Source organism: Hordeum vulgare, chromosome 2H (genome assembly GCF_904849725.1).
Source record: "Hordeum vulgare subsp. vulgare chromosome 2H, MorexV3_pseudomolecules_assembly, whole genome shotgun sequence".
Classification (NCBI taxonomy): domain Eukaryota; kingdom Viridiplantae; phylum Streptophyta; class Magnoliopsida; order Poales; family Poaceae; genus Hordeum; species Hordeum vulgare.
Window position 1 is genome coordinate 409,297,507 of NC_058519.1, and position 72,089 is coordinate 409,369,595.

Consider the following 72,089-nt stretch of genomic DNA (forward strand, 5'->3'; position numbering starts at 1 on the left):
CTTGGCCAGTCTCCGCTTATTCCGCAGTTCCTGCTTTGAGTTGCAAATGTGAGCAACATCACTCGTATCAAATACCCAGGAGCTACTACGAGTGCTGGTAAGGTACACATCAATAACATGTATATCACATATACCTTTAACGTTGCCGGCCTTCTTGTCCGCTAAGTATTTGGGGCAGTTCCGCTTCCAGTGACCCTTTCCCTTGCAATAGAAGCACTCAGTCTCAGGCTTGGGTCCATTCTTTTTCTTCTTCCCGGCATGTGGCTTACCGGGCGCGGCAACAGCTTTGCCGTCTTTCTTGAAGTTCTTCTTACCCTTGCCCTTCTTGAAACTAGTGGTCTTGTTGACCATCAACACTTGATGCTCTTTCTTGATTTCTACTTCTGCAGACTTGAGCATCAAGTACAACTCGGGAGTGGTCTTCTCCATCCCTTGCATGTTGTAGTTAAGCACAAAGCCTTTGTAGCTTGGTGGGAGAGACTAGAGGATTCTGTCAATTATAGCATCATCCGGAAGTTCGAATCCAAGTGAAGTCAGACTACCGTGTAACCCAGACATTTTGAGTATGTGCTCACTGACAGAACTGTTCTCCTCCATCTTATAGCTAAAGAACTTGTCGGAGACTTCATATCTCTCGACACGGGCATGAGCTTGAAAAACTAGCTTCAGCTCTTGGAACATCTCATATGCTCCGTGTTGCTCAAAACGCCTTTGGAGCCCCGTTTCTAAACTGTATAACATGCCACACCTAACCAGAGAGTAGTCATCAGTCCGCGTTTGCCAGAGGTTCAGAATGTCCTGGGCTACTGCGGGAGCGGGAGGGTCACCTAGCGGCGCATCAAGGACATAAGCCTTTTTAGCTGCTTCAAGGATGAGCTTCAAGTTGCGAACCCAGTCCGCATAGTTGCTACCATCATCTTTCAGCTTGTTTTTCTCTAGGAATGCGTTGAAATTGAGGTTGACGTTGGCCATCTACAATATTTATAAAGACAAACCTTTTAGACTAAGTTCATGACAATTAAGTTCATCTAATCATATTAAGTATGAACTCCCACTTAAATCGACATCCCTCTAGTCACTAAGTGATACATGATCCATGTTGACTAACCTGTGTCCGATCATCACGTGAGACGGACTAGTCACCATGGTGAGCAACTTCATGCTGATCATATTCAACCATACGACTCATGTTCGACCTTTCGGTCTCTTCTATTCGAGGTCATGTCTGTACATGCTAAGCTCGTCAAGTCAACCTAGGTGATTTGCGTGCGTAAATCTGGCTTACACCCGTTGTATGCGAACGTTAGAATCTATCACACCCGATCATCACGTGGTGCTTCGAGACAACGAACCTTCGCAACGGTGCACACTTAGGGGAATACGTTCTCGAAATTTTAAGAGGGATCATCTTATTATGCTACCGTCGTTCTAAGCAATAAGATGAAAAACATGATAAACATCACAATGCAATCATATAGTGACATGACATGGCCATTATCATCTTCGCCCTTTCGATCTCCATCTTCAGGCATCGCATGATCATCATCATCACCGGCGTGACACCATGATCTCCATCATCATGTCTCCGTGAAGTCGTCACGCCAACTACTACTATCACTACTACTATAGCTAACCATTAGCAATGAAGTAAAAGTAGTAAGCACATGGCGTTGCATCTCATACAATAAATTAAGACAACTCCTATGGCTCCAGCCGGTTGTCATACTCACCGACAAGCAAGTCGTGAAACCTATTGCAATAACATGATCATCTCATACATCATACATGCAACATCACAACTTTGGCCATATCACATCACATGTCAAACCCTGCAAAAACAAGTTAGACGTCCTCTAATTGTTGTTGCAGGTTTTACGTGGCTGATTTGGGTTTCTAGCAAGAACGCCTTCTTACCTACGAGACAGCCACAACGATGATATGCCAAAGCTATTTACCTTTCATAAGGACCCTTTTCATCAAATCCAATCCGACTAGAGTACGAGAGACAGACACCCGCTAGCCACCTTTATGCACGGTGTGCATGTCTGTCAGTGGAACCAGTCTCACGTAAGCGTACGTGTAAAGTCGGTCCGAGCCGCTTCATCCCATAGTACCTCCGGAAAAGAATAAGACTAGTAGCGGCAAGAAAATTGACAAATCATCGCCCACAACTTTTGTGTTCTACTCGTGCATAGAATCTACGCATAGAAAACCTGGCTCGGATGCCACTGTTGGGTAACGTAGCATAAATTAAAAAATTTCCTACGCATATTCAGATCTTACTATGGAGAGACCAGAAACGAGAGAGGGATAAGAGCATATTCATACCTTTGAAGATCGCTAAGCGCAAGCGTTGCTAGAACGCGGTTGATGGAGTCGAACTCGCACCGATTCCGATCTAGTGCCGAACTACGACACCTCCGCGTTCAACACACGTGCAGCCCGGTGACGTCTCCCGCACCTTGATCCAGCAAGGAGGAGGGAGAGGTTGGGGAAGAACTCCAGCAGCACGACGGCGTGGTGTCGATGGAGAGACGAGGTCTGCCGGCAGGGCTTCGCCAAGCACCGCCAGAGAGGAGGAGGAAGAAGGGCAGGGCTGCGCCGAGGGAGAGGGAGAAGTCTATCTCCCAAGGGCCAAAACCCCTCTCTATTTATAGGAGGAGGGCAGGGGGGTGCGCCACCCCTAGGGTTCCCCCCTAGGTGGTGCGGCAGCCACCAAATGGGAAAGGGGTGGCGGCTAGGGTGGGAGGGGGTGGCGCACCACCTGGTGGGCCTAAGGCGCACCTGTGCCTAAGGGTGCCCCCTCTCCCCACCACTTGCGCATTGGGCTGGGTGTGGGAGGCGCACCAGCCCACCTAGGGGCTGGTTCCCTCCCGCACTAGGCCCATCTAGCCTTTTGGGGTCGTTGCCCCCCTTCGGTGGACCCCCGGGGCCACCTCCGGTGGTCCCGGTGGTCCCGGTACGTTACCGGTGACGCCCGAAACACTTCCGGTGTCCAAAACCATCCGTCCTATATATCAATCTTTACCTCCAGACCATTCCGGAGCTCCTCGTGACGTCCGGGATCTCATCCGGGACTCCGAACAACTTTCGTTAACCTCGTATGACAATTCCCTATAACCCTAGCGTCATCGAACCTTAAGTGTGTAGACCCTACGGGTTCGGGAGACAGGCAGACATGACCGAGATGCCTCTCTGGCCAATAACCATCAGCGGGGTCTGGATACCCATGGTGGCTCCCACTTGGTCCACGATGATATCATCGGATGAACCACGATGTCAAGGATTCAATTAATCCCGTATACAGTTCGCTTTGTCTGTCGGTATAGAACTTGCCCGAGATTCGATCGTCGGTATACCTATACCTTGTTCAATCTCGTTACCGGTAAGTCTCTTTACTCGTTCCGTAGCACATCATCGTGTGACTAACTCCTTACTCACATTGAGCTCATGATGATGTTCTACCGAGTGGGCCCAGAGATACCTCTCCGTCACATGGAGTGACAAATCTCGATCTCGATTCGTACCAACCCAACAGACACTTTCAGAGATACCCGTAGTGCACCTTTATAGTCACCCAGTTATAGATGTTCGATACACCCAAAGCACTCCTACGGTATCCGGGAGTTGCACAATCTCACGGTCAAAGGAAAAGACACTTGACATTAGAAAAGGTTTAGCATACGAACAATACGATCTAGTGCTATGCTTAGGATTGGGTCTTGTCCATCACATCATTCTCCCAATGATGTGATCCCGTCATCAATGACATCTAATGCCCATGATCAAGAAACCATGATCATCTATTGACTAACGAGCTAGCTAACTAGAGGCTTGCTAGGGACACATTGTGATCTATTTATGCACACATGTATTACTGTTTCCTGTTAATACAATTATAGCATGAACAATAGACGATTATCATGAACAAGGAAATATGATAATAACCATTTTATTATTGCCTCTAGGGCATATTTCCAAAACCTTCATCAAGCTCCCAATCTTCGTAGTTGCGTTTAATTCTCTCCAATAAATTCATTTGAAGTCAATATCTATCTTCATAAAAGAACCGGTACACGAAGTGTCAAGCATGGTGCGATCATCATGGGAAAGTCGAGCATAGAAGTTCTAAATGATAATTTCTCTCGAGAGCTCATGGTTGGGACATGAATATAACATTGATTTAAGCCTCCCCCAAGCTTGAGCGATGCTTTCTCTGTCACGAGGCCAAAAATTATAAATATAATTCCGATCATGATGTACTAAATGCATAGGATAAAACTTTTGATGAAATTCCAATTTCAACCGATTGTAGTTCCACGATCCAGTATCATCACATAGCCTATACCATGTCAATGCCTTATCCCTCAAAGATAAGGGAAAGACCTTCTTCTTGACCTCATCCTCGGGAAAACCTGCAAGCTTAAATAAACCACAAACTTCATCTACATAGATTAGATGCAAGTGTGGATGTGATGTTCCATCTCCTGTAAAAGGATTAGCCAGCAGTTTCTCAAGCATACCCGAAGGAAATTCAAAGCAAATATTTTCAGTAGCTGCATTAGCTTGAGGAGAAACTATTTGTGCTTCCGTTCGAGGTGAAGATACCCCTAACAAGCCCCTCAAAGGATTAGTTTCCATAGTGACAAATGACAATAAATTTCAGCACACTATATGAATGTTTCCTTACCAAGTTCCACTTACCAAAGGCGCTTCACTCCCCGGCAACGGCGCCAGAAAAGAGTCTTGATGACCCACAAGTATAAGGTATCTATCGTAGTCCTTTTGATAAGTAAGAGTGTCGAACCCAACGAGGAGCAGAAGGATCTGACAAGTATTTTTCAGCAAGGTAATATCTGCTGGCACTGAAATTATCGGTAAGAAGTGGTTGTGTGGTGAGATGATTTGTAGCAAGCAACAAGTAACAAAAGTAGCAACGGTGCACCAAAGTGGCCCAATCCCTTTTGTAGCAAGGGATAATCCTTGACAAAGTCTTATAAGAGGAAAAACGCTCCCGAGGACACACGGGAATTTCTGTCATGCTAGTTTTCATCATGTTCATATGATTCACGTTCGTTACTTTGATAGTTTGATATGTGGGTGGACCGACACTTGGGTACTGCCCTTACTTGGACAAGCATGTCACTTATGATTAACCCCTCTCCCAAGCATCCGCAACTATGAAAGAAGAATTAAGACAAAGTCTAACCATAGCATTAAACTAGTTGATGCAAATCAGCCCCTTATGAAGCAACACAAAAAGTAGGGTTTAAGCTTCTGCCACTCTAGCAACCCATCATCTACTTACTACTTCCCAATGCCTTCCTCTAGGCCCAAATAATGGTGAAGTGTTATGTAGTCGACGTTCACATAACACCACTAGAGGAAAAACAACATACACCACATCAAAATATCAAACGAATACCAAATTCACATGACTACTATTAGCATGACTTATCCCATGTCCTCAGGAACAAAAGTAACTACTCACAAAGCATAATCATATTCATGACCAGAGAGGTAATGAGTAACATCAAGGATCTGAAGATAAACTCTTCCACCAAATAATCCAACTAGCATCAACTACAAAGAGTAATTAACACTACTAGCAACCTTACAAGTTCCAATCGGAGTCGCAGACGGAGATTGGTTACAAGAGATGAACTAGGGTTTGGAGATGAGATGGTGCTCATGAAGATGTTGATGGTGACGAGTCCCCTCCGATGAGAGTAGTGTTGGTGATGACGATGGCGACTATTTCCCCATCCGAGAGGGAAGTTTCCCCGGCAGGATCGTCCTGCCGAAGCTCTAGATTGGTTCTCCTCAAGTTCCGCCTCGGGGCGGCGGCGAATCCTCCGAAAAGCCTCCTCCTGAATTTTTTCGGAACGAAACCCTTCATATAGCAGAAGAGGGGATCCAGTGGGTCAGCAGGGAGCCCACAAGCCCCCTAGGCGCTGTCAGGTGGGTGGCCGCGCCTACCAGGCTTGTACCCCTGGTTGCGCTCCTCTCGCACTTCTTCAGCCTAGCATTTTCTATATATTCCCAAAAAAATCCACTTTGATTTTCACGGCTTTTGGAGTTGGCAGAATAGGCATCTGAAACTTGCTCCTTTTTCAGGCCAGAATTACAGCTGCCGGCATTCTCCCTCTTCATGTAAACATTGCAAAATAAGAGAGAAAAGGCATAAGTATTGTACCGTGAAGTGAAATAACAGCCCAAAAAGCAATAAATATCAACATGAAAGCATGATCCAAAATGGACGTATCAATCATCTCTGCAGATTGCATCTATCGAGCCCGCCGAAGCACTTCATGGCATATTCGACTTGGCATCGGGTTTGTCTTGTCTTCCTTCCGAGTGCGAGAGCTGCGATCCAGCGGCTGAGGTTCTGATGACGGGTTCACAACATAGCCCGCCTGGTTTCGGCCGCGGCGGGCACGGGGTCGGACAATCATCAAATAATCATCAACGCCGAGATGAGGAAATTCTCAACGAGCGCACCTGGTAGTGCCTACCAGTTCCCAGTCGACGTCAGCGACAATTTTTTATGGGTGGACCACAGGACAATGTCCAGGTATTCCGTACTCCAGTTCTGAAGTTGCAGCTACTGCTAGGATTGCAAATTCCATTCAACCGTCAGGTTCAGAGGCTGGCAATGGTTTGGAGCAGATCCGAGCATTGCTTGAGGCAGCGCAACAAGAGAATTCGACTGTTTCTCAGTCGCACAATAAGTTACACAGTGATTCACCCAGGGCAGACACAGTGTAGTCGGATCATAGCCCGGGTCACCTCTGCATTGCAGGGGCGGAGGTTACCGTGATGATCAGTATAGGGATCAGGGGCGAGATCAGTTTGCTCCTCTTATCACCCTGATGACCGCCGTCATTCGCTTACTCTCCCGCGGAGTGGTTCATATGTGCCCCAACACTATGACGATAGACGCCCATTCGGTGATGAGCGGAATCATGGGTTCGATGCAAGGAATGTCCTCTTACAGAAGTGGATTGATAGAGGAAGGGCTCAGAAGGATCGTTATGATAGGTATCATCCGAGTGGAAGTGGTGCCGTTGTCTCTAGAGACGAGTGTTTCAGCAGAGCCATTCAATCCGCTGTGATTCCCCCAACTTCAGGTTGGTGGCTGGAATAAGCAAGTTCACTGGTGAGTCAATGCCAGAAACATGGCTAGACGATTACCGAGTGGCGGTGCAGATTGGTGGAGGAAATGACAATGGTGCCATGAAGAATTTGTCTTCGATGTTAGATGTTTCGACCCGAGCATGGCTTTATCAGTTGGATCCTTCTAGCATCTACTGCTGGGAGGACCCCTCCTGATTGTTCATCAAAACTTCTGAGGGTATGTGCAAACGTCCTGCTGGTTCGTCTGGGCTGCAGCATTGTGTGTAGAAACCGAATGAAACTTTGTGGGATTGCGTTCAGCGTTGGACCACCCTCCATCACACGGTGGAAAATGTTTTCGAGCACCAAGCCGTCTGCGCCTTCGAGGCTGGTGTTAGGTACACAGAGCTTTATCTGAAGTTTGGTCGAAAAGGAGACATGTCCCTGAGCAAGATGATGGAGATTTCCACTCGGTACACCAATGGCGAACAGGAGGACCGCCTCCGTAGCGGCAAGGGAAAGGCAGTCGACAATAATGCTGGCGGCGGTAATTCCAGTCGGAAGCAAAAGCGCAAAACCGATGGTTCTTCTCAGGTAGAGGCAGCCGCTCTGGCGGCGCAACGAAAGAATAAGGGGAAACCCAAAGGACAATTTGCCCCCAAGAAATCCAAGAATCAGTCAGGAACAGACGTCCTAGATATGCTGTGTGCAATCCACACGAAGAAGGATGAGGAAGGCAATTTGATATTGCCCAAGCATACCACTTGATAATGCATATTACTGATGAACACTTCAAGGAAAAACAATCGAGTGGGAAATCTTCTGAAAAAGAAGATGATGAAGATAAAGGGGATTTTCCTGAGGTCAATGCCACTCTAATGATTTTCGCCGATGTAGAAAGCAAAAGCGGACTAAAAGTTATTAATAGGGAGGTCAACATGGCTGTTCCTGCCACCCCCACGTACCTCAAGTTGTCTTAGGGTCCTATAACCTTTGACCAGTCAGATCACCATGCTCATGTCGCTACCCCCGCTCGGCAAGCTCTGGTGGTAGATCCTGTTGTGGGAGGTACTCGTCTCCGCAAGGTTCTCATGGATGGAGGGAGTAGATTGCACATCTTGTATGCAGATACCCTCAACGGGATGGGCATTACGATGTTCGGACTCAGTGAGAGCAACAAGCAGTTCCACGGAGTCTTCCTTGGGAAGAAGGCCAAGTCACTCGGTCAGATTGCGTTGGATGTGGTGTTCGACACCGACAATAATTTTTGCAAGGAAAAATTGACGTTTGAAGTTGTAGACTTCGAGAGCGCATATCACGCCATCCTTGGTCGTCCGGCTCATGTCCGTTTCATGACCCGTCCATGTTACGGGTACCTCAAGCTAAAGATGCTCGGGCCCAAGGGTGTGATCACAGTAACAGGGAATTGACAATGGGCTGAGGAGTGCCTTCAGCAAGGCTCCAAGATTGTCGACCATCAAATGGATGTGGTCGAGTTGGAAGAATAAAACAAGAATACTGATCTCACCGATCTGTTGCGTTCCAAGAAGCCCGCTTCTGAGTCTGCTTTTCAGCCGGCAGGTGACGTGAAGCAAGTGAACGTTCACCCAACATATCCTAATGCTGCCCCGACCAACATTTCGACGACACTCGACAGCAAATAGGAAGCCGCGCTGATCCAGTTCCTCTGTGAGAACTGGGACATCTTTGCATGGAAGCCTTCTCACATGTCGGGTGTACCTAGGGAACTGGCTGAGCACTGACTAAGAGTTGACCCGAAGGCCAAACCCATCAAAGAACACTTGCGTCAGTCGGCGGCTGAGAAGCGGAAGGCAATCGACGAGGAGGTGGCTCGACTCTTGGCAGCTAAGTTCACATGTGAGGTTTACCACTCCGAGTGGCTCGCAAATGTCGTCATGTTCCCCAAGAAAGACAAGTCGATGCGCACGTGTATTGACTTTAAACATATCAATCGGTTCTGTCCGAAAGATCATTTTTCGCTCGCCCGCATCGATCAGATTGTCAACTCAACTGCGGGATGCAGGGGTTTATCTTTTCTCGATGCATATTCTGGTTACCATTAGATCCTTCTGTTTGGTCTAAATGAAATAAAGACGGCCTTCATCACCCCTTTTGGGTGTTTCTATTATATCACCATGCCTTTTGGTCTGAAAAATCTTGGCGCTACTTTTATGCGTATGATTCAAAAATGCCTGCTCGAGCAAATGAGTCGGAATGTTGAGGCTTATATGGATTATATTGCAGTCAAGTCTCGCAAAGGTTCTGACCTGCTGACTGACTTAGCTGAAACATTCGCTAACTTGAGGAAATATGGTATTAAGCTAAATCCGACCAAGTGCACTTTTGGAGTTTATTGTGGCAAGTTGCTCGGTTTCCTCGTTTACGAATGGGGGATCGACGCCAAGCCTGAGAAGATCGGTGCCATCGTCCGAATGATACACCCTGAGCATGTGCACGATGTCCAGAAGCTCACGGGCTGCCTGACGGCATTGAGTAGGTTTATTTCTTGCCTCGGAGAGAAGGCATTGCCTTTATACCGACTGATGAAGAAGTATGATATGTTCGAGTGGACTCCTGAGGCAGAAGCAGCGTTTGTCGAGCTCAAAGCCCTGCTTTCCACCCAGTCGGTGCTTCCTACTCCGCACAACAAAGAACCCGTGCTCCTGTACATTGCAGCCACTAACCAAGTCGTGAGTACGGTTCTCACTGTCGAGCGAGAAGAAGAGGGCAAGGCTTATAAAGTCCAACGTCCAGTTTACTATATCTATGAAGTGTTGACTCCTTCAAAGCAAAGGTACCCTCACTATCAGAAGCTCGTCTATGGTATATATCTGTCAGCAAAGAAGGTGGCACACTACTTCCAAGATCACTCAGTCTGAATTGTCAGCGATGCTCCATTGTCTGAGATCCTCAACAATCAAGGCACGACTGGTCAATTGGCCAAATGGGCTATTGAGCTCCTATACTCTAATATTAAGTTTGAAGCAAAGAAGGCAATCAAATCTCAAGCGCTTACTGACTTCATGGTCGAGTGGATAGAACAACAGCAGCCAACTCAAATCCACTCGGTGCACGGGACCATGTTCTTTAATGGCTCTAAGATGTTGATTGGGCCTGGTGCTGGCATGGTATTGGTATCACCGAAGGGTTACAGGCTCGGTTATGTCCTCCAGATTCGCTTTGATTCCTCCAATAATGAAGCTGAATACGGGGCACTTCTCAACGGGTTACGTATGGCCATCTCACTCGGCATCCAACGCCTGATGGTATATGGTGATCCAGATTTCGTGGTTAATCAAGTGATGAAGGAGTGGGACGTCAGGAACCCAGCCATGACTGTATATTGCCATTTAGTGAGAAATCTTGAGAAGAAATTTCAAGGTTTGGAGCTCCATCAAATTCCCCGAGTGAAGAATCAAGCAGCTGATGATTTAGCAAAGATCGGATCCACTCGGAGGCTTGTACCTAGCAATGTGTTTCTTGAACACCTACATTATCCTTCGGTTCAAGAAGATCCTTTCACTGAAGATCCCCCGCAAGCAATGAGCGCCTCCAATCCGATTGAGATTGATGTCCCAACATTCATAGATTTGGTCATGGAGATTTTGGTAATTACGCCTGATTGGATGGTGCCATTTATTGCATACATACTGAGGCAAGAACTCCGAGAAGACGAGGTTGAAGCTCGACAGATTGTCCGCACGTCCAAGGCCTTTACTGTGATGGATGGACAGCTTTACAGAGAAAGCATAACTCGGTAACCCAACAGTGCATTGATACGTCCATTTTGCATCATGCTTTCATGTTGATATTTATTGCTTTTTGGGCTGTTATATTACTTGTGGTACCATATTTATGCCTTTTCTCTCTTATTTTGCAAGGTTTATTTGAAGAGGGAGAATTCAGGCAGCTGGAATTATCGACTGGAAAAGGAGCAACTCTTAGTCCACTATTCTGCACATCTCCAAATGCCCTGAAAAGTTACGTGGATTTTTTGGGATTATATAAAAAATAGTGGGCGAAAGAACTACCGGAGGGGGGCTGCCAGGGCGCCACAAGCCCTAACACCGCCACCCCTGGTGGCGGAGTGGGGGCTTGTGGGCTCCCTGACGGCCCACTAGCCCCCCTCTTTTGCTATATGAAACGTCTTGCTCCAGAAAAAAATCAGACGGGAGCTTTTTCGTGGTTTTGCCGCCACCACGAGGCGGAACTTGAGCAGATCCAATCTAGAGCTCCGGCAGGACGATCCTGCCGGGGAAACTTCCCTTCCGGAGGGGGAAATCGTCGCCATCGTCATCACCAACACTCCTCTCATCGGAGGGGAGGCATCTTCATCAACATCTTCATCAGCACCATCTCCTTTCCAATCCCTAGTTCATCTCTTGTAATCAATCTCCGTCTCACGACTCCAATTGGTACTTGTAAGGTTACTATTAGTGTTGATTACTCTTTGTAGTTGATGCTAGTTGGATTACTTGGTGGAAGAGTTTATGTTCAGATCCTTGATGCTATTCATTATACCTCTGATCATGATTACGATTATGTTTTGTGAGTAGTTACTTTTGTTCCTGAGGACATGGGATAAGTCATGTTAATAGTAGTCATGTGAATTTGATATTTGTTCGGTATTTTGATATGTTGTATGTTGTCTTTTCCTCTAGTGGTGTTATGTAAACGTCGACTACATAACACTTCACCATATTTGGGCCTAGAGGAAGGCATTGGGAAGTAGTAAGTAGATGATGGGTTGCTGGACTTACAGAAGCTTAAACCCCAGTCTATGCGTTGCTTCGTGAGGGGCTGATTTGGATCCACTAGTTTAATGCTATGGTTAGACTTTGTCTTAATTCTTGTTTTGTAGTTTTAGATGCTTGCGAGAGAGGTTAATCATAAGTGGGATGCTTGTCCAAGTAAGGGCAGTACCCAAGCGTCGGTCCACGCACATATCAAACTATCAAAGTAACGAACGCGAATCATATGAACATGATGAAACTAGCATGATAGAAATTCCCGTGTGTCCTCGGGAGCGTTTTTCCTCCTATAAGACTTTGTTCAGGCTTGTCCCTTGCTACAAAAGGGATTGGCCCACTTGCTGCACCATTGCTACTACTTGTTACTTGTTACTTTTTGCTTGCTACGTTTCCCCTCGCTACACAATCACTTGTTACCGCTACTTTCACTGCTTGCAGTTATTACCTTGCTGAAATCCGTTTATCAGAGCGTTCTGCTCCTCGTTGGATTCGACACTCTTACTTATCGAAAGGACTACGATTGATCACCTAGACTTGTGGGTCATCAAGACTCTTTTCTGGCGCCGTTGCCGGGGAGTGAAGCGCCTTTGGTAAGTGGAAATTGGTAAGGAAATTTTTTTATACTGTGCTGAAATTTATTGTCACTTGTCACTATGGAAACTATTCCTTTGAGGAGTTTGTTCGGGGTATCTTCACCATGAATGGAAGCACGAGGAGTTGTTCCTCAACCTGAGGTACCTACTTAAAATATCTTTTATGAAATTCCTTCGGGTATGCTTGAGAAACTGCTGCTAATCCTTTTACAGGAGATGGATCTTCACATCGAGACTTGCATCTAATCTATGTAGATCAAGTTTCTGGATTATTTAAGCTTGCAGGTTTGCCCGAGGATGAGGTAAAGAAGAAAGTCTTTCCTTTATCTTTTAAGGATAAGGCATTTACATGGTATAGGCTATGTGATGATACTGGATCATGGGGCTACAATCGGTTGAAATTGGAATTTCATCAAAAGTTCTATCCTATGCATTTAGTACATCGTGATTGGAACTTTATTTATAACTTTTGTCCTCGTGACAGGGAAAGCATAGATCAAGCTTGGGGGAGGCTTAAATCAATGCTATATTCATGCCCCAATGATGAGCTCTCGAGAGAAATCATCACTCAAAACTTTTATGCTCGGCTTTCTCATGAAGATCGTACCATGCTTGACACTTCTTGTACCGGTTATTTTATGAAGAAGGATATTGATCACAAGTGGAATTTATTGGAAAGAATCAAACGCAACTCTGAAGATTGGGAGCTAGAGGAAGGTAAGGAGTCAGGTATGAATTTCCAGTTTGATTGCGTTAAATCTTTTGTTGAGACAAACACTTCTAGAGATTTTAGCACTAAGTATGGACTTGACTCTGAGATAGTAGCTTCTCTATCTGAATCTTTTGCTGCTCATGTTGATCTTCCCAAAGAGAAGTAGTTTAAATATCATCCTCCTGCAGAAAGCAACATAGCCAAAACCAATCTAGTTGAGGAGAAATTCATTGCTTTTAGTGATCCTGTTGTTCCTTGTGATTACACTCAGAAACCACCATACCCTACTAGGATAAAGGATTATTCTAAAGCTCCAACTGTGATACGTAGGGGTTACATTAGACCACTTGCACTCCCTGAGGAGATTAGAGTTGAACCTAGTGTTGCTATTATCAAAGATCTCTTAGCCGAAGACGTAGACGGGCATGTTATTAAATTCTGTGAGGACTCTGCTAGAATTGCTAAACCTCACGCAAAAGACAAATACGGACGTGTAGTTGGCCTGCCCGTTGTTTCTGTCAAGATAGGAGATCACTATTACCATGGTTTATGTGATATGGGAGCTAGTGTTAGTGCAATACCCCGTTCTCTATATGATGAAATCAAAGATGAGATTGCACCTGCTGAGTTAGAACCCATTGATGTTACTATTACGCTAGCTAATAGAGACACTATTTGCCCTCTGGGAATTGTGAGAGACGTAGAAGTCCTGTGTGGTAAGACGAAGTATCCTACTGATTTCCTCGTCCTTGGTACTGCACAAGATAGCTTTTGTCCCATCATATTCGGTAGACCCTTTCTCCACACTGTCAATGCTCACATTGCTTGCATTAAGCAGACTGTCAGAGTAATTTTCGAAGGTGTGTCTCATGTATTTAACTTCTCCAAGTTTGGAAGACAACCTCATGAAATAGAGTCGTCTGGTAGAGATGAAATTATTGCTCTTGCCTCTATTGCCGTACCTCCTACGTATCCTTTAGAGCAATATCTTCTTGAGCATGAAAATGATATGCATATGGAGGAGAGAGATGAGATAGATAAAATTGTGTTAGAACAATATCCTATTCTCAAGAATAATCTGCCTGTTGAACTGCTTGGGGATCCTCCCCCACCAAAGGGTGATCCTGTGTTCGAGCTTAAACAGTTGCCTGATACTCTTAAGTATGCCTATCTTGATGAGAAGGAGATATATCATGTCATTATTAGTGCCCTCTTCTCAAAGCACGAAGAGAAGAAGTTACTAAGGACTCTGAGGAAGCACCGCGCTGCTATTGGATATATTCTTGATGATCTTAAGGGTATTAGTCCTACTCTATGTCAGCACAAGATTAAAACCGATCCTGACTTTAAACCAGTTGCTGATCATCAAAGGAGATTAAATCCTAAGATGAAAGAGGTCGCTAGAAAAGAAATATTAAAGCTTCTGGAAGCAGGAATCATTTATCGTGTTGCTCATAGTGATTGGGTAAGTGCAGTACATTGCGTACCTAAGAAGGGAGGTATCACCATCGTTCCTAATGATAAGGATGAACTAATCCCACAAAGGATTATTACCGGCTATAGAATGGTGATAGACTTCCGAAAAATGAACAAGGCAACCAGGAAAGATCATTATCCTTTGCGGTTTATCGACCAAATTCTAGAAAGGCTATCAAAACACACACACTTCTGCTTTCTAGACGGTTATTCAGGTTTCTCGCAAATACCTGTTGCACAATCTGATCAAGAGAAAACCACTTTCACCTGACCTTTCGGTACCTTTGCCTATAGATGTATGCCTTTTGGCTTATGTAACGCACCTGCCACCTTTCAAAGATGTATGATGGCTATATTCTCTGACTTTTGTGAAAAGATTGTCGAGGTTTTCATGTATGACTTCTCCATTTATGGGTCTTCCTTTGATGATTGCCTCAGCAACCTTGATCGAGTCTTACAGAGATGCGAAGAAAACAACCTCGTCTTGAATTGGGAGAAGTGCCACTTTATGGTTAATGAAGGTATCGTCTTAGGACACAAAATCTCTAAAGGAGGCATTGAAGTTGATAAGGCTAAGGTTGATGCAATTGAGAAAATGCCTTGCCCCACAGATATCAGAGGTAAACGAAGTTTCCTAGGTCATGCTGGTTTCTATAGAAGGTTCATTAAAGACTTCTCTAAGATTTCTAGGCCTCTTACCAACCTCTTGCAGAAGGATGTTCCCTTTGTTTTTTATGAGGATCGTGAGGAAGCCTTCGAAATACTTAAGAAGGCTTTGATAACCGCACCTATTGTTCAACCACCTGACTGGAACTTGCCCTTTGAAATCATGTGCAACGCTAGTGATTATGTTGTTGGTGTTGTTCTAGGACAAAGAGTAGACAAGAAGTTGAATGTCATTCACTACGCTAGTAAGACTCTGGACAGTGCCCAAAGAAACTATGCCACTACGGAGAAGGAATTCTTAGCAGTCGTGTTTGCATGTGAAAAGTTCAGATCTTACATAGTTGACTCCAAAGTCACTCTTCACTCTGATCATGCTGCTATTAAGTACCTCATGGAGAAGAAGAACGCTAAGCCTAGGCTGATCAGATGGGTTCTCCTGCTACAGGAATTTGATTTGCACGTCGTTGACCGAAAGGATGCTGATAACCCTGTAGAAGATAATTTCTCTAGGCTGGAGAATGTCCTTGATGACCCACTACCTATTGATGACAGCTTTCCTGATGAGCAATTGAATGTCATCCGCACTTCACATAGTGCACCGTGGTATGCCGATTATGCAAACTATATCGTAGCCAAATACATACCACCCAGTTTCACCTATCAGCAAAAGAAGAAATTCTTCTTTGATTTGAGACACTACTTTTGGGATGATCCTCACCATTATAAGGAAGGACTAGATGGTGTTATTAGACGTTGTGTGCCTGAACATGAACATGGACAGGTCTTGCAGAAGTGTCATTCCGAAGCCTACGGAGGACACCATGCTGGAGATAGAACTGCCCATGAGGTATTGCAATCAGGTTTCTATTGGCCCACTCTCTTCAAGGATGCTCGTAAGTTTGTCTTGTCTTGTGACGAATGCCAAAGAATAGGGAACATCAGTAAGCGTCAGGAAATGCCTATGAACTATTCACTTGTCATTGAACCATTTGATGTCTGGGGCTTTGATTATATGGGACCCTTCCCGAGTTCCAATGCGTACACTCACATCTTAGTTGCTGTGGATTACGTTACTAAGTGGGTAGAGGCTATCCCCACTAAAAATGTTGATCACCACACTTCTATTAAGATGCTTAAAGAAGTCATATTCCCAAGATTTGGAGTCCCTAGATACTTGATGACTGATGGCGGTTCACACTTCATTCATTGTGTTTTCCGCAAGATGCTAGCTAAGTATGATGTCAACCATAGAGTTGCATCTCCTTATCATCCCGAGTCTAGTGGTCAAGTGGAGTTGAGTAATAGGGAGATCAAATTGATCCTACAAAAGACCGTCAATAGATATCGAAAGAATTGGTCTAGCAAACTTGACGATGCACTATGGGCCTATAGGCCTGCCTATAAGAATCCCATGAGCATGTCGCCGTATAAAATGTTTTACGGTAAGGCCTGTCATTTACCTCTAGAGCTGGAACACAAAGCTTATTGGGCAATCAAAGAGCTCAACTTTGATTTCAAACTTGCCGGTGAGAAGCGGTTGTTTGAGATCAGCTCGTTAGATGAATGGAGAGCCCAGGCATATGAGATTGCCAGGTTGTTCAAGGAAAAGGTTAAGAGATGGCACGACAAACGAATACAGAAACGAGAGTTCAATGTAGGTGATTATGTCCTGCTATACAATTCTCGTTTGAGATTCTTTGCAGGCAAGCTTCTCTCTAAATGGGAAGGTCCCTATGTTATCGAGGAAGTATATCGTTCCGGTGCCATCAAAATCAATAACACGGAAGGAAATTTTCCTAGAGTGGTAAATGGGCAAAGAATCAATCATTACATCTCTGGTACTCCCATAAATGTTGAGACCAATATCATCAATGTCATAACTCCAGAGGAGTACATAAGGGATGTTTATCAGCCAGTTTCAAACCTTGAAAACGAAGATGTATCTGTTTCGGTAAGAAATTGGACTCTGATGCTTTTCCAATAGGAAATTTCCTCCGTTTTGGAATTTTTGGAAAAATAGAAAAATAAAAAGCAGTCCGGAGAGCGAACGAGGCGGCCACAAGCCCTGCCACAGCCCCCTACCCCCTGGTGGCGGAGGGCAAGCTTGTGGGCACCTTGTGTGCCTCCCGGACTCCGTTTTCTTGCGGAAGACTCCTTCTGGCTCAGAAAAAATCAATATATAGTCGCCCAAAGGTTTTGATCTCCGTATCGCGTAGTTTTCCTCTGTTTTCGTTTCGACCCTGTTTCTGTGATAGATCTAGATCATCATGACTTCCCAAACGCTCCTAAGGACAAGATCTTCGAGAAGGTCATCAATCCCTACCCCATGGAAGTGCCGAGACACCCTCAATCTATCAAGATGAGCGAGGGGATGTTGCACATCCCAGATGTTGAGGGGCCTAAGAAGACCGGAAGCATGGAGACGAGGCTTGAAGCAATGGAGCATCAAGTCTTCAAGTGCCAAGGGATGGTGGAGCGTGGACTCAACGCCAACCACACAATGATCACGGAGTTCACTAGCAATCACAAGATGGATGCCATTGATATTGGGAAACACCTCTCCAGGCTCTATGATAGGGTTGATCAACTTCAGGGCTAGATCTATGACCTGCAGAACCAAAACTGTGAGTATGAGTACAGTTTTAAATTAATAAGGTTGGTTGCAGATTTCAGGATTCCGACGACTCGTTCATCCTGCCATGGTGGAGCACCTATGCCTTGGAAGACGGAGGATCAGACTACTCAAACAACTCCACCACCATCACCACCAAAGGAAGGCAACTAAGCATTGGTATGTGCAATCCCCTTGGCTTCTGCCAAGCTTGGGGGAGTTGCCCTGGTATCATATCACCTTTATATCTTTTGCTTTTACCTTTGTTTTAGTTCTTTCCTTTTCAGTTTTTATTTCTTCTCTTAGAGGAATAAGTCTTTAGTGTTTAGTTTGAGTCTTTTGCTTTTGTCTCTCTCCCGATGTATTCGAGCTTACGAGCTATATAATAAAGAGTATCTTAGTCAAGGGCTTTGCTTTGTGCCATGATCAAAAGTATGAAAAGAACGATAGCACGAAAGATCATGAGACGATCTAATGGAAAGTGATAACTTCACGTATGACACGTATGATGATTGAAACTTGTTGAGAATAAATCAACATAGACCTCAGTCATTGTTGCAATTAATAAGAAGTAATAAGGAAAGAGAGGTTCACATATAAATATATCATCTTAGACACTTTTTACAATTGTGAGGACTCACCAAACTATTACATGCCTAGGAGTAGATGTTGGACAAGGAAGACAACATAATGAATTGTGTTTGCTTGGTTCCAAACAATGTTATATGATTAGAGATCCCTTAGCATGTGACGATTGCTTCCACCTCATATTAGCCAAAACTCCCGCACCAAGTAGAGATACTACTTGTGCATCCATAAACCTCCAACCCAGTTTTGCCATGAGAGTCCACCATACCTACCTATGGATTGAATAAGATCCTTCAAGTAAGTTGTCATCGGTGCAAGCAATAAAAATTGCTCTCTAAGATGTATGATCTATTAGTGTGTGGAAAATAAACTTTGTACGAGCTTGTGATGAGGAAGACATAAAAGCGACAGAATGCATAATAAAGTTCTTTATCACATGAGGCAATATAAAGTGACGTTCCTCCGCACTAAGAGGACACACATTCAAACCTCAAAAGCGCATGACAACCTCTGCTTCCCTCTGCGAAGGGCCTATCTTGTACCTTTACTTTTTGCACTTGTAAGAGTCATGGTGATCTTCGCCAATTCCCTATTTTTGACTTTGTCTTGGCTACCGTCACATGTTTGGGAAAGATCTATATTCATATATCAACTTGGAGTTGAGTACTTATGCTTTATTGTTGTTGACTTTACCTTTGAGGTAGATGGTTGGGAGGCAAAACTATAAGCCCCGATCTTCCTCTGTGTCCAGCTGAAACTTTGACACCATGAGTACCACGTGAGTTGTAACAATTGTGGAAAGCAAAAGAGATGATTGAGTATGTGGGTTTGCCTTACAAGCTCTTATTTGACTCTTTCTGATGTTGTGATAAATTGCAATTGCCTTAGTGACTATGGTTTATTGTTGGTTACTTCTTGGTAAGGTTTTGGCTTCATGCTTTGCTTTCTGAAGGAATTGTTACTATATGTGATCATGATGCTCTCATGTCCGTATTATGTTTTATCGACACCTTCGTCCCTCAACATGTGGACATGTTTATGGGACTTGGTTTTTGCTTGAGGACAAGCAAGGTCTAAGCTTGGCGGAGTTGATACGTCCATTTTGCATCATGCTTTCATGTTTATATTTATTGCTTTTCGGGATGTTATATTACTTGTGGTACCATCTTTATGCATTTTCTCTCTTATTTTGCAAGGTTTATTTGAAGAGGGAGAATTCAGGCAGCTGGAATTCTGGACTTGAAAAGGAGCAAATCTTAGTCCACTGTTCTTCACATCTCCAAATGCCCTGAAAAGTTACGTGGATTTTTTTGGGACTATATAAAAAATACTGGGTGAAAAAACTACCACACGGGGGCTGCCACGGCGCCACAAGCCCTGACACTGCCACCCCCTGGTGGTAGAGTGGGGGCTTGTGGGCTCCCTGACGGCCCACTGGCCCCCCTCTTTTGCTATATGAAGCGTCTTGGTCCAGAAAAAATCAGACGAGAGCTTTTTCGTGGTTTCGCCGCCACCACGAGGCGGAACTTGAGCAGATCCAATCTAGAGCTCCGGTAGGACGATCCTGCCGGGGAAACTTCCCTCCCGGAGGGGGAAATCGTCGCCATCATCGTCACCAAGACTCCTCTCGTCGGAGGGGAGGCATCTTCATCAACATCGTCATCAGCACCGTCTCCTCTCCAATCCCTAGTTCATCTCTTGTAATCAATCTCTGTCTCACGACTCCGATTGGTACTTGTAAGGCTGCTAGTAGTGTTCATTACTCTTTGTAGTTGATGCTAGTTGGATTACTTGGTGGAAGAGTTTATGTTCAGATCCTTGATGCTATTCATTACACCTCTGATCATGATTATGATTATGTTTTGTGAGTAGTTAGTTTTGTTCCTGAGGACATGGGATAAGTCATGTTAATAATAGTCATGTGAATTTGATATTCGTTCGGTATTTTGATATGTTGTATGTTGTCTTTTCCTCTAGTGGTGTTATGTGAACGTCGACTACATAACACTTCACCATATTTGGGCCTAGAGGAAGGCATTGGGAAGTAATAAGTAGATGATGGGTTGCTGGAGTGACAGAAGCTTAAACCCCAGTCTATGCATTGCTTCGTGAGGTGCTGATTTGGATCCACTAGTTTAATGCTATGGTTAGACTTTGTCTTAATTCTTCTTTTGTAGTTGTGGATGCTTGCGAGAGAGGTTAATCATAAGTGGGATGCTTGTCCAAGTAAGGGCAGTACCCAAGCGCCAGTCCACCCACATATCAAACTATCAAAGTAACGAACGCGAATCATATGAACATCATGAAACTAGCATGACAGAAATTCCCGTGTGTCCTCGGGAGCGTTTTTCCTCCTATAAGACTTTGTTCAGGCTTGTCCCTTGCTACAAAAGGGATTGGGCCACTTGCTGCACCATTGCTACTACTTGTTACTTTTTACTTTTTGCTTGCTATGTTTCACCTCGCTACACAATCACTTGTTACCGCTACTTTCAGTGCTTGCAGTTATTACCTTGCTGAAATCCGTTTATCAGAGCCTTCTGCTCCTCGTTGGGTTCGACACTCTTACTTATTGAAAGGACTACGATTGATCCCCTATACTAGTGGGTCATCATGCATCTCTCCTAAGGAAGGTTGACTGATTCTATCGGAAATTCACCCGGGGACCTGTGGTCATCACACGTCCTCTCAGACGATTATTGCCAAAGTATACGGAGCTGGTTTCTTCTGGCTGCGCGCCAACGAAATGGCTAAGGAAATTGTTGAACACTACGAAGGATGCTAGTTTTGCGCAAACTTGTCACATGAGCCCGTGTCTACCCTGAAGACTATTCCACTCATCTGGTCGTTTGTTGTATGGGTTTGGATATGGTCGGTCCTCTCCGAACGAGCGAGAGTGGATTCACACATCTGGTTGTTGTAATCGACAAGTTCACCAAGTGGATTGAGGCTAAACCCATAAAGAAGCTAGATTCGTGCACTGCTATTAAATCATGAAAGAGATAACGTTCCAGTATGGAGTTCCCCATAGTATCCTCACAGATAATGGTTCAAACTTTGGCTGATAAGAGTTCAGATACTTTTGATCCCCCAAGGCACTCGGGAGGATTACGCGTTCGTCATGCACCCCCAGACTAATGGCCAAGCCGAGCAAGCAAATGGACTTATCCTTCAAGGGTTGAAGCCTCGACTCAAATGAGATCTTGGACATGCAGCTGGAGCTTGGGTTACCGAATTGCCGTCTATTTTGTGGGGTTTGAGGACGACTCCAATCCAGTTGACTGGGCGCACTCCTTTCTTCATGGTGTATGGAGCCGAAGAGGTTTTGTCGAGTGATCTCCTTCACAATTCTCCCCATGTAGATCTTTACTCAGAGGCTAAGGCTGAACAAGCATGACAAGACGGTATAGATCTATTGGAAGAAGAACGTGAAATGTCTCCAATTCGGTCGACTACATACCAGCAAGATCTTTGTCGCTTCCATTCAAGGCTCGTCAGGAGTCGATCGTTCCATGAAGGTATCTTGTGCTCCGAGTGGATCAGCAGCGGCCTCACGAGCTCGCCTCCAAATGGGAAGGTCCTTTCGTCGTCACCAAAGTGCTGAACAATGGAGCCTACAACCTCTTAAACCTCAAGAAGAATATTGACAAACCATGTGCTTGGAACGCGGATTTACTATGATGTTATTATACCTGACGACTGAGTTGTTTGATGTAATAAGAGTTCTCTAGACAATGTTTTTTATCAAAGTTATGACTCCCGCAGTATTTTGTCGATTCCGATCGTGCAATCTCATATTCAAAAACTACTCTGAGTGGCAAGCGAACCTCTCACTCGAGGGCTTAGCTGCGAGCCAGTCTTCGCCTTCAAAAAACACTCCAAGTGGTGAGCGACCCTCTCACTCGGGGGCTTAGCTACGAACCAGTTTTGCCTAAGTTTAAAAAACACTCCGAGTGGTTAGCGACCCTCTCACTCGGGGGCTTAGCTGCGAACCCGTCTTCTCCTAAGTTTAAAAAACACTTCGAGTGGAGAGCGATCATCTCACTCGGGGGCTTAGCTGCGAACCAGTCTTTGCCTAAGTTTTAAAAAAACACTCCGAGTGGTGAGTGACCCTCTCACTCGGAGACTTAGCCGCGAACAAGTTTTTGCCTAAGTTAAAAATCCTACCGAGTGAGTAGCATCCTATTCACTCGACAACTTAGCTACGAACTAGCCTTCATCTAAGTTATAAGTTCTCCTGAGTGGTGAGCGACCCTCTCACTCGGGGACTTAGCCGCGAACAAGTTTTTGCCTAAGTTAAAAATCCTGCCGAGAGAATTTCATCCTATTCACTCGGGAACTTAGCTCCGAACCAATCTTTGTCTAAGTTAAAAACTCTCCGAGTGGTGAGCGACCCTCTCACTCGAAGGCTTAGCTGCCAACCAGTCTTCGTCTAAGTAAAAAACAGAACACTTCGAGTGGTGAGCGACCCTCTCACTCTGGGGCTTAATCGTGAACAAGTTTTTGCCTTAGTTAAAAACCCTGCTGAGTGAATAGCATCCTATATGTCGGATTTCAGGCTCCGCAAAACCCTAAGGACTCGAACACTAGGGCGTGTACGTAGGTTCCTCCCTGCTTCAATTTGCCTAGACTCTACTCGATGGGAACGGCGAAAAACTCACTCGAAGGTGAGGAGAACTCAAAACACAACAGTTTACCCAGGTTCGGGCCGCTGCGAAGCATAAAACCCTACTCCTGCTTTGGTGGATTTCCTCTCATGGAGGTTGATGAACGAGATAGTACAATACTTTTGTGGCTCCGGAGGCCAAGTGGCTTGGTGTGTTGCTCTAGGGTTCTCATGCACCCGTCCCTTTTTCATGTATCCTACCCTCTCTATTTATAGTGGAGGCCAGGGTCCTCTTCCCTTATCGTAGGCGGGAAGGGATCCCACAACGGCCAGTTTTGGTGGGGGACACGGGAACATGCCTTACCTGTAAAAAGTGGTCTTCACTTGCAAAGTCACTGCCATCACCGCAGAGGTGAGCGCGGGGATGACATTCGTCCTGCCGGTGGGCGACCAGGGTTTTGTTGCACCGGTAGGGAAACCTTTAGAAGATGCCTTTGGGGTCCTGATTCCATCTCGCCTTCTTTACACCAAAAGGGGAAGGTGTCATGTCCTGCCACCTTCTGATCGCTCGCCCTTTCCTGGCGTCACTCTTGACTCCTGAGGCCCAGCCTTACCTCGGAATATCCGCCACTCCGGAGGGGTCCTGAGGAGGCCCCCCTGCGGGTCTTGACGCTGCTCCTTCTCGTGAGGCTTGGCCCCTCACGAGGGCCTTGTCCAGGGTGGTGTTGTTCCTTGCCGATCTTGTATTGATGAAGAGGGCCAGCCCTGGGAAGAAGGCAGGCAGGTCTGGGTACCCCCGTTGCCAGAACGCCGACAGTAGCCCCCGGGCCCAATGCGCGCCTGGGTTGGCTTCTTGGCGAAGCCTTGAAGATGGCCCGAAAAGCCGCGGGCATCATTGCATGTGGTTCTGGCAACGCACGTGTCTCGAAGCTGCGAGGCGACGCCCTTGAGGTGCCCAGTTGGTGCTAGGCCACGACGGTGTGATTCCCAAGAGTCGCCAGGCCCTCATTTTGCCCATTGGATGCGACCACACCCAATGGCCGCAGCGGATGCGACAGATCGATGGACAGGTGAGGCGACGTGATTGGCAGCGCCTCCGTTGTCCCACCTCGCGGCCTTCGCGAATCGTGCGACGCCCTTGCTCGCGCGACGATTGGTGGCTAGTACTCGCCCATAGGTACGCCCTGCCTATTGTGGTGGAAGGCGCAGCAACCTTGGGCTCCTCCTCTGCTTCACCCATCCGCCGCGAGGAGACTTCTATACCTTCTTCGCTATTCATCTTCATGGCATCCCCCGTAGATGGCTCTGGCCGGGGAAAGCATGTGGCGCCTCGTGCGCCTTCGCCCGCCACCGGGGGCAGTGGCGGAGGGCCTCCGGGACCTTCGCGCTTCCGCTCCCGTTGGGTGATGGCTGATGAGCAAGTCCTTCCTTGTGTTTCCTTTGTTTGTTGCTCCGTCTGCTATCCATGGGTTGATCTTCCTTCTTATTCAGCGTGCCCTGCTCCAAGAGGCCGAAGTTGGGCGAGCTCGAGGAGGAGATGGTAGAGCTTGAGGCCTGGCTTGAGAGCGTCAAGGACGCCCTCAACGCCGCTCGCCGAGGCGAGGCGGAAGCCAAGGAGGAGCTAGCATCGCAGCAGCAGTAGGTCCGGGAGGCCGGGGACGCCGTGCAGGTTGCCCAGCACGAGGCTTCATACGCCACGCTGATGGCGTCTCAGCGCGCCCTGCAGTTCACCAGCATCGTTGACCGGGCGGTCGCCGCGACGCGTCGGTTTGTGGGGAGGGCCCCCGCGCTGCCCAATGTGAGGAGCGACGGGGGCTACCTCGTATTCTTCCATGAGGTCGTGGTGGCGTTGGAGGCCGGCGTCCATCACGTGGAGGAGGACAGCACGTCTAGCCTTGCCCTGGCGCTCGTCTTCAGCAACTTGTGCCGCCTTGCCCCGGAGCTCGACCTTCGGCGTGTCGTCGAGCTGGCACCTGCTGAGCCCTGCCGCCTTCTCCGGGATGAGGTCCGTCCGCACGTCAACGCCCTGGTGGGGCGATACGTCCAGGTGCCCGCCTCGAGCGAGGAGGGTGGTCCTGACGCTGGGCCGGCCGACGCCGTGGGTGATGCCGGCAGCCCCTCCCCTTAGTCCCCTAAGCTCCTTTGCTGCTCTCTTGTAATGGTGAACCAAGAACTCTGCCCTGCCGGGCGTTAAGCTTTTGCTGTTATTACCTTTCCTGCTCTCCTGTTTTCTTTTGCTCTTGGGATGATGATTTGCGTGCTCATGGTCGTTGTAGCAGTGTTGCGAATCTTAGGGCTCGTCACCCTAGCCGCCATAGCTTGGGGGTGGCGAGGGTGGCGTGACCTTCTGGGAGTTCTGCCTTCATGAGGCACCCCTCACGCCGCCGCGTGCTTGAGTGCTGGATTCGCTCCTTGCTGCCGCCGAATCCTTAGGCCCTGCATCCTTCGTTAGTGCGCATGTCCTGATTCATCATTAGCTTATCTTAAAGCGAGGGGGTCCAGGTCATGGCCTGTGAGGCTCTTAGCTTGAGGATTTGCATCGGTCATTCGCGAAGTTCCTCCGCTGCAGCTCCTGTTTCGCAAGAAGGACGAGGTGACGACCCTTTCGGCACTCTATGTCTGCAGGCCCCGGTACCACACATTTCCTCTCCTCCGTGAGGTCCAACCCGTTACCAAGGTTGTCCCTCATGGGGCAAGGCCCCGACACCCTAGGGGAGACGAGTGGCTTTGCGACTAGTAAGGCTCCTGAGGCGCGCTGCACAGGAGTCCCCTCTGACACTCGAGCCTCTCTGCGTTGTCAAGCCCCAGTCTTGATGTCCGGTAGGCTCTTGAGGCGTGCCCAGGAACCCCCTTTCTGGCGCCCGAGCGATTCCGCACCTTGTCCTTTTGGTCATTGCCTCGGAGGATCCTTGAGGCCTCCCGAGACTCTATGTGGTGGACCGGAGTAGTTGTCTCCAAATACGTCCTCGAGACGGAAGGTTTCAGAGCCAGTTAAATAAGGAACGCCGGAGAAAGTTTTTCCCCCTTTTTATTTTTCAAACATCGGGCAGTAAGACCAAAACAAACCAACTTAAGAAATCAGCCAGTTCAAACTCAGTGAAAAATAGTATGAATCCAAAAGGAAGCAAGTGTCGCGTCCGGCATTTTTAGCTAGCATACTCATTGGCGGATTATATGGGTTTCCTTGCTAGCTGCGAGCATGCTCATTGGCAGGCCATGCTGATTGCCTTTGTCTTTGTACCCTGCGTGAAGCTAAGGTCTTCCACTAGGCGTGGGGTGGACCCCTTCCGCGTCCTCGGGGGGCCCTGGGCGTATACAGCCTCGGCTCATTATTACGTGAGAGTGTCACGGTGGGGGTGTATATGGGAGGTCGCGAGGACGCTTTGGCCTCGCGAGTGTCCCTACCCCCGAGGCATTGGGGCCTGAGCTTCTTGAGTGATTGGGGAGTGTGTTGTACCCAACGCGGAGCTAAGTCTTCCACTAGGCGTGGGGTGGACCCCTTCCACGTCCTCGGCGGGCCCTGGGCGTATACAACCTTAGCTCGTTATTACGTGAGAGTGTCACGGGATGAAGTAGGTTTCGGAAGGATTGAAGGACGATGCAGAGGTGCGACGGGTCGATGCGGGTCTTGCGTGCTTGCACTCCATACCGGGAGGCCTATTTAAGGGCTTCTATGACTCTATGTTGACAGGTCCCAGTCCCGCACATATCCCTGCAGTCGTGAGGCGCCTCACGAGGCGAGGCCCCGACATCCCCCGATGCTGACCCGGTCTGGGCGGCACGAGGGTGGTCAAGTGGCTTTGTTACCGGTAAGGCTCCCGAGGCACGATGCTCAGGAGGCCCCTTTAACGTTCGAGCGGCTCTACATAGCTAACACCCAGTCCCGCACATTTCCCAACCACCGTTGCGTGTGACCGATTGAACGGATGTAGCTACGGGGTTAAGCCCTACCACCCCTGATAATGACCGAATGTCCGTGGACGATATCAAGGGAGGCAGGTGGCCTTGTGACCGGTAAGGCCCCTAAGGCGTGATGCTCAGGAGCCCCTCTTTGATGGTGAAGCAACTCTGCATCGCCGGAACCCAGTCCCGCACATTTCCCGACTGCCGTTGTGTGTGACCGATTGAACGGACGTAACTACGGGGTCAAGCCCTGCCACCCCTGATAACGACCGAATGTCCATGGACGATATCAAGGGTGGCAGGTGGACTTGTGACTGGTAAGGGTCCTAAAGCACCATGCTCCGGAGCCCCCTTGGACGCTCAAGCGACTCGGATTTTATCTTGTTCGCCGTGATCCTGAGGGGTCGCGGGGCTCCCCTGTGCTCGTGATGGGGCGGTGTGTTGTGGCCGAGTGGTCACCACGACGCAAGCAAAGCAGCGGGTCATGTTGCCAAGTGGCTGTAACTAAAATTGTAAAAGGAGCGACTCGCAGCAGTCCGCCCTAGGTACTTGGAGTCCCCCCGGTAAGACACCCCTTAAGGCCGTAAACCCAAAAAATTACCTCGCCGAATAGTTGAAGCCTCCTTGCGCTTCAGGAATGCCCCACGGGGCCCGGTCCCTGACGCCCACACCTGAATCTTGGTCGTCGCGGATGATCCGTGCAACTAGCGTCTCGTGGATGTGTTCGATTCGCCTTCCTGAGGCCCGTGAGTCCGACCTCGCATAGTCCTCCGGCGGGGAAAATGGATGGTGCCACGCCCCGCGGCTTGAGGGTGCCCCCCAATCTGGGCCCCCTTTTGGGCCCGATCCAAGGTGGAGCCCCCAACACCCTTCACTCCTGAGGTGGGTAGGCGCCCCGGGGGACGCCTGAAGCTCTTCCTCGTCGGGGTGATCAAGCAGTACCACATACTCTGGCACGTACGACTCCATGTAAGCGCTTGACCGTCCCCCGCGGCCGGTCATCAATGCAACGGTGGCGGTCCCCCTTGGTAGTGGAGTAGGATCCCCCTGTCGCACTGCTCGGAGATCTTCCTACGATAAGCCTCCGCGCGGAGTCGCTTGTTCCTGTTGCCACTGTGGGCTGGTCTTGACGCCGCCCGATGTTGATTCCCTCCTTGGTGTCCCGTCGCATCTCCGTTGTCGTAATTTCTCTGTGCCAACGCCTCCGCCCTCTGCTGGCTGCATTGAAGGCAGTGTTCCTGTCTATCCGCCCCGGGATGTCTGGGGGCGACCTGGTCTTGGTGATGCATGCCAGCGTGTGTGTCGGTCGCCCCGCCGTTGGCTTCTCGTCCCTGGTGGTTGTCAGTGTGGTGCGCTTCAGGTCCGATCGCTGCGGTCTGGAGGAGGTGGAGGGCAGTGAAGAGAGCGTCCCTCTCGGCCCCGCCCAGAGCGAGCAGGGCCCCGAAGCTTGCAGGTTCGGGGGCCGGCAGACGGTGCGAGCGCCCGACGCCTATGGCCTTGAAGATGTACCAAGCTGGATGGTCTTCTGGGCGATGGCGATTAGTTCCATGATGTGGTCCGCCCAAGCGTCGAAGCCCCCTGGAGTCGGTCGTTGGCGGAGCATCTCTCTAGCCATCCGCAATGCTCGTATATGCCGAGGTCCCCCAAGTCGATACGGCGCACTGTGGGTGCCCGGGCCGCCGCCCAGCCCCCATGCGCCTGGGTGGCATGGGTGGCCGTCACGGCGGAGACGATGTTGATGGTCTGGTATGAGCCGCCTGGTCCCGCGACGCTGGTATGCGAGCCTCCAGCCGTTGTGACGTGGTGGTCAGAGATAACCTCAACGAGTCTCCGACAAGCCGGTTGTTCGCCAGCCATCGGTGCAGCGGTCTCGGACAGAGGAAGCTAGAAGAGAGCCTTCACACGCCCCCTACCTTGCGCGCCAAATGTCGGATTTCAGGCTCCGCAAAACCCTAAGGACTCGAACACTAGGGCATGCACATAGGTTCCTCCCTGCTTCACTTTGCCTAGCCTCTACTCGATGGGAACGCCGAAAAACTCACTCGAAGGTGAGGAGAACTCAGAACACAGAAGTTTACCCAGGTTCGGGCCGCTGCGAAGCGTAAAACCCTACTCCTTCTTTGGTGGATTGCCTCTCACGGAGGTTGATGAATGAGATAGTACAGTGATTTTGTTCCTCCGAAGGCCAAGTGGCTTGGTGTGTTGCTCTAGGGTTCTGATTCACCCGTCCCTTTCTCAGGTATCCTACCCTCTCTATTTATAGTGGAGGCCAGGGTCGTCTTCCTTTATCGTAGGCGGGAAGGGATCCCTCAACGGCCAGTTTCGGTGGGGGACAAGGGAACATGCCTTCCCTGTCAAAAGTGGTCTTCGCCTGCAAAGCCGCTGCTAGCACCGCACAGGTGAGTGCAGTGATGACATCCATCCTACCGGCGGGCGACCAAGATCTCGTTGCACCGGAAGGGAAACCTTTAGAAGATGCCTTTGGGGTCCTGATTCGCTCTCGCCTTCTTTGCACCAAAAGGGGAAGCTGTCTTGTCCTGCCACCTTCTGATCGTCGGCCCTTTCCTCGCGTCACCCTTGACTCCCAAGGCCCAGCCTTACCTCGAAATATCCGCTGCTCCGGAGGGGTCCTGAGGAGCCCCCCTGCGGGTCTTGACGTTGCTCCTTCCCGTGAGGCTTGGCCCCTCATGAGGGCCTTGTCTAGGGTGGTGCTGTTCCTTGCCGATCTTGTGTTGACGAAGTGGGCTAGCCCTGGGCCGCAGACAGGCAGGTCTGGGTACCCCCGTTCCCAGAACACCGACACTATTCACTTGGGAACTTAGCTGTGATCGAGTCTTCGTATAAGTTAAAAACTCTCCCGAGTGACGAGCACTCCTCTCATTCGAGGACTTAGCCGCGAAGAAGTTTTCGCCTAAGTTAAAAACCATACCGGGTGAATAGCATCCTATTCACTCAGGAACTTAGCTGCGATCCAATCTTCATCTAAGTTCAAAACTCTCCCGATTAACGAGCACTCCTCTCATTTGGGGACTTCGCCGCAAACAAGTTTTTGCCTAAGTTAAAAACTGTGTTGAGTGACCTATTCACTCGGGAAATTAGTTGTGAACCAGTCTATGTGTAAGTTAGAAACTCCCCCGAGTGACGAGCGCACCTCTCACTCGAAGGCTGTTCCGAGTGACATCAACCCTTTCACTTGGAAACTTAGTTGTGAACCAGTTTTTGCCTAAGTTCAAAATTCTTCCGAGTAATGAGCATCAATCTCACGCAAAAACCAAACGAACTTAGCCAAGCAAAGGATTGGAAAGCAAAATGCCGATAAATTGAGGATCTCTAGTGCAAATACAACTTGTACATGCAAACAATAGTACTCGGGCTTAAGGCATGAACGAAGTTTTAAAAGGATACACCATCACTCGGCATACCGAGGCAAATAAAGTTTTAACGGCAAGCAAAGTTTTTTCAAGCGCCACTGGGCTCGCGGGCTCGAGAAGGTGTCCAGATCTATCCCATCGGTGATCTGAGTGGCTGCTTTGATGAAGGTCTCCATGAAGTCTTCGAATTGAAGTTTCTTTGTGTTGGCCACCTGGAGAGCCTTTAGCTTGTCCTCCTTGGCCTCCTTGCAATGGACCCGGATGAGTGAAAGCGCCAAATCAGCTCCGCCGCGAGCAGCAGATTTTTTTCATGCATGTACTTGACTGAGAATCTCGCTGAGGCGGGTCATCATTCACTCAAGGTCAGTCTGCAGGGTGTCTTCTGTCCATGGTTCTTTGTCTATCTTCACCAGTGTAGCCTTCAGTCGAGAAATATACCCTTGAACACTTCTGAGACGAGCGTCAAGGTGAAACATGTTCATGGCTACAAAGTCCCCGACGGGTGACATGGTGGGTGATACGTCTCAAACGTATCGACTTTTCCAAACACTTTTGCTATTGTTTTGGCCATATTCTTGCATGATTTAAATGAAACTAACCCAGACTGATGCTATTTTTAGTAGAGCTGCCTGTATGGTTTTCTTGTGTGCAGGAAAATGGATATTTAGACGTCCCCAAAAATTCCCATAAAAATAGAGAAAATCCACGCATCGGGAGGAACCTTGGGCCCGAAGATGGGCGAGAGGGGGGGCCACAGGGCCTCCAGTCGACCTGTGGGCGCGGCCTGCCCCCTGGCCGCGCTCGGAGGCCGCTTGTGTGGGGTCCACCTCCTCTAGTGCCTTACCTTGGATCCTATTTTTACCCGTGATGGGGAAATCCCAGAACAGAAGTCGTTTTGCAAGTTCTCGACGCGGAGCCGCCGCCACCCTCGGTTCTTCTCCGGGAGAGCTAATCTGGAGGCTGCTTTGGCCTCCGGAGAGGGGAAATCGTCGCCATAGCCATCACCATCACCACTCCATCATCCTCCCATGGCTTCCGCATCATGTGTGAGTAATACCCTGCTGTAGGCAAAGGGGATGGTAGAGATTGGATGAGTTAGATCATGTAATAGTTCGTCGAATTGTTGGGGGCATGTTGCCTATCATCTACTATGGTGTTTATCATCTTTGCTACTACTTGTTACTCTTAATGCTTGTCACTTTGGTCCCGAGTACCATTTGATTTCAGATCTGAATTCATTATGTTGTCATGAATATATTTGTGTTCTAGATCCTATCTATGAGTAGTATGCACCTATTATAGTCCTGAACTGGCGATCCCAATGGTGACAGCTTGGGACACCAAAAGGGATAGACTATAGTTTGAGGATTCCATGTATCCATTGATTGTTAATGCTTTGTTCCGGTGCTCTTTGACATGAGCACCTTAATCTCCATAAGTTCCTTTTGGCCCCGTTGGTAGCGGGATGGTAGGACAAAAGATGTTGTGCAAGTTCTTATTGCAAGCACGCACGAGTACCTTGGGATACATGCCTAGATGATCATTACTTTTCTATGTGCCTTGCCCCAAGTTAAATACATGATATCTCTCATCGATGACCAACCATCCATCTCCCTGGCCTGCAATGTTTTAATCCTGCTAGTTACAAGTTGCTTTACTTTCGTCGTATTACTTCCGTTGCCACCATCACTTCCATATCACCGTTGCTACTAATATTTTGTTACCAAGCAAGTATCTTCCAAGTGCGGTTGAATTGACAACTCAACTGTTAAAGATTATACATATTATTTGTCTCCCCTTGTGTCGAATCAATAAATTGGGTTATCTTACCCCGCAAGGACTGTTGCAATCCCCTACACTCGTGGGTTATCAAGACCATTTTCTGGCGCCGTTGCCGGGGAGCATAGCTTTATTTACAAGTTTACTTGGAGTTATTTTGCTTGCTGCGATTTATTCACTACGTGTAAGAAATGAGACCCCAAGGTTCCAATTTTACCACCCACTACAAGAAAAGGTATTGTTCTTAGCACTAGCGCTACGCCTGATTCACCTTCCGTTATAAGTAAGTTTGCTTCACCACCACGACATGCTGCTTCTACCGAGTCTGTCACTATGCCTGATACTTTTGATGATGCTTGTACTACTAATGATAAGACTGGTTTACTTGGCTATTTTATTGAGTCTCACATTGCTAAGGCTGCTAAGCAGTCTGGAATTGAACTTCCTATTACACGCTACCCCATTGATAGATCTTTTGGTTACCCAGACTTGAGTGGTCTCAAGGAAAAAATTCTTGATGATGATTATATTGAACTCGATGATGATTTATGCAGGGAACTTACAGAGTGTGCTGACTCTGACCCTGCTTCTGTTAGGAAGCTGCTTGAAAAGCATTCTATGAAGAACAAATTTACTCCTGATCCTAAAGTTGCTTCATCTCCTATTTGCATTGAGGATGCTGATTTTGATTTCTGTGTCGATCTTTCACTTATATCCATAGTTGAAGTTGACCCCTTTTATGGCAGAGAAGATGACGATGCCATTGCACACCTTACCAAACTCACTGAGTTGGGCGGCTTATTCACTACAGAGGACAAGAAGAGAAACTATTATGTTACTAATCTACTTCCTTTCTCTTTGAAGGAAGATGCTAAAGCATGGTATGATGCACTACCATGTGGGTCCACTAAGAGTCCTCAAGATTTAGCTCAATCTTTGGTTGCTAAATATTTTCCTACTCATAAGCAACATGCTGCTATACAAAGAATATATAACTTCAAACAGTTGCATGATGAGCACCTCCCTAAAGCTTGGGGGGGTATTTGATACGTCCCAACGTATCTATAATTTCTGCTTGTTCCATGATCTTTTGGGTGACATTGGTATATGTTTTGCTACACTTTTATATCTTTTTACACATGTTTGTACTAACCTACTAACTCAATGCACCCAGTGCCAGTTACTGTCTGCTGATGTCTTTTTTGCACGGGCTTTTACCCAATTTTACGAAGCCCGAAAAATCCCAAGAAATATATATAAATCAGCGCACCAGAAGCTTCAAAACCACCGAAGATAGCCAGAGGGGGGCCAGGGGCCTCCTAGGCGACCAGTGGGCGCGACCCACCCCTAGGTCGCGCTGGGAGGCCGCGAGGGTGGGACCCACGCCCTCTGGTGCCCTCCTTTGGCCTATATTTACTCCTCCGTGAGAAAACACTTCCATCACATCCAGAATCGCGAATTTCTCCATTGTTCCGCCGCCGCATCACTTCCAAGATCGGGAGCGTCAGGAGACCTCTTCCCAGCACCCTGCCAAAGGGAGGATTGACCTCCGGGGGCTTCTCCACCGCCATGGACGCTTCCCGGAGGTGCCATGAGTAGTCCTCCTTGGACCATGGGTCCATGACCAGTAGCTATGTGATGTCTTCTCTCCAATCTTGTGCTTCAATGGTTAGTCCTTGTGAGCTGCCCTACATGATCAAGGCATCTATTTAATTCTCCTGCTAATGCTATGCTCGCGGTTTGTTGGGATCTGATGGACAATGAGATTATGTTCAGATTGTTATGCGTTATATATTTGATTATGTGGGGACCCCGACTTACAAGTCGAGATCGTTGAATGAACGTGCTCAGTGATCCCACAGATCAATGCTCACTGAACACACATATACTGAATAATAAGAGTCTTACATCGAAGTACCGAATTATTACATCACGTGACCGAATGGTCAAGTTCACAAGGTAGGGCCTATAAGGCCAAATCACACTGATAATACTAGTAGAGGAAATCATAGGGCTAAGCGGGTGCCCATGCCATCAGCCTACACCAATAGGCATTCTAACTGGGAAGTGTCCTAGTTCGCAGGGGCGTGTCCGAAGACGTACTCATCTCCAAACTCCGGTCCTTCCATGTCTGGTCAATAATATAACCAGTGGGAAGCCAATGAGTACTTTTGAATGTACTCGCAAATAGAGCATGATATGAACAATGCAAGTGAAGGATAACAATAACATGCTTCTTTGGTGGATATCTACTTGGTGGTGAATAAACATGATCATAGGTATGCATCATAAGTGAACTACTTTTGAAGAACAGGTTACAAATATCAGTATATCTGTCAAGGGATGAACCATCCGGGTTCACCCTCTATGACAAGTCACCAAACTTGGTCATATCATTACTTTCATAATAACACCATACAACACATACGCACACACACTTGGTTTATGCGGAAACAACTAGACGTAGTTTAAGCAAGATTACCCAATTGTCCTTGACAGTGGATATGGCTATTTGAATAGTTTTACACTCTGCAGAGGTAGTACGTTGGACCCACGAGATCCAGGAAACTTTTGTGTCATACACGACTCGCGGTATATAACATACCCGAGGTAAGTACCCGATCAACGCCTTTCCCCTGACGATACTAGCCAAAGAGGTCCACTCGATTGGTACCCGGACCACATGTTGTACATCTTACGAGCATCGACTCTGGACAGTATCAACCATGCGGGACCAATGGTGTGCCTGGAACACGTAAAAACGGCATAGTCGCCCTTCCTGGCATGACCCCATCATGAGAGTGACCACATAGCACTCCCGCCACTAGTAATGTGGCTCATTGCTAGCACCGACAAAAGTAATCAACACAGCTCCGTCCCATCAGGGGTAACATGGTCGTACATGCAAGGTTGGGATGGTCGACACATCATAAATCTAATGCCACTTCTGAAACCATACTCTCACAAATACCCGGTGCACCACTTCACCAAAAGTGGCCACCTAACTCATCATCACCCTCGGGCATTAGTGGCGCCCCATGGGGTTTTCATAAATCTTTGATTTATACCAACAACATGCTCAAGATAATATTACTCTAACTTTACTTGTCCACATGATATTAGCATGACCCTCATAGGTGGTAGGATCAAACTCAATGCATGTGCTTCGGAGGAGCCATCGGTAACATCACTTCAATGATTTACCGGCACATATGATCATATGCAACGGAATATTTGATACACTAGCATGCAATATAACATATGCTCAGTCATGGTCAAAGGCTGCTTGCCTTGGTCAGCTAGGTATCCAGGGTCTTCGAGGTCTTCCGCTCCGACTCCTTCGTCACACGGGTTTTCTATCATCGTATAAAGATAAAATAATAAGTAGCTCACTCTCAAACAAATCAGAAAGTCACTTTAAAAATGTTGGTTATTTGTGATAAATCTAGGTTGTTATTTTAAAAATATTTGCCTTTGATTCTAATGAAGGAATATTTTGAAAATCAACTAAACAGAAGCAAAACTATTCCAAATTAATCCTTTTTATTTTTATAAAACAGAATAGTTGCTGCAAAAATTCAAACAGTGGTTCTATTAAATACTACACATTTTTAGAAGATTAACAGTGGCAAATCATATTTTTACACTGGTTAAATGTTTTTATAAAAATCTTTGAAAATCAAGTTTTTAAATAAAAGAAAAAGGGCTACAGCCCCTGGCCTGGCTTGGCCTAGGACTGGGTTGGCCCAAAGGCGAGCCAGCTAGCCTTCCCAGGCGCGCGCGCCGTCAGGTTTGAACCTGACGCGCGGGCCCGTGCGGTCAGCGGCTGCGGGTAGCGAGAGAGAGAGAGAGATGGGCCGCCAACAGGTGGGGCACACCTGTCGGGGTCGTTTCCTACCTATGGCCAGAGAGGAGGAGGAGCACGCCGGCGTGGCTACCGACGTCCTCGGGCCCCAACGAAGACGTAAATGGGTCCGGCTCGTCGTCGCCTACCTGATGGTGGTCGAGACAACGACGGGGAGGCTCAGGTTAACCGGCGACGAGGAGGCCGCGGCGGAGGACTTTAGGGCAAAGGTGGAGGGGGTAGCTAGGGGCACGGATTTGCTTGGGAAAGATGGAGGAAAGATCCCTCGGGTCAAGGGGAGTGGTTTGGGGGCAGAGGGAAGCATGAGCCGTCGTGTAGCAAGAGATCGACCGGGCTCCGAGGCGGAGGGGCCTCAGTCGATCTTGAGCACCGGGGCTCTGCTAGTTTGCTGGGGTGGCTAGGGAGGTGCTACAGGTGGCTATGGTGAGGTTTGAGGGGTGCTGGAGCGAGGGGGAGGCCTATATATAGGCCCGCGACGGTGAGCCGATTCGGGAGCGCTGGTGACTCACTGTGGCCTGCATGTGGTGCAGAGAGGAGCTGGGGTGGAAACCACAGTCTCAGGACGTGGTTTTGGACTGCGAGAACCTAATGCGAGGAAGGGAGAGAGAGGGGAGATGAGCATCAGTGGATGCGCATCTCTGGGCGGTACTGGTGCGTGCGGGCACGCATTGCACTAGCTCTAGCGCGGGAGAGGAGGGGCCCTGATGGTCGCGTGATGTAGAGGGGCTGTCGGGGAAGAGGTTGGACATCTCGGGGGAGGCTTTAACTGGCCGAGGGCGTCGCCCACACCTTGGAGTTCTCTGTAGCACGCCAAGAGCATAGTTTTGGCATGCCACGGCATGCTGGTGCGCTATGGGTGCTTTGGACGTGTCTAGCATGTCCTGGGCACTGGCTGGGATGAGGCTAGCCATTGAAGACCCGTGGGAGCTTCGGCTGGTCAAGGGAGACAAGGGAAACAGGTGTTGTCAGCCTTGAGCTGAAGCTTAGAATGAGGATTTTGTCATTTCCACTTTGAACCACAGAGGGGCCAGTTGACTCGGGCTGTGCATTGATACTAGCCTCCTAATCTGAGAGTTTGGGGAGAAGGGGTTGGGTTTAGCTAAGGTTAGAGGGGCTTTTACCCATCTGTCAGAAGGTGCTTGACAGTTGTTTGGGGTGGTTGCACCCCACCACTGGTTCTGCGACTTAATAGGATTGGGTTTCGTGCTAAAACATGGGGTTTCACCAAGTTTGATCTCCATTGGACAAGTTTAGCTTTATAAACTTGAGAACTTCACCATTTGACCAGATCTGTTCCTTCCAAAGAGATTGTGGGCAAATTAAGTCCCACAAATCCCATGTTTGGTGTGGAACCCTCATTTGAGGTATTAGGCATTCCTGCAAAGTTTCAACTCCATTGGACAAATTTTGCTATGTAGAGTTGCTCTAACTTCAATCTGGACAGAAGGGGTTTGGCAGTTATTTGGTGTCCTTAATCACCTTGGATCAAGGTGAAACTTTATGAGGACTCCGAATATGGCTTAGGGATACCACTGGAATTTTCTAGGATTTTATTGAGAATATTTCCTTTGGAAATATTTCAAAAGGTCAAAACAGACAGAAATGGTTTTTAGGGTTTTACTCAAATAATAATAATATAAATAGGGGTTAAAATCTTATGTATGGAAAATATATGTCCTTGTGATCATCTCCAAATTTAATCAGATTTTTCTAAGGCAGAAAAGTATTTTTCCATATAGGAATACCATTTCTCGCCTCAGAAATGGACATGCAAATAAATTAGAAAAATAATTCACAAAGTAATTATTTTGTGGTTTTTGTGCACTAAAATAGTGCTAGAATCAAATCACCAACTTTGGGTGAGAACACTCCTTGCCATCAAGGGTTTTATTTTCTCGAGAAATGAGAAAAGGGTTTTGAAAATAGTTTGATCTTGAGAAATGCAGTTTTTATCATCACATGATCAAGCACACAAGCATACAATGACCATCATGGAACTCACGACATTAGTTTTAATAAGCTCATATTTTTGAATTACAAAAAAATTGGTAGTGAAAACAGGGTGTGACATACCTATCCCCCTTACAAGAATCTCGTCCTTGAGATTCCTAAGCTAGGTGCTAAAAAGGTATGGAAACTCATATCGGAGATAGTCTTCACGCTCCGATGTTGCTTCTGCTTCAGTGTGGTTCCTCCACTGAACCTTGAAGTACTTGATGGTGCGGCTTCTGGTGCAACGTTCTGCTTCATCCAGGATGTGGTTTGGCTTCTCGCGGTAGGTGAGGTCTGGCTGAAGGTCGATGGCCTGGTGGTCAATGTCCTTGTAAAGATCGGGACAGCTTGGCGTTTGAAGACACTTCTGAAGTTGTGACACATGGAAGACGTTGTGCACACCCGAATGTTCCGGAGGCAGCTCACACCGGTAAGAAACTTCTCCACGCCTTGTCGTGATCTTGAAAGGTCCAATGAACCTTGGAGCAAGTTTTCCTTTAACGTGGAAACGCTTGGTTCCCTTAAGAGGTGTGACACGAAGGTATACCTGGTCTCTGGGAATGAACTCCACATCTCTGCGGTGAGAATCTGCATAGCTCTTTTGTCGTCACTTGGCTGCTTTTAGCTTTTCTCGGACAAGCTGCACCTTCTCTTCTGCCTTGTGCAAAACCTCTGGCCCGAAAGGCCGTCTGGAGACTGGACTGGTAGTTGATGTTGTATGAGAACTCAGCGAACGGTAGACAGTCTTCCCATTTGGCTCCATGTGCCAAGACACAAGCGCGGAGCATATCTTTGAGTATCTTCTTTACTCTCTCTGTTTGTCCGCCCGTTTGCAGGTGGAAAGCGGTGCTGAAAGAGAGTTTGGTTCTGAGGGCTTCTTGGAACTTCTTCCAGAATCTTGAGGTGAACTACGTGCCTCGGTCAGATACAATCTCCTTGGGAACTCCGTGAAGGCTGACAATACGCTCAATATAGAGACTAGCCAACTTGTCGCCCCCATATGAGGTGCTGACCGGAATGAAATGAGATACCTTGGTCAGGTGGTCGACAATGACCCATATAGACTCATGGCCTCTGCTAGACCTTGGTAAGCCGGTAACGAAATCCATGCCTACTTTGTCGCACTTCCACTCTGGCACTTGAAGAGGTTGTAGCAGTCCAACAGGTCGTTGATGCTCGGCCTTGACCTGCTGACACACGTCGCACTTGGCAACATAATACGCTATTTCCCTCTTCATGACATGCCACCAAAAAAATTCTCTAAGATCTTGATACCTTTTGGTACCACCGGGGTGAATAGAGTAGTGTGTATCATGTGCTTCCTGCAGGATCAAATCCTTGAGTTCTGCCTTATTGGGTACACACAAACGTTTCCCAAACCACACTACTCCTTGTTCATCCACTGAGAATTCTAGGGCCTTGCCTTCTTGAATCTTCTTCTTGATGCCTTCAATGCTCTTGTGCCCCTTCTGGGCCTCCTTGATATCATCAACCAGCGTTGGTTTGACTTTGAGGTTAGATAGGAATCCTAATTCCACTAGCTCCAATCCGAAGTTCTCCATTTCTTCATATAAGGTGGGTAGCCTTTCCTTGAGCATGACGTTCAAGGTGTTGGTCTTCCTGCTTAAGGCATCAACCACCACATTGGCCTTACTGGGTGATATTGAATGCTGAGGTCGTAATCTTTGATTAACTCCAACCATCTTCATTGCCTCATATTCAATTCCCTTTGAGTGAAGATATACTTCAGACTTTTGTGGTTGGTGTATATTTCACATCGCTTCCCCAGAAGGTAATGTCGCCATGTCATTAGAGCATGCACTACAGCTGCTAACTCGAGATCATGGGTGGCATAATTCTCCTAATGCAGACACAGTTGACGTGATAGAGACGCCACAACTCGGTCGTCTTTTATTAGAACTCCACCGAGCCCGGTCCTGGAGGCATCACAATATATCACAAACTCCTTGCTAATATCTCGAGTGGCCAATACCGGGGCGGTAGTTAACCTCTTCTTCAACTCTTGGAAGCTTGCTTCACACTCTGGCGTCCATTCGAACTTCTTGCCTTTCTTCAAGAGCTGAGTCATGGGTCGAGTGATGCGGGAGAACCCTTCTACAAACTTGCGGTAGTATCCCGCGAGCCCGATGAAGCTCCTCACTTCCTTCACATCAATTGGCGACTTCCAGTTGGTTACCGTAGTAATCTTGGAGGGATCAACTGCCAATACACTTGCTGTCATGGTATGACCCAAGTATCCAACTTCGTTCAGCCAGAATTGGCATTTGCTGAACATGGCATAAATTTGGTGCTCTCAAAACTTGTCCAACACTAACCTCAAGTGTTGCTCATGCTCTTCTTCGGACTTGGAAAATATTAATATGTCATCAATAAATACGACGACAAACTTGTCCAGGTATTCCATGAAGACCTTGTTCATGAGGTACATGAAGTAAGTTGGGGCATTGGTCAACTCGAAAGACATGACAGTGCATTCGTATAGACCATACCGGGTCACGAACGCAGTCTTGGGTATGTCCTCAGGTCGGATCTTCAGTTGGTAATATCCAGATCGGAGATCAATCTTGGAGAATACCTTAGCTCCATTTAACTGATCAAACAAGTCTTCAATCTCGGGGAGTGGATACTTGTTCTTGATCGTGACCTCATTAAGAAAACAGTAATCGACGCAGAGTCTGATAGTCCCATCCTTCTTGGACACGAACAGAACAGGTGATCCCCAAGGTGACGCACTCACACGAATGAACCCTTTCCTGAGTTGCTCATCTGGCTGCTTCTTCAGCTCCGCTAGCTCTTCGGATCCCATCCTGTAAGGCTTCTTATAGATAGGCCTTGATCCGGGCATGAGCTCAATGATGAACTCGATGTCTCGGTCGGGAGGCATCCCTGGTAGCTCATCAGGAAAGACGTCCAGGTACTCACAGACTATTGGTACTCGATCGAGTTCTACTTCTGACAGGCTGTTAACCCACGGTACTCGAGTGGTTACTGGATCAGAGACATACTTGACTTTGACCCCTTGGTCGCTTGTCATGGTAATAGCCATGTTGACACAGTCCAAGATGCTCTGATGTTTGGCCAACCAATCCATGCCGAGAATTACTTCTAGGCCTTGCGACTTAATGACAATGAGGTGTGCTGAGAAGCTTATCCCATTGATAACAATCCTGACCTTCCTACATCCTAGGTTGGTCCTTAACACTGCTCCCGGGGTTTGAATTGCCATTTGGCCGTTAAGCAGAGTAGGCTTTAAACCACATTTTTCCGCAAATCTTTGTGTAACAAAAGAATGCGAATCACCACAATCAAACAATATTGTTGCTGGGGTGGAGTTGACGAGGAACGTACCCAGAATGCAGTCTGGTTCTTCATGTGCCTCTTCTGTGGAGATATGATTGATCTGCCCCCTGTTGTGATACTGCTGGTTGTGGGGAGCTTGGTTCCTGCTTGGTGCTCCTTGGCCTTGGTTTGGCGCATTGGGACGTGGTGCGTCGGGCTTCTTGTTGGGACATTGCCTGGAATAGTGCCCTGTCTGTCCACATCCAAAACAGGTAACTTGTGCTAGAAGGTTGGTATTGACTCCACAGTTATTCGGTGGGTTGATTGCTAGCTTGGTGTTGACTTGCTGTTGAGGGTGGTAGTTCTAGCGAAATGTTGGAGACTTGTACTGCTGCTGTTGATAGTTAGGTCTTGCTAGAGCTGACTGCCATGGGCGTGGCTTCGGGTTACTAGGTTCTCCACTACCCATCAGCTTGCGCTTACAGGTGTCGTCCATTGCACGACGCTTATCCTCCAACATAAGGGCCTTATTAACCAGATCGCTGAAGGTCCAGCATTCACAAATGGCCAGCTGATACTGGAGTGACTGGTGTAGTCCTTCCATAAAGCGTTCCACTTTGGCGGCCTGAGTGTTGACATCTTCTGGTGCATATCTTGACAAGAGGTTGAACTTCTATAAATACTCCTTGACGGATCCACTGCCTTGCATTAAGGCTCGAAATTCCTGCTTCTTAATAGTCATCATTCTGGGAGGAATGTGAGCGGCCCGGAATCCCTCTTTGAACATAGCCCAAGTGATGACTTGCCCTGCTCGCATGATCTGAAATCCATCCCACCAAGCTCTGGCTGTGCCTCCGCGACAGTAGAAGCATAAAGGACTTTCTCACGATCATCAGTGCATTTGACCAGCATGGGGAGGTCTTCGATAGTACGGATGCAGTCATCAGCATCCAATGGTTTAGTCATCTCCGTGAATATGCGTGGTGTAGTTCGCATGAACTCAGAGAGAGCAGAGCGACCATTGCCATTCCCGTTCTGCGGCGGGTTGTTCACCAAGACTTGAGCCAGCTGCTGAATAGAGGCATTATTGGCTTGACGTTCCTCTCGGAGAGCTTGAAGGAAGTGAGCCATAGTCAAGCTTTCAGGAGGAGGTGGTGGCGGTGGAACATCGTCTTGTTGCTCGTGGTGATCTCCAGCTTGAGCTTCCCCTCCGGTTCCCTGTTGCTGACCTGAAGAGGCAGAGCCGGGGTTGCTGAAGGTGCTGGTGCGAGTTGCAATCACCATCCTGTCAGGGGAGTTGATAGGTCAATTTGCCAAACAGGCCGAAATCCTAAGGGATGATGTTCTAGTAAAGAGGGGGTCTGGTGTTGTGCTAGTGTGAAATTTTTAAGTCAAAGGTTTTTGGAAAAGTTAATGCATAAGATTAAAACAAGTGATGTAGTCGCGCACAAGATGCCTAAGGCAGAATGCGACTTGCATCCAAACATGCTTACACAACACACACGGTTCATTTGAACCGATACATGAACTCCTACGCTCGGGGAGAAACTCCTAATTGCCTATGTTGTAATCCTAAGCGACGGACTGCTCGGTCTCATAGGTGGGTTCTGCAGGATCTTCGTCTTCATCTTCATGTTCATCAGTACTTCCCTCCTTCAGAGGGGTATGAGAAGGAAGCGGTCCATCACGGCGTCTCTTGGTTGGTGAGGCAGCGAAGAGTTTGGTGTACTCTTCCGCAGTCAGGCGGCGACTCTGAATAGGAGTGGCCTGAAGCGGTAGTACTCCTCCTCGGAAAGGAACGAATGATCGTCCTTCGGTGCTCCTTCCTTCTTCACCTTGCGGTTCTTCCTCTTCTCCATGCGGATTAGATCCTTGACTTGGTGCAGTTCTTGGCGAACCTTTGTTGACTCCTTGATCAAAAGGTGCGTCAAAGTGTCGGATGAGAGGCTGAAGTAGGTCTAAAACATTAGTGGCGTCCCGTCCTCATAAGATCGGTTGAGTGTCCAACTCCTGCCTATCCCATCCTTAACAAAAGGTAGGTGAAGAGTAGCTGGCTCGTTAGCCATCTTGGGAAGGATGGCGCGGAGACGCACGAGCGCCTCTCGTGCGGCTGTCTCCACTACGAACATCAGATCCTCCATCTGCGGCCTTCAAAGAACCAGCTAGTTGGGGACTCATTAGCCTTCACTATCACATCCACGTGATACTCCTTGGTGTCGGCGTTGACCCAAAGCTCGTGGTAGAGGAAGATGGGCGTGCGGCGTACTTGGCACTTCTCGAGGCTATCACCCAAAAGTAGGGGAAACCCCATCTCCAAAAGCATCTCAGGTACGGAGGCCATCTACAAGATGTAGGGGAGAAGGTTAGAAAGTTTTTAGTGGGTGTAGAATCTCAGGTTAAGGTCTAAGTGCACTAGTCGTCTCGGCTATCGTCCATGCTACCTAAGGCTTCCTATAGTCAGGATGGCTCTGATACCAGCTCTGTGGGGACCCGGACTTACGAGTTGAGATCGCCGAATGAACGTGCTCAGTGATCCCAGAGATCAATGCTCACCGAACACACATATACTGAATAATAAGAGTCTTACATCCAAGTACCGAATTATTACATCACGTGACCGAATGGTCAAGTTCACAAGGTAGGGCCTATAAGGCCAAATCACACTGATACAACTAGTAGAGGAAATCATAGGGCTAAGTGGGTGCCCATGCCATCAGCCTACACCAAGAGGCATTCTAACAGGGAAGCGTCCTAATTCGCAGGGGCGTCTCCGAAGACGTACTCATCTCCAAACTCCGGTCCTTCCATGTCTGGTCAATAATATAACCAGTGGCACACCAATGAGTACTTTTGAATGTACTCGCAAACAGCCCATGATATGAACAATGCAAGTGAAGGATAACAATAACATGCTTGTTTGGTGGATATCTACTTGGTGGTAAATAAACATGATCATAGGTATGCATCATAAGTAAACTACTTTTGAAGAACAGGTTACAGATATCAATATATTTGTCAAGGGCTAAACCATCCGGGTTCACCCTATATGCCAAGTCACCAAACTTGGTCATATCATTACTTTCATAATAACACCATACAACACATACGCACACACACTTGGTTTATGCGGAAACAACTGGACGTAGTTTAAGCAGGATTACCCAACTGTCCTTGACCGTGGACACGGCTATTCGAATAGTTTTACACTCTGCAGAGGTAGTACGTTGGACCCACGAGATCCAGGAAACTCCTGTGTCATCCACGACTCGCGGTATATAACATACCCGAGGTAAGTACCCGATCAATGCCTTTCCCCTGACGATACTAGGAGAAGAGGTCCACTCGATTGGTACCTAGCCCACATGTTGTACATCTTACGAGCACTGACTCTGGATAGTATCAACCATGCGGGGACCAACGGTGTGCCTAGAAAACGTAAAAACGGCATAGTCGCCCTTCCTGGCACGACCGATCACGAGAGTGACCACATATCACCCCCGCCACTAGTAATGTGGCTCTTTTCTAGCACCGACCAGAGTAATCAACACAACCCCGTCCCATAAGGGGTAACATGGTCGTACATGCAAGGTTGCGACGGTCGACACATCATAAATCTAATCCCATTTCCGAAACCATACTCACACAAATACCCGGTGCACCACTTCACCAAAAGTGGCCACGTAACTCGTCATCACTCTCGGGCATTAGTGGCACCCAACGGGGTTTTCATAAATCTTTGATTTATACCAACAACATGCTCATGCTAATATTACTCTAACTTTACTTGTCAACATGATATTAGCATGACCCTCATAGGTGGGAGGATCAACCTCAATGCATGTGCTCCGGAGGAGCCATTGGTAACATCACTTCAATGATTTACCGGCACTTATAATTATATGCAACGGAAATATTTGCTAGACTAGCATGCAATATAACATATGCTCAGTCATGGTCAAGGGTTGCTTGCCTTGGTCAGCTAGGTATCCGGGGTCTTCGAGGTCTTCCGCTCCGACTCCTTCATGACACGGGTTTTCTATCGTCGTATAAAGATAAAACAATAAGTATCTCACTCTCAAACAAATCACAAAGTCACTTTAAAAATGTTGGTTATTTCTAATAAATCTAGGTTGTTATTTTAAAAATATTTGCCTCTGATTCTAATGAAGGAATATTTTTAAAATCAACTAAACAGAAGCAAAACTATTCCAAATTAATCCTTTTTATTTTTATAAAACAAAATAGTTGCTGCAAAAATTCAACCACAGGTTCTATTAAATACTACACATTTTTAGAAGATTAAGAGTGGAAAATCATATTTTTACACTGGTTAAATCTTTTTATAAAAATATTTGAAAATCAAGTTTTTAAATAAAATAAAAAGGGCTACAGCCCCTGGCCTGGCTTGGCTTGGGACTGGGCCGGCCCAAAGGACAGCCAGCTAGCCTGCCCAGGCGCGCGTGCCGTTAGGTTTGAACCTGACGCATGGGCCCCTATGGGCAGCGGCTGCAGGGAGCGGTTGCGGGCAGCAAGGGAGAGAGAGATGGGCCGCCGACAAGTGGGGCATACCTGTCGGGGTCGTCTCCTACCTCTAGCCAGAGAGGAGGAGGAGCACGCCGGCGTGGCTACCAACGTCCTCGGGCCCCAGCGAAGACTGAAATGGGTCTGGCTCGTCGTCGCCTACCTGATGGTGGTCGAGACAACGACAGAGAGGCACAGGTTCACCGGCGACGAGGAGGCCATGGTGGAGGAGTTTCGGGCAAAGATGGCGGGGGTAGCTAGGGGCACGGATTATCTTGGCAAAGATGGCGGAAAGATCCGTGGGGTCAAGGGGAGTGGTTTAGGGGGCAGAGGGACGCAAGAGCCGTCGTGTAGCCGGAAATCGACCAGAGCTCCGAGGCGGAGGGGCCACGGTCGATCTCGAGCATCGGGGCTCTGATGGTTTGCTGGGGTGGCTAGGGAGGTGCTAGAGGTCGTTGTGGTGAGGTTTGAGGGGTGCTGGAGCGAGGGGGAGGGCTATATATAGGACCGCGACGGTGAGCCGATTCCGGAGCGCCGGTGACTCGTCGTGGCGCTCATGGGGGTGCAGAGAGGACTGGGGTCGAAACCACGGTCTCAGGACGTGGTTTTGGACTGCAAGAACCTACAGCAAGGAAGGGAGAGAGAGGGGAGACAAGCATCAGTGGCCGCGCATCTCTGGCTGGTACTGGTGCCCGCAGGGCACGCATTGCACTAGCTCTAGCGCAGGAGAGGAGGGGCCCTAATGGTTGCCTAATGTAGAGGGGCTGTTTGGGAAGAGGTTGGACACCTCGGGGGAGGCTGGAACTAGTCAAGGGTGTCGCCCCCACCTTAGAGTTCTCTGTAGCACGCCCAGAGCATAGTTTTGGCATGCCACGACATGTTGGCGCGCTCTGGGGTGCTTTCGATGTGCCTAGCATGTCCTGGGCACTAGCTAGGATGAGGCTAGCCATTGAAGACCCGTGGGATCTTCCACTGGTCAAGGGAGACAAGAGAAACAGGTGCTGTCAGCCTTGAGCTGAAGCTTAGAATGGGGATTTTGTCATTTCCACTTTGAACCACAGAGGGACCAGTTGACTAGGGCTGTGCATTGATACTGACCACCTAATCTGAGAGTTTGTGGGGAAGGGGTTGGGTTTAGCTAAGGTTAGAGGGGCTTTTACCCATCTGTCAGAAGGTGCTCGACAGTGGTTTGGGGTGGTTGCACCCCACCACTGGTTCTGCAACTTAACAGGATTGGGTTTTGTCCTAAAACATGGGGTTTCACCAAGTTTGAGCTCCATTGGACAAGTTTAGCTTTTTAAACTTGAAAACTTCACCATTTGACCAGATCTGTTCCTTCCAAAGAGAGTGTGGGCAATTTAAGTCCCACAAATCACATTTTTGGTGTGGAACCCTCATTCGAGGTATTAGGCATTCCTGCAAAGTTTCAACTCCATTGGAAAAACTTTGCTATGTAGAGTTGCTCTAACTTAAATCTGGACAGAAGGGTTTTGCAGTTATTTGGTGTCCTTAATCACCTTGGATCAAGTTGAAACTTTATGTGGACACCAAATATGGCTTAGGGATACCACTGGAATTTTCTAGGATTTTATTGAGAATATTTCCTTTGGAAATGTTTCAAAAGGTCAAAACAGATAGAAATGGTTTTGAGGGTTTTACTCAAATAATAATAATATAAATAGGGGTTAAAATCTTATGTATGGAAAATATATGTCCTTCTCATCATCTCCAAATTTAATCAGATTTTTCTAAGGCAGAAAAGTATTTTTCCGTATAGGAATACCATTTCTCGACTCAGAAATGGACATGCAAATAAATTAGAAAAATAATTCATAAAATAATTATTTTGTGGTTTTGGTGCACTAAAATAGTGCTAGAATCAAATACCAACTTTGGGTGAGAACACTCCTTGCCATCAAGGGCATGTAGTGCAACTCAAAGCAGGGTTTTATTTTATCCAGAAATGAGAAAAGGGTTTTGAAAATAGTTTGATCTTGAGAAATGTAGTTTTTATCATCACATGATCAAGCACACAAGCATACATTGACAATCATGGCACTCACAACATTTGTTTTGAAAAAGTTTTAATAAGCTCAGATTTTTGAATTACAGAAAAAGTGGTAGTGAAAATAGGGTGTGACAGATTACCCTTTTATATTATGTTCCTTGGTGATTCGTGCATGTTCTCCGTTGCTATATATTGCTTTGGTCGAGTAGTAGATTGTAACTCCAAGAGGGAGCGTTATGCATGATTGTGGGTTCAAGCCCCTCGATGTCTAGCTTGAGTGACATAAACATGATACTAGGGGATGTGTTGTTGCCACCAACACTACAGGAATCAGCTTCTTTGCCGTCTGCCATCACAAACGGCAAAGACAATACCCCGGACGGCAAAGACAGTATCACAGACGGCAAAGATTCTCACGGCCAGCAAAATTTCTGCGTCAGCCTACGACGGCATAGGACCTTCTTTGTCGTCTGCCCCACCAAAGTGGACGGCAAAGCTCTTTGCCGTCAGCTTTCCTTAGGAGCAGTCAGCAAAGTGCTCGAGACGGCAGCCGACAGGCGTTGCCTCCGTTAGGGGTTAACGGAGGCTTTGCCGTCTGCCTCCCCGTCCATCTTTGCCGTCTGCCACCCCATCCATCTTTGCCGTCTGCCTTCTCTTCCCCTCCCCTCCCCCTCCATCTTTGTCGTCTGCCTCCCCGTCCATCTTTGCCGTCTGCCTTCTCTTCCCCTCCCCTCCCCCCTCCACTCTTTGCCGTCTGCCTCCTCCTCCCCCCTCCCATGTTCCCTCTTCTTTGCCGTCTGCCCACCCTGGAGGCTGACGGCAAAGAGACTACATAGACACCCCAGAATGCACAGCTGGGTGCCATGTGGCACCTTTGCCGTCTGCCAGCTGATGGCACAGGTCTTTGCCATCAGCTGGCAGACGGCAAAGAGACCATATAGTTCCTGTTTTTTTATTTTATTTCACAGCATATATATATATATATATTTGACAGCACATTTATATAATTCACCACACATATATGATATATAATTCACCACACATATACTTGCCAACACATATATATAATTCACCACACATATATGATTCACCAATGTACATCCCCATATATCCAAAGAACCAACATACCAAGTATTGCACTGTTTATCCATATATACATATACATATAGTTCGACATTGTTCATCAATGATATACATATAAAGTTCATCCATCGACATTGTTCAACTCCATGAATGCCAGCTTCCATGCACGTAGTATAGCCAATCTGCAAAAATGTGAATAAGAAAGTTAGAAGAACAACAAGATATGATGTTTTTCAGCTAATTATGTCATTTTTAGCGGAAAACAAGCTAATTATATGTGTGGTGAACTATATATCATTTGTTGGAGCTAAATTACCTAATTATGTCTTTTTTGAGCGAAATGTTCCAATTATGTCATTTTAGAGGAAAACAAGCTAAGTATATAATATTACTGAGCTAACCAAGGTTCTTATGCCATTTTGAGCTTATTATGGTATTTTGGAGCTAAATGGGCTAATTATATCATTGTTGCGGAAATTAAAGCAAGGATAATATGAAAGAGGAGAAGAAAGAGGAGGAGGTGGAGAAGAAGAAGAAATCAAGAAGAAGGAGGAGAAGGAGGAGAAGGAGGAGGAGGAGAAGGACTAGAAGGTCCTTGGCCTTCTCCTCCTCCTCCTCCTCCTTCTCCTTCTTCTCTTCTTCTTCTTCTTCTTCTTTCTTTTCATTTTGCCTATTTCTTCTCCTCTTCTCCTCTTGTTGGAGCTAAATTACCTAATTATGTCTTTTTTGAGCTAAATGGGCTAATTATCCCATTTTAGAGGAAAACAAGCTAAGTATATAATATTAATGAGCTAACCAAGGTTCTTATGCCATTTTGAGCTTATTATGGTACTTTGGAGCTAAATGGGCTAATTATGTCATTGTTGGGTTAATTAAATAAAGGATAATATGAAAGAGGAGAAGAAAGAGGAGGAGGAGGAGAAGAAGAAGAAATCGAGAAGGAGGAGAAGGAGGAGGAGGAGAAGGATAGAAGGTCCTTGGCCTTCTCCTCCTCCTCCTCCTTCTCCTTCTTCTCTCCTTCTTCTTCTTCTTCTTTCTTTTCATTTTGAATATTTATTCTCCTCTTCTCCTCTGGTTGGAGCTAAATTACCTAATTATGTCTTTTTTGAGCTAAATGGGCTAATTATCCCATTTTAGAGGAAAACAACCTAAGTATATAATATTAATGAGCTAACCAAGGTTCTTATGCCATTTTGAGCTTATTGTGGTATTTTGGAGCTAAATGGGCTAATTATGTCATTGTTGGGTTAATTAAAGCAAGGATAATATGAAAGAGGAGAATAAAAAGGAGGAGGAGGAGAAGAAGAAGAAATCAAGAAGAAGGAGGAGGAGGAGGAGAAGGATAGAAGGTCCTTGGCCTTCTCCTCCTCCTCCTCCTCCTCCTCCTCCTCCTCCTTCTTCTCTTCTTCTTCTTCTTCTTCTTCTTCTTCTTTCTTTTCATTTTCCCTATTTCTTCTCCTCTTCTCCTCCTGTTGGAGCTAAATTACCTAATTATGTCTTTTTTGAGCTAAATGGGCCAATTATCCCATTTTAGAGGGAAACTAGCTAAGTATATAATATTACTGAGCTAACCAAGGTTCTTATGCCATTTTGAGCTTATTATGGTATTTTGGAGCTAAATGGGCTAATTATGTCATTGTTGAGGAAATTAAAGCAAGGATAATATGAAAGAGGAGAAGGAAGAGGAGGAGGACGAGAAGAAGAAGAAATCAAGAAGGAGGAGGAGGAGGAGGAGAAGGAGGTAGAGGAGAAGGATAGAAGGTCCTTGGCCTTCTCCTCCTCCTCCTCCTCCACCTCCTTCTCCTTCTCTTCTTCTTCTTCTTCTTCTTTCTTTTCATTTTGCCTATTTATTGTCCTCTTCTCCTCTTGTTGGAGCTAAATTACCTAATTATGTCTTTTTTGAGCAAAATGGGCTAATTATCCCATTTTAGAGGAAAACTAGCTAAGCATATAATATTAATGAGCTAACCAAGGTTCTTATGCCATTTTGAGTTTATTATGGTATTTTGGAGCTAAATGGACTAATTATGTCATTGTTGGGTTAATTAAAGCAAGGATAATATGAAATAGGAGAAGAAAGAGGAGGAGGGGGACAAGAAGAAGAAATCAAGAAGAAGGACGAGGAGGAGGAGGAGAAGAAGGCCTCCTTGGCCTTCTCCTCCTCCTCCTCCTCCTCCTTCTTGTGTTCTTCTTCTTCTTCTTCTTTCTTTTCATTTTGCCTATTTCTTCTCCTCTTCTCCTCTTGTTGGAGCTAAATTACCTAATTATGTCTTTTTTGAGCTAAATGGGCTAATTATCCCATTTTAGAGGAAAACTAGCTATGTATATAATATTACTGAGCTAACCAAGGTTCTTATGCCATTTTGAGCTTATTATGGTATTTTGGAGCTAAATGGGCTAATTATGTCATTGTTGGGTTAATTAAAGCAAGGATAATATGAAAGAGGAGAATAAAAAGGAGGAGGAGGAGAAGAAGAAGAAATCAAGAAGAAGGAGGAGGAGGAGGAGAAGGATAGAAGGTCCTTGGCCTTCTCCTCCTCCTCCTCCTCCTCCTCCTCCTCCTCCTTCTTCTCTTCTTCTTCTTCTTCTTCTTCTTCTTCTTTCTTTTCATTTTCCCTATTTCTTCTCCTCTTCTCCTCCTGTTGGAGCTAAATTACCTAATTATGTCTTTTTTGAGCTAAATGGGCTAATTATCCCATTTTAGAGGAAAACTAGCTAAGTATATAATAGTACTGAGCTAACCAAGGTTCTTATGCCATTTTGAGCTTATTATGGTATTTTGGAGCTAAATGGGCTAATTATGTCATTGTTGGGTAAATTAAAGCAAGGATAATATTAAAGAGGAGAATAAAGAGGAGGAGGAGGAGAAGAAGAAGAAATCAAGAAGGAGGAGGAGGAGAAGGATAGAAGGTCCTTGGCCTTCTCCTCCTCCTCCTCCTTCTTCTTCTTCTCTTCTTCTTCTTCTTCTTCTTTCTTTTCATTTTGCCTATTTCTTCTAGTCTTCTCCTCTTGTTGGAGCTAAATTACCTAATTATGTCTTTTTTGAGCTAAATGGGCTAATTATCCCATTTTAGAGGGAAACTAGCTAAGTATATAATATTACTGAGCTAACCAAGGTTCTTATGCCATTTTGAGCTTATTATGGTATTTTGGAGCTAAATGGGCTAATTATGTCATTGTTGAGGAAATTAAAGCAAGGATAATATGAAAGAGGAGAAGGAAGAGGAGGAGGACGAGAAGAAGAAGAAATCAAGAAGGAGGAGGAGGAGGAGGAGAAGGAGGCAGAAGAGAAGGATAGAAGGTCCTTGGCCTTCTCCTCCTCCTCCTCCTCCACCTCCTTCTCCTTCTCTTCTTCTTCTTATTCTTCTTCTTTCTTTTCATTTTGGCTATTTATTCTCCTCTTCTCCTCTTGTTGGAGCTAAATTACCTAATTATGTCTTTTTTGAGCTAAATGGGCTAATTATCCCATTTTAGAGGAAAACTAGCTAAGTATATAATATTAATGAGCTAACCAAGGTTCTTATGCCATTTTGAGTTTATTATGGTATTTTGGAGCTAAATGGGCTAATTATGTCATTGTTGGGTTAATTAAAGCAAGGATAATATGAAAGAGGAGAAGAAAGAGGAGGAGGAGGACAAGAAGAAGAAATCAAGAAGAAGGACGAGGAGGAGGACGAGAAGAAGGCCTCCTTGGCCTTCTCCTCCTCCTCCTCCTCCTCCTCCTCCTTCTTGTCTTCTTCTTCTTCTTCTTCTTCTTTCTTTTCATTTTGCCTATTTCTTCTCCTCTTCTCCTCTTGATGGATCTAAATTACCTAATTATGTCTTTTTTGAGCTAAATGGACTAATTATCCCATTTTAGAGAAAAACTAGCTAAGTATATAATATTACTGAGCTAACCAAGGTTCTTATGCCATTTTGAGCTTATTATGGTATTTTGGAGATAAATGGGCTAATTATGTCATTGTTGGGTTAATTAAAGCAAGGATAATATGAAAGAGGAGAATAAATAGGAGGAAGAGGAGAAGAAGAAGAAATCAAGAAGAAGGAGGTGGAGGAGGAGAAGGATAGAAGGTCCTTGGCCTTCTCCTCCTCCTCCTCCTCCTCCTTCTTCTCTTCTTCTTCTTCTTCTTCTTTTTTCTTTTCATTTTGCCTATTCTTCTCCTCTTCTCCTCTTGTTGGAGCTAAATTACCTAATTATGTCTTTTTTGAGCTAAATGGGCTAATTATCCCATTTTAGAGGAAAACTAGCTAAGTATATAATAGTACTGAGCTAACCAAGGTTCTTATGCCATTTTGAGCTTATTATGGTATTTTGGAGCTAAATGGGCTAATTATGTCATTGTTGGGTTAATTAAAGCAAGGATAATATTAAAGAGGAGAATAAAGAGGAGGAGGAGGAGAAGAAGAAGAAATCAAGAAGAAGGAGGAGGAGGAGGAGAAGGATAGAAGGTCCTTGGCCTTCTCCTCCTCCTCCTCCTCCTTCTTCTTCTCTTCTTCTTCTTCTTCTTCTTTCTTTTCATTTTGCCTATTTCTTCTACTATTCTCCTCTTGTTGGAGCTAAATTACCTAATTATGTCTTTTTTGAGCTAAATGGGCTAATTATCCCATTTTAGAGGAAAACTAGCTAAGTATATAATATTACTGAGCTAACCAAGGTTCTTATGCCATTTTGAGCTTATTATGGTATTTTGGAGCCAAATGGGCTAATTATGTCATTGTTGGGTTAATTAAAGCAAGGATAATATGAAAGAGGAGAATAAAGAGGAGGAGGAGGAGAAGAAGAAGAAATCAAGAAGAAGGAGGAGGAGGAGGAGAAGGAGGAGGAGGAGAAGGATAGAAGGTCCTTGGCCTTCTCCTCCTCCTCCTCCTCCTCCTCCTCCTTCTCCTTCTTCTCTTCTTCTTCTTCTTCTTCTTCTTCTTTCTTTTCATTTTGCCTATTTCTTCTCCGCTTCTCCTCTTGTTGGAGCTAAATTACCTAATTATGTCTTTTTTGAGCTAACCAAGGTTCTTATGCCATTTTGAGCTTATTATGGTATTTTGGAGCTAAATGGACTAATTATGTCATTGTTGGGGAAATTAAAGCAAGGATAATATGAAAGAGGAGAAGAAAGAGGAGGAGGAGGAGAAGAAGAAGAAATCAAGGAGGAGAAGGAGGAGGAGGAGAAGGACTAGAAGGTCCTTGGCCTTCTCCTCCTTCTCCTCCTCCTCCTCCTCGTCCTCGTCCTCCTCCTCCTCCTCCTCCTTCTCCTCCTTCTCCTTGTTCTCTTCTTCTTCTTCTTCTTTCTTTTCATTTTTCCTATTTCTTTTCCTCCTGTTGGAGCTAAATTACCTAATTATGTCTTCTTGGAGCTAAATGGGCTAATTATCTCATTTTGGAGGAAAACAAGCTAAGTTTGGAGGAGAAACTTACCGTAGTGGTCATCAAGGAGGAGAAACACCACGGTTGCTCGCGCCGGCTTCGTTTGGAGACGGTTGCCTTGGAGAAGGGTCGTGCGATGCCGCTCCAGAGTTATTCTGCCGAAAAGATATTTTGCAATGTCTCAGTTAGCATGATGACACTCAATTATTAATACTAGTTTATAATGAAACTCACCGTGCCAATCGAAGAGAAGACGGGCATCGGCGGAGGGACTTGACCGCTCTTCTCGCACAGACCCTGAAGAGTGGGTCGTATTTGTTAGTATTGAAACAGACATTACACACATGATTTGGCTAATGTGAAAAAAAACATACCACAAAAAGCTCGTACAGGGCCCGTTCACCCGCCTCATTACGGGCCCTCTCCTCCTCAAGCAATCGTGCCGTGGTCTGGTCCCTCTCATCAAGAGCAGCCTGGCTTGCCAATCTCTCTTTCTCAAGAGCAGCCTGGTTTGCCGCTCTCTCTTTCTGAAGAGCAGCCTGAAACACCATTCCGCGTTACCACAGTATTGATCTATGGTGACACACATAATGAAATGGATGAAAGTGGTCTTAGTCCGTACAACTAACCTCGATGGCAAGTTCGACTGGCCGTGGACGAGACGTTATCTCAGGACATCTACTCGACTGGCGCGCCTTGATCTCCGGAAGAGTGAGTGGACAACGTATTATCCCATCTCCAATGGCTATCAAGCTATGGGGCCTCCCGCCACGAGATATCATCACCAGCTCTGGATCCAAAGGTTCTTGGCTAGGGTTAAAGTCATCCCCTTTCGTAGCCTTCCCCGCGTCCCTATATGCCACGAGCTTCTGGTGGGATGATATGTTGGTGAAGTTATTGGGATCATCCAGGTCAGACTCAGAGAATGCCTTCGCCTTCTTGTACGAGCCAGTATGGGCCATGCCATAAAGGTCGTACAAGTGTGGCATCTCGGTCTTATTGTGATGCACCTAAAAGAGAGGAACAAAATATTAGCATCAAGAATGAATTGCATGAATCATGAAGCAAATCACATACCCAGTTTTGTCCAAACTGAAGTAAGTTGGCGCTGCCTTGATGGTGTGGCACACCAACCATTTGGCTACGCCGATCCTTCGCATTCTCGTGGACGGCTCGCCAGCTGCCTGTGCACCACTCATCAACCAACGCCTCCCAACAATCCATCTTATCCGCACACCATCTCGGGGGCACCTCTAAGTTATTAGAAAGAATTTCCAGCGCTACGCCTATGAATGAAATCAAGAAAACTACCTAGGACTTACGAATAGGTAATTACCTTCATGTATTGCTCCTTCTTCAGAAACTTTGCGCGGCAATCCTTCTTCTCCTTCTTAATACCACGAGTGGCGTAGTAATCTCGAATAGCCTGCGGCCGAGCCTCGTGGCGCAAGTTCTGTAGTAACCGCCTACACTCGACCTCGAGAACCCTGGCCGCCTCCTCCTCATATCCATCCTCACACCTATAGAAGGTCTGCAATCAAACGTGAAAACACCGATTAGTACAATAATTAGCTATATTGTTAATTTTAGATTCTGTAAAAGGATAATTTACCCAAAAGCTATTGATCACCATCTCGGCCCTCGTGTGGCACAAGACACCATCTATAATCTCCTCCGGCGGGGCCTGCGCAGCCTGGTAGTGCTCCCAGGTAAATCCTAGTGTAGGAACCTGACCCTCACCAGGCAACGTGACAAACCCCGGGAAATTTGTTCAGCAAAGCACACCAAGGACGGAGTTTGGCCTGCGGACTCCTAGAGGGTGTACCCATCCCCTGCAGTATGATAAGGTCAGCGCATTAGATATTTGAACAAACTTGAAGGCAAAAGCTAAAAAAAGGGTAAATGTACTTACCTATCTCCTTCAGGTTTAATCACCGGCCTCTACTCGCGGGTAGCCGGGGCGACCGGGAGACGTGTACTACCACGCTTGTACATGGTGGCCCCGTCCACCTGCACATCGCCCTCACTATTCGTAAGCTCATCCCCGCCATCCCCGCCCCCTGAGCCACCCGGACCCTCGGTCCAATCCGGCAACTCGGTACGATCCAGCCAAGGCTCCCATCCGGGCCTCTCCACGTCGGGTGAAGCCTCCGGAACCGTAGTCTCCTCCGGCTGCTCCTGGGCCGAATGCACCTCGACCCGAGGCTGCTCCTGGACCGGAGTCTCATGGGACGAATGCCCGTGAACACCAGGCTCCTGGACCGGAGTCCCCGTAGCCTCCTCCGCAAACGGGTCGACCATACTAGTCCTATGCTCGGGTGAATGAGCTGGTGGTGGTGGCGAGGACGGATCAACAGTCCTCCTGGATCTTCCGCGGCCACCACCTCTCCCTGTACCCTTCCCCTTCCTACCTACCCGACCAGCACCTCTCCAAGTGGGCAATGCCGCCGACGAAGAAGAACCCCTGGCTGGTGTCGAAAGACTGTCTTCCAAGGCTCTACGGAGAGATAGGGGTGGAAGGGAAGTACCACCCCTCGTGCGGGGCGCCTGGGAAGAACCCGTTGAGCGCTCTGGACCCGCGCCCACCATCTTTCAACACCTGCCATGATAAAGATTAAAAGAAATTAGTACAACATAAAAAAATTGAATGACTGACATGAATAATAATATGTACATGAATAATAAATATTAAAAAATATATAATTTAAGTTGTGAATCTTACAAACTAATAATCATCATCAATATACCGAAGAACACTAACTGCGATTTTGGTCTGCCTCTTCTCACCCATACCGTTGTCTACCACAAGATACCTGCAAGACTCGCAATTGGGACAATAGTCCAAGTGTGCATACTCCTTCCGAAATAAGACACATCCTTTCTCACATGCATCTATCTTCTCATAGGGCATCTTAAGTACACGAAGTATTTTGTCCGACTGCTACAGGTTTGCAGGCATGACATGGCCTTTGGGTAGGAAACATCCAAATAGTGTCATCATCGCGTCGTAGCATTCTCTTCCCAAGTTGAACTGAGCCTTCAGAGTCATTACTTGTGCAATTGCATCCAGCTGACACAGCTCAGTGTGCTCATGGAGAGGACGTTTTGAAGACTTCAACATTTCATAAAAAGACTTTGCAGATTCCTCCATCCCATCTTCTGAATCCCGAGCATCATCAAAGTCTTGCACCATGTCTTCGATCCCGGTACCATGCTCGTCCGTGCGACGACGGACCACCTCAGCTCTTGTGCGTTGTATAGACTCACCATGAAATGTCCACACCGTATAATTAGGCTTAAAATCCCTCCTCAGCAGGTGTTTAATCATTACAGCCTCTGTCGTCTTTTTATAGTTGTCGCATCCAGGACAGGGGCAATAGTTTCTTTCCTGGCCATTTGCGAATGCGACTTTCACAAATTCCTTTGTTTTTAAAAACCATTCTTTCGTCATCTCTTTCTGACTAGGGTGACCGGTATACATCCACGCACGATCACTCATCTTGCGTAGCTACTAAAGATAGAAGAAATATATTTATATATAATTTAGCATTTATATTCATCGGTTAATCAGGTTCGCCATTTTTATTACGTCCAGGCAACCTACACGCTAATAGGTAAAGATAGGTCCTAATCCCACCCGAGTATGTGTAGATTGGGTTCGTTTTCCCATGCTCTGCTCTGGATCCAACGCAAAATTTCGGCAGCACCTCCCCGCTGTTCTCCTGATACACGTCTCCGCAATAAACAGAGAGGATATGCATCCGGAGAACAACAGGGAGGCACTGACGAAATTCCGCATCGGATCCAGAGAACAGCATACGGGAAAACGAACCCAATCTACACATACTCGGGCTGTCCATGGATAATGTTGGACAATTCGAAAGGATGGCGGTTATAAATATGCAAAGACATGCATATTTATAGATGTCGCCCTTTCGAACGGGAGACGCATACTGGTCACGCATACTGATAAATTAATTGAATTACCTAAATCTACAAAGTTTCATCCGGAAACCGAGCCACAGTAAATGAAGGGGCGGGGAGGAGATGAAATTTGGACTGACCCACGAATGCAGGGGCGGAGCTCGTACAATGCACGGGCAGGTCTTCGCACAGCAGACCTCACAGCGATGAGACAACTATCACATGTAAATCCACCCGATCAACACAAATATTCCAATTATGTCATTTTAGAGGAAAACAAGCTAAGTATATAATATTACTGAGCTAACCAAGGTTATTATGCCATTTTAAGCTTATTATGGTATTTTGGAGCTAAATGGGCTAATTATGTCATTGTTGCGGAAATTAAAGCAAGGATAATATGAAAGAGGAGAAGAAAGAGGAGGAGGAGGAGAAGAATAAGAAATCAAGCAGAAGGAGGAGAAGGACTAGAAGGTCTTTGGCCTTCTCCTCCTCCTCCTCCTCCTCCTTCTTCTCTTCTTCTTCTTCTTCTTCTTCTTCTTCTTTCTTTTCATTTTGCCTATTTCTTCTCCTCTTCTCCTCTTTTTGGAGCTAAATTACCTAATTATGTCTTTTTGAGCTAAATGGGCTAATTATCCCATTTTAGAGGAAAACAAGCTAAGTATATAATATTAATGAGCTAACCAAGGTTCTTATGCCATTTTGAGCTTATTATGGTATTTTGGAGCTAAATGGGCTAATTATGTCATTGTTGGGTTAATTAAAGCAAGGATAATATGAAAGAGGAGAAGAAAGAGGAGGACGAGGAGAAGAAGAAGAAATCAAGAAGAAGGAGGAGGAGGAGGAGAAGGTGGAGGAGGAGAAGGATAGAAGGTCCTTGGCCTTCTCCTCCTCCTCCTCCTCCTCCTCTTCCTTCTCCTTCTTCTCTCCTTCTTCTCTTCTTCTTCTTTCTTTTCATTTTGCCTATTTCTTCTCCTCTTCTCCTCTTGTTGGAGCTAAATTACCTAATTATATCTTTTTTGAGCTAAATGGGCTAATTATCCCATTTTAGAGGAAAACAAGCTAAGTATACAATATTAATGAGCTAACCAAGGTTCTGATGCCATTTTGAGCTTATTATGGTATTTTGGCGCTAAATGGGCTAATTATGTCATTGTTGGGTTAATTACCCTGGTGCATGGACATGCACCTACCACGCAAAGTTCGCAGGTCCAGAAGTTGCCCTTTTGGTCCATAGGACTTTCCAGGTTACCTATACTACTTTTCAGTTTATATAAAATTTTTGATATTTTCTACATTGTAGGATGGCAATATTATTTAAGTTGTCCTGTTTTGCTCCGGTACCAATAAATATAGACGATACATTATTTTGACAGACTTGATTTCAACAAAAGAACATGTGATCTTCTTTGAAGTAGTCTTGAACCTAAGAAATAATGATGGGCGAATAAACTAACAGAATCTACCAGTAAATCTACTAATTAACTAAAAGAATCTACCACTAAAACTACTAATTAATTCCAAAAAACTAAATACCAAACATGTGCTCTTCTTTTTGTCTTCTCCTCCTCCTGTTCTTCTTCTTCTTCTTCTTCTTCTTCTTCTCCTCCTCCTCTTCTCCTCTTCTCCTCCTCCTCCTCTTCTTCTTCTTCCTATTCTTTCTAGTAAGCTAACTAACTAACTAACCTAACTAACCAAGCTAACTAAACCTATCGCTAAACCTAGATAGCACTAAACAGCAAAAAATAACAAAAACAGAATCTACCACTATAACAAAAACAGAATCTACCACTAAGTAACTAAAAAAGAATCTAGCTACCACTAAATACCAAACAATAAAAAATCAACTTCTTCTTCTTTTTTCTCTTCTTCTCCTTATTTTTTTCTTATTCTCTTCTTCTTCTCTTCTTCTTTACTTATTCTCCTTCTTATTTTTTTCTTCTCTTCTTCTTCTTTTTCTTCTTCTTCTCCTTCTTATTTTTTTCTTCTCCTCTTCTTCTTCTTCTTCTTCTTCTTCTTCTTCTTCTTCTTCTTCTTCTTCTTCTTCTTCTTCTTCTTCTTCTTCTTCTTCTCCTCCTCCTCCTACTCCTCTTCTTGTTCTCCTCTTCTTGTCCTCCTCCTCCTCCTCTTCTCCTCTTCTCCTCCTCCACCTAACTAACCAAGCTAACTAACTAACCTAACTAAAACTACTAACCTAACTAAATCTACCACTAAAACTACTAACAATAACAACTACTAAAACTACTAAAAATAATAAAACTAGTAAAAAATAATGCGGGTGGGGGGTGGGGGTGGGGGTGTGGGGGCTCACCGAGAGGGGCGGCTGTGGAGGGGCCGGGGTGATGGGGGTGGCGGGGCGGCGCCGGGGGCGCCAGGGGCGGCGGCGCGACGGTGGTGGGGCAGCGGCAGCGGCAGCGGGGGCGAGGTGGGGAGAGAGAGAGGGGCGGCGGCGGGGGCGACATGGGCGACAGGGGCGGCAGTGGGGCGCGACAGGGGCGACGGCAGGGGCGATAGGGGCGGCGACGCGACGGGGGCGGCGGCGCGACGGTGGTCCTGGCGGCCGTTACAGAGAGAGGAGCGCGCGGGGTGGGGAGAGAGAGCGAGGGGCGCGCGGGGTGAGCCATTACAGAGAGAGAGAGAGAGGGGCGGGGTGGGGGAAGGAGCCGTTAACGGAGTTAGCGCTTTGCCGTCTGCCTCCGGACTCTTTGCCGTCCGCTAGCAGACGGCAAAGGTCCGACTCTTGTTTGACCTAGCCACCCCGCGGTCAGGTGGGCCTATCTATATCTTTGCCGTCTGCCCCTAGACTATTTGCCGTCCGCTAGCAGACGGCAAAGAGGTGACAGATGGCAAAAAGACTGTATGCCATCAGCCAGTACTGTGTCGTCTGTTTTGCTGAAGCTGACGGCAAAGACACTCTTTGCCATCAGCTAGCAGACGGCAAAGACTAGGCAGATGGCAAAAAACTATTTTCCAGTAGTGCAAGGAGAAAACAACGGTACTTGTAACCATGGTTGGAAGGATTGTTTACCTTACGCATAGTTCGTTAATGCAGTTGTCCATTGCTTTGAGTTTACACTTTGGGTGGGGCTCGCAACTTAATACCGGTGAGATGTTCTGGATAGATATCTCAAGGTGGATAATTAGTAAGTAGATGCTGATGAATAAACGGTCTACTTGTCTTGGCGTACTGCCCATTACTATTGAACCTCTAACTATCAATTAGCATAATTAGCATTGCGATGCCTTCATAATTCTGTCAATTATCCAGATGTAATTTGTTTACCCAAGCATAGTTGTTTATCGTCTTTTGGAAGAGAGACAACACTAGTGAACATCATGTGACTCCGGTCCATATCACCATCATAGTTTACACCTTCATCATTTTCCGTTTTCATTTACTTTTCCGTTGCCATCACTATTACTATTCCCGCTTGTGTTTTGATCCTTTGCAAACTACAAGGCCGGAGAGATTGACAACCTCTCTGTACTCATTGGGAGCAAAGTTATTTGTTGTGTGTGTAGGTCCACGTCTTCTGCTAGCGCCAGGGTGGGAGACACCTACTTGTTGGTCCTAGGAGTCCTCCTGGTTCGATAAACCTTACAGTCTCTGTGTGAGGTAAAACTTGCTGCTGACTACATCTCAAGCTTCCACTTGGGGTAACCAATGAGGTGCGAGAAGTATATACATAATCTCATCATTAGTATTGCACTTTACTGAAGGCTAGACCGGTACAAACAATCCCTAAGAATGAATTTCTTGATATATTTTATGATGGTCTAACCGATGAATCTAGAACCTATCTGGATAGTTGTGCTGGTTGTGTTTTCACGGAAAGAACACCGGACGATGCTGAAGAACTAATGGGCAAGATAGCTAAAAATGATGATGATTGGTTCGTTCCTGAACCACCTCCACCACCCAAGAAGAGGGGTATGCTTTTCTTGAGCCCCGAAGTTATGCAAGAAGCCAAGAAGTCTATGAAAGAGAGAGGTATTAAAGCTTAAGATGTGAACAATCTACCTCCTATTAAGAAATTATGTGAGCCTAGCACTCACCCACCTATGGTAGAGGTACACTCTCTTTTAGAATTCCATGCAAGTGACATCCCTCATGGTAAGCCCCCTGATCAATGCTTAGATGATCTTGATAATTTCATTGTCAAGCAAAATCATTTTAATGAGAGGATTCAAAGCCAATTGCATGATAATTCCCTTGTTATCAAAAGTTTGCTTGATGTTTAAGTAGAACTCTTAATGATATTAAAGGTCCTGTTAAGCATTTTCATATGGTTCAAACTCAGCTTGAACAAATTTCTAATGTGCAAAAATATTTGCTTGCTAACAATGCCAAACAAGTTGATACACATGCATATGTTATAAAGAACCGAGGTGGTACGCACACCCAGGAGCCTCTCTATCCGGAAGGGCATCCAAAGAGGATCGAGAAAGATTCTCAATTGCAGGAAGAAGATGTTGCCAGCTCCCCGAACAAAAAAAAGAAACACAAGGAAGCTGACAACTCCAATGATCCCATAATTGATGAAGAACCTATTGTTGATCCTAATAGTATAAGATGGTGCTGAACCTGATAAATATAATGAGAAGAATGATCCTCCTGAGGTACGAGAAGAAGAAGCACCCGACAAGAGTAAGAGGTATACTAGAGAAGACTTTGTTGTAAGAAGACATGGGAAGGAAAGAGAACCATGGGTACAGAAATCAATGATCTTCCCAGGTAAGTCTTTCAAAACCAAAGAAGAAGAGCATTGCAATAAATTTTGTGAATGGATAAAACCTCCTTTTCTTAAAATTCCTTTGACTGATACTATTAAGTTTCCTCCGTACTCGAGGTATATGAAAAATATTGTTACTAATAAAAGAAAAGTTCCTAATGAGGCAATATATACTATGCTCGCTAATTACTTCTTAAGTGGTAAGATTCGTGAGAAGCTTGGTGATCCAGGTATACCCACCATTCCTTGCTCCATAAAAAATAATTATGTCAGAACTGCTTTATGTGATCTTGGTGCAGGAGTGAGTCTTATGCCTTTTTCTTTTTACAAAAGGTTTTGTCTAGATAAACTAATCCCTACAGATATCTCTCTTCAAATGGCTGATAAGACAACAACCGTTCCAGTTGGTATTTGTGAGGATGTTCCTGTTGAAGTTGCTAATTGCTTGATCCTTAGTGACTTTGTTGTGCTTGACATGCCCGAGGATGGTAGCATGTCTAATTTTCTTGGTAGACCTTTTCTTAACACCGCAAGTGCTATTATTGATTGCAATAAAGGAAAGGTGACTTTTAACGTTAATGAGAAGGAGCAAAGGGTATATTTTCCGAAGAACATTGATAAAAGGCATGGCCTTAATTCTGTTGAGAATATTGAGACCGTGAAGGTTGGAGAGTGGGATTGTCCTCTACATGTGCACCACAAATACAAAACCATTATGGTGGGGACAATATCCATTAAAACAAACGTACCATGATTGCTTTATAAGAAGTGAAACTTTTTGCATGATATAACACCTGTTTGGTAGTAAGACTTGATCAACATTGCTAACAAATATGTTTTATATGAGTAAAAGGAGAAGCTTGTTATGTTTTCATTTCCTTTATCTTTCATCCTCCTTGCTGTACCAAAGTTTTATGTTTTTGAAGCTTCGTATGTTTAACCATTGTTTCAAGCTTTTGGTATTTCAATTTTTTTTCAAAAGTGAAGTTGTCAGAAAAATTCCAAAAAAATTATAATAAAAATTTGCATCAAATAAGAGATGCAGGGGCACCTGGAGCCAGTCACGGGGGACACCCTTGGTCCAGGAGGCCAACTAGCATGGCCTGGCCCCTAGCTGCGCCCATAGGTCGCCTAGGCCCACCTGGTCTCCTTTCCAGAAATGAGTTTGTTTGGAAAAGCAAAAGTATGGCTTGAGAAGAAGAGACCCGAGCCTACCGACAGACTAACTAGAGCTGCAGCTTCATCTTCCACTGTGAGGACAACTTACAGTGATGATATCGTGCCACCGGAGTTGCTCCACGAGGCGGACACGACACGTGCCATGACATACATAGCATGGGAAACAAAAAAATTCCTACGCACACACAATACCTATCCATGATGATGATCATCTACGAGAGGGGGGAATGAATGTACATACCCTTGTAGATCGCTAAGCGGAAGCGTATATAACGTGGTTGATGTAGTGGAACATCTTCGCGATTCAAATCGCAGCCCGTCCCGCGATATCATCATGACCCGTCCCGCGATCCCATCACGATCCATCCCGATCTAGTGCCGAATGGACGTCACCTCTGCATTCAACACACGTACAGCTCGATGACGAACCCCACCTTCTCGATCCAGCAAGAGAGATGCAGAAGTAGATGAGTTCTCCAGCAGCGTGACGGCGCGCCAGTGATGGTGGTGATCTATTCCTGCAGGGCTTTGCCTAAGCACCGCAGAAATCCGATCTAGAGGAAGAACTACAAACTAGAGGAGAGGGTAGCACGTGGCTGAAATTGAGTGTCTCAAAAACCCTCAATACCTCTAGTATATATAGGAGGGGGGAAGGGGAGGAGGCAGCCTCAAACCCTCAAGGTTTGGCCTAAATTGGAGGTGGAGGAGTCCTACCCCAATCCTACTAGGAGTAGGATTCCTCCTTTCCACTTGGAAACCCTTTCCACCTTTGGGTTTTTTGCCTCTCAAACCTCATGGGCCTTAGTGGGAGATTATGTCAGCCCACTAGGGACTGATTTGTATCCTCCCACAGCCCGTAAGGCCCCTCAAGGCGTGACACCCCTCCCGATTGTCCCCGGTACCCTCCCGGCACTCCCGGTACACTACCGATGAGCCTGAAACTTTTTCGGTGACCAAAACAGGACTCCTTATATATCAATCTTTACCTCCGGACCATTCCAGAGCTCCTCGTGACGTCCGGGATTTCATCCGGGACTCCTAAAAACTTTCGGTTACCAACACCTATAACTCAACTATACCGAAACGTCACCGAACCTTAAGTGTGCAGACCCTGCGGGTTCGAGAACTATGCAGGCATGACCTGAGACATTTTCCGGTCAATAACCAATAGTGGGACCTGGATGTCCATATTGGCTCCTACATATTCTACGAAAATCTCTATCAGTTGAACCTCTATGTCAAGGATTCAGTTAATCCCGTATGTTGCTCCCTTTGTCCTTCGATATGTTACTTGCCCGAGATTCGATCGTCGGTATCTTCATACCTAGTTCAATCTCGTTACCGGCAAGTCTCTTTACTCGTTCTGTAATACAAGATCCCGTAACTAACTCCTTAGTCACATTGCTTGCAAGGCTTGTTGTGATGTTGTATTACCGAGTGGGCCCCGAGATACCTCTCCGTCACACGGAGTGACAAATCCCAGTCTTGATCCATGCCAACCCAACAGACACCTTTGGAGATACCTGTAGAGCACCTTTATAGTCACCCAGTAACGTTGCGAAGGAACACATACATTGACATGTAGAAAAACAGTAGCAATAAACTGACACGATCATATGCTATGTTTATAGTTTGGGTCTTGTCCATCACATCATTCTACTAATGATGTGATCCCGTTATCAACTGGCAACACTTGCCTATGGCGAGGAAACCTTGACCATCTTTGATCAACGAGCTAGTCAACTAGAGGCTCTCTCGGACAGTGTGTTGTCTATGTATCCACACATGTATTTGAGTTTCCAATCAATACAATTCTAGCATGGATAATAAACGATTACCATGACCAAGGAAATATAATAACAACCAATTTGTTATTGCCTCTAGGGCATATTTCCAACAATACCCGTGTTCAGATTTCCTTATGGCGGTAGGTATTAAGGATAAGTTTGATAACCACTGTGCAGCTGTAGGTTTGACACGTCTCGTAACACGATGTGTGCAACAATATCCAAAACTCACCTATTATTTTGTCAACTGGTTTAGATATAATGATAAAACTTCCATGATTGAATTCAAATTATATGAGGATGTCTTTACCATGTCTTTGGCAGAATTTTGTGACGTTATAGGTGTGCGGAATGTCGGGAAGACGACCAAAATGAAAGTTCAGCCCTACGAGCTGAAATCCCTATTTGCTTCCCTTTGCAGCAAGGATCCGCGAGACATTCACCGGGGGAAGATTTCCAGCATCTTGTTTCCCCACATCAAGCATTTCACATAATATATTGCTCGAGGGGTGTTAGCTCGTGACAACACGAGCAACATTTTGGCTCCAGATCTCGCTATCTTTGTAGTCGCCCTCTTAGGGGATAACACGTATAATATTGGTGCTTTGATTACTCGTCGCCTCGTCTCTAACAGTAGCAAAGGGCCTCAATTTGGTGGCATTTATGCCACACTTATCCTCGAGCACCTTGGGCGCACTGTACGCACGCATGATACGCCTTTTTCATTCATAAGCTTTGATCTTACCGCTATGAAGAGGCATGAGTGTGTTACTAGGACTTCTGAGTTTGGTAACCTTGTTTATATTATGAGGTTCGGTGAGCTTACTACTCGCGAGATCCGTCTACATGCACCACTTTTGTTTGATTACACTAGCATGAACGGATGGTCCTTCACCTCGATTGAGCTGGACGAGTTCGTGATCCAGCAGCAGTTCCACAACCCCATGGAGGGGGTTGTTCCCGAGGAAGAAGAGCCTTCTTCTTGGGAGGACAGCCGGGCGTCAGTGTACGCGCCCGAGGCCTCGTATGATTCTTGGAACCACCCCTACCACTCCGGAGCCGGAGGGAGCTCCTGGAGCCCGCAGTAGCCAAGCCCAACTTAGGCCAAAAGCCTAAGCTTAGGGGAGTACGTACCCTTCTCCCCTTTCATTGTATCATCCATAGTTTCCTTTTTAATCTTTTCGGAGTTTTTGCCCATTATTGTTTGTTCTTTCTTTGCAAAAACAACAAAACTATTTCTTATTTCTTTTGCTTTCGTTTAACCCTTGGAAAACCCAAAAACATTTTCCTTTTCTTTTTTTAGTTTGCTTTGTTTGCAGAGTTCAGCTCACGTCCATGGTTGCAATTGCACTTGATCATATCTTTCTACGTTCGATCGTGCAAGTGACGATGCAATAATGACGAAGATCGATGGAAGGGATGCAACAACCACTACAGGAATTAGCTTCTTTGCCGTCTGCCATCACAGATGGCAAAGAGTAAACCACCGACGACAAAGAGTAAATCACAGACGGCAAAGAATCCCACTATCAGCAAAATTTCTGCTTCAACCTACGACGGCATTGTAGCTTCTTTGCCGTCTGCCTAACCGAAGCGGACGGCAAAGAGCTTTGCCGTCAACTTTTCATAAGAGCAGTCGGCAAATATGTCGAGACGGCAGCTGGCAGGCGTTGCCTTCGTTAGGGGCTAACGGAGGCTTTGCCGTCCGCCTCCCCCTCTTCTTTGTCGTCTGCCTCCCCCCTCTTCTTTGTCGTCTGCCTCCCCCCTCTTCTTTGCCGTCTGCCTCCACCTCCTCCCCCCTCCACTCTTTGTCGTCTGCCTACCCCTCCTCCCCCCTCCTCTGTGCCCTCTTCTTTGCCGTTTGCCCGCCCTGGAAGCGGACGGCAAAGATACTATATGGCCATCTGCTGCTGCCCAGGATGCACAGCTGGGCGCCACGTGGCACCTTTGCCGCCGGTCAGCTGATGCCAAAGGCCTTTGCCATCTGCTGGCAGACGGCAAAGAGCCCATATTGTCACGGTTTTGTTTTTTTTTGTTTATTTCACAGCACATATACATATACATCGCACATATATAGGTCACAACACATATACATATACATAGCACATATAATTCATAGCACAAATATAGGACACAACACATATTCATAGCACAAAGTTTCATCCATATTCATAGCACATATATAGGTCACAACACATATACATATAGTTCCACATATATTGTTCATCCATATATCCATATACATATAATTCCACATTGTTCATCAACTCAAATGAAAACTAGAACTAAAGCACTCCATCAATGCCAGCTTCCATGCATGTAGTACATCCAATCTGCAAAATGGGAATAAGAAAGTCAGAAACAGAACAACAACAACAACAACATATATATGAAAAATAAGCTAAATTGAAGAAGAAAGAGAAGAAGCAAGAAGAGAACAAGGAGAAGAAAAACAACAAGGAGGAGGAGGAGGGCAAGGAGAAGGAGAAGGAGGAGGAGAAGAAGAAAAAAGAAGAAGAGAAGAAGAAGGAGGAGAAGGAGGAGAAGGAGGAGAGAAGAAGAAGGAGAAGAAGGAGGGCTCCTTCTCCTTCTTCTCCTCCTTCTCCTTCTTCTTCTCTTCTTCTCCTCCTCATTCTTCTTCTTCTCCTTCTCCTTCTCCTTCTCTTCTTCTTCTCTTCTTCTTCTTCTTCTTCCTTCTTTTCAGTTCTCCTCTTCTTGGAGCTAAATTAGCTAACTATGTCTTTTTGCAGCTAAATGGGCTAATTATGTCATTCTAGAGGAAAACAAGCTAAGTATATAATATTAATGAGCTAACCAAGGTTCTTATGCCATTTTGAGCTTATTATGTCTTTTAGGAGCTTAATTAGTCATTTTATTGAGCTAACCAAGGTTCTTATGATGTTTTTTACCTAACTAAGCTAATTATGTCATTTTGGATGATAATTGGCTAAGTATGTCCTTGTTGGGGAAAATAAGCTAAATTGAAGAAGAAGAGGAGAAGGAGGGAAGAAGAAGGAGAATAAGGAGGGCTCCTTCTCCTTCTTCTCTTCTTCTTCTTCTCCTCCTTCTTCTCCTTCTCCTTCTCTTCTCTTTCTCTTCTTCTTTTTGTTCTTCCTCTTCATTTCTCCTCTTCTCCTCTTCTTGCAGCTAAATTAGCTAACTATGTCTTTTTGGAGCTAAATGGGCTAATTATGTCATTATAGAGGAAAACAAGCTAAGTATATAATATTAATGAGCTAACCAAGGTTCTTATGCCATTTTGAGCTTATAATGTCTTTTTGGAGCTAAATTGGCTAATTATGTCATTGTTGGGGAAATTAAGGCAAGGAGAATATTAAGAGAGGAGAAGAAAGAGGAGGATGAGAAGAAGAAGAATAAGAAATAAAGAAGAAGGAGGAGAAGGAGGAGGAGGAGGAGAAGGACTAGAAGGTCCTTGGCCTTCTCCTCCTCCTCCTCCTTCTCCTTCTTCTCTTCTTCTTCTTCTTCTTTCTTTTCATTTTTCCTATTTCTTCTCCTCTTCTCCTCTTCTTGGAGCTAAATTAGCTAACTATATCTTTTTGGATCTAAATGGGCTAATTATCCCATTTTAGAGGAAAACAAGCTAAGTATATAATATTAATGAGCTAACCAAGGTTCTTATGCCATTTTGAGGTTATTATGGCATTTCGTAGCTAAATGGGCTAATTATGTCATTGTTGGGGAAATTAATGCAAGGAGATATTAAAGAGGAGGAGGATGAGAAGAAGAAGAAATAAATAATAAGGAGTAGAAGGAGGAGGAGGAGGAGGAGAAGGACTAGAAGGTCCTTGGCCTTCTCCTCCTTCTCCTCCTCCTCCTCCTCCTTCTCCTTCTTCTCTTCTTCTTCTTCTTTCTTTTCATTTTTCCTATTTCTTCTCCTCTTGTCCTCTTCTTGGAGCTCAATTAGCTAACTATGTCTTTCTGGAGCTAAATGGGCTAATTATCGCACTTTAGAGGAAAACAAGCTAAGTATATAATATTAATGAGCTAACCAAGGTTCTTGTGCCATTTTGAGGTTATTATGGCATTTTGGAGCTAAATGGGCTAATTATGTCATTGTTGGGGAAATTAAGGCAACGAGAATATGAAAGAGGAGAAGAGAAACTTACCGTAGTGGTCATCAAGGAGGAGAAACACGTGGAGAAGGGTCGTGCGATGCCGCTCGGGAGTTATTCTGCAGAATATATATTTTGCAATGTCTCAGTTAGCATGACGACACTCAATTATTAATACTAGTTCATAATGACACTCACCGTGTCAATCGAAGAGACGACGGGCATCGGCAGAGGGACTTGACCGCTCTTCTCGCACAGATCCTGAAGAGTGGGTCGTATTAGTTAGTAATGAAACAGACATTACACACATGATTTGGCTAATGTGAAAAAAAAACTTACCACAAAAAGCTCATACAGGGCCCGTTGACCCCGCCTCATTCCGGTCCCTCTCCTCCTCAATCAATCGTGCCGTGGTCTGGTCCCTCTCATCAAGAGCAGCCTGAAGAGCAGCCTGGCTTGCCAATCTCTCTTTCTCAAGAGCAGCTTGGTTTGCCAATCTCTCTTTCTCAAGAGCAGTCTGGTTTGCCAATATGTCTTTCTGAAGAGCAGCCTGAAACACCATTCCTCGTTACCATAGTAATGATCTATGGTGACACACATAATGAAATGGATGAAAGTTTTCTTAGTCCGTACAACTAACCTCGATGGCAAGATCGACTGGCCGTGGACGACGCGTTATCTCAGGACAGCTGCTCGACTGGCGCGCCTTGATCTCCGGGAGAGTGAGTGGACAACGTATTATCCCATATCCAATGGCTATCGAGCCATGGGGCCTCCCGTCACCAGATATCATCACCAGCTCTGGATCCAAAGGTTCCTGGCTAGGGTTAAAGTCATCCCCTTTCGTAGCCTTCCCCGTGTCCCTGTATGTCACGAGCTTGTGGTGGGATGATATGTTGGTGAAGTTATTTGGATCATCCAGGCCAGACTCAGAGAATGCCTTGGCCTTATTGTACGAGGCAGTATGGTCCATGCCATAAAGGTCGTACAAGTGTGGCATCTCCGTCTTATTGTGATGCGCCTAAAAGAGAGGAACAAAATATTAGCATGAAGAATGAATTGCATGAATCATGAAGCAAATCACATACCCAGTTTCGTCCGAACTGGAGTAAGTTGGCGCTGCCTTGATGGTGTGGCACACCAACCATTTGGCTATGCCGATCCTTCACATTCTCGTGGACGACTCGCCAGCTGCCTGTGCACCACTCATCAACCAACGCCTCCCAACAATCCATCTTATCCGCACACCATCTCGGGGGCACCTCTAAGTTATTAGAAAGAATTTCCAGCGCTACGCCTATGAATGAAATCAAGAAAACTACGTAGGACTTAAGAATAGGTAATTACCTTCATGTATTGCTCCTTCTTCAGAAACTTTGCGCGGCAATCCTTCTTCTCCTTCTTAATACCACGAGTGGCGTAGTAATCTCGAATAGCCTGCGGCCGAGCCTCGTGGCGCATGTTCTGTAGTAACCGCCTACACTCGACCTCGAGAACCCTGGCCGCCTCCTCCTCATATCCATCCTCACACCTATAGAAGGTCTGCAATCAAACGTGAAAACACCGATTAGTACAATAATTAGCTATATTGTTAATTTTAGATTCTGTAAAAGGATAATTTACCCAAAAGCTATTGATCACCATCTCGGCCCTCGTGTGGGATAAGACACCACCTATAATCTCCTTCGGCGGGGCCTGTGCAGCCTGGTAGTGCTCCTAGGAAAATCCTAGTGTAGGAACCTGACCCTCACCAGGCAACGTGACAAACCCCGGGAAATTTGTCCGGCAAAGCACACCAAGGACGGAGTTCGGCCTGCGGACTCCAAGAGGGTGTGCCCATCCCCTGCAGTATGATAAGGTCAATGCATTACATATTTCAACAAACTTGAAGGCAAAAGCTAAAAAAGAGTAAATGTACTTACCTATCTCCTTCAGGTTTAATCACCAGCCTCTGCTCGCGGGTAGCCGGCACGACCGGGAGACGTGTACTACCACGCTTGTACACGATGGCCCCGTCCACCTGCACATTGCCCTCACTATCCGTAAACTCATCCCCGCCATCCCCGCCCCCT